Genomic DNA, 71615 nt, shown 5'->3' with positions numbered 1-71615 from the left:
CTGACCACTCGAGGCGAAGCTTGCACGGGAACGGGCTTGTTGGCACCTAGCAGTCCAAGAAGTGCCTTGTGGTCAGTGTGTGCTTCGAATGAGATGCCCCACAAGTACTGGTAGAACCGATCCACACCAAACACTAAAGCCAGTGCCTCCTTGTCGAGTTGACTGTAGTTTTGTTCTGCTTTTGACAAGCTCCTCGAGGCAAAATCAATGGTATGTTCCCGGCCATCAGCATCTTTGTGTGCCAGGACTGCACCTATACCATAAGGCGATGCGTCGCAGCTGAGGCAAACAGGCCTGGCAGGGTTGAAATGCACAAGAACTGGAGCTGATGTTACCAAGTGCTTGCAGGCAGTGAATGCATCTTGTTGAATGCATCAAAACCGCGTTGAATGTTGAATGCATCTTGTTGAATGCATCAAAAACCTCGCCTTATAACTGAATGCATCAAACGCAGTGAATGCATCAAACGCGACCACTAACCCATGAGCTTTTGCTAATAACCTGTTAAAGCTGCGAATTCTTTGGGCATGTGCGGCCTGTTTTAGGGCACATGTGCCTGAATAAATATTCATTGTGTCTGGTATATTTCACTAAAAATAGAAACAGCTATGCAAGAATACATGCTGTTGCTGCTTCAAACCCATGCTGACACACGTGAAATATTCACACAGACAACAAACGAATGGCAGTGCCCAACTAGGAGGTCTGAACGGTCTTGTGCCCCAGAATAATATCCCATATTTCGACGTGGCCCATTCCTTTGCCCCGGATTCTTCTACTCAATTTAAAATGCCAAGTGAAGGGCGTGCTGAATAAGAGTTTCCCCCCGGAGAAAAATCATAATCCCACAGCCGCATGTCAACAGATGTTACTGTTGCTCATATCACCATGATTTAATTGCTAAATATATTTCCCTTGTTGACTCTGCACTCGGAATTATTGGCTCGAAACTGCCAAAGACCTAGTATGCAGAAAGGTGCCCACTCTTCTGGTGCAAGGACTTTCAACGCTTGCTGTTGGGTGTGATGACTAACTTGTGGCACAAGCTGAAAGAAATTGATGTCCCAACCCTCCTTCCTCTAGAAAAGTGTTAATATCCATGATTGGCTCGATAAATGATGCCGGTTAAAGTGGCATCGAAAATGAGCATTGTTTTGTCACGTAAACAGCACAAGTGCAAGCAGTGGTGATCAGAAGCGTGTCAAGAATTCCTGAGCTGCATGATAGGGCTGCAAATATACCTGCCCTGATTTCAAGAAAGGTAATATTGACACGTAACACGGCGGACTCCCAGAAAATGAAGCAGTTTGTGCTACCTCTCGAGGCCTTCACTCCCTGGCATTCCCATCCGAGGAACCAGCGAGCAGGACGCTGCAGTTACTCCCACCTCCTCACACCTTCGCCAGCAACCAATCTTACGTTTACTGTTGCCAACAAACTATCACAATCTTCAATCACGCCACCCTACATCCCATTGCCCCACCATCAACCTTTCGCACTGACAGCCGTGCAACATATCTATCACTGCTTAACACCTAGTGCTCTCCTGCCCACACTCACCTAACCTCATTTCTCCCCCTCCTTGAAGCACAGCTGACCAGCCCAGACCCAGCTCACCAGCCGGCCCTGGTCTCCTGAATAAGCGCAGTCACGACGCGAGCTACCCCAAGGAGGCTTCCCACCCCCTACCTATTTTGCTGCAATAAAATATTCACCTTCGCCACCTCGGATCGCTTGTTTCAGTACGTGCTTCATTTACTGCTATCTCGTCTGCGCGCCGCTTCCTTCGCTTTCATTATTCCGTCTTTTACGTCTAGTTACTTCGATAAGCAGACTGACCACCCTCCACACAACTTTTCCAGAATCAGAATTCTCCGTCGCTGGCATACACATGTTCTTCCCGCATGAAGTCACTTTCAGTGTCACACGCCATTCATTTAGCTAACTTTTATTCCCCGACGCCAACGTGCTATGGTAGCGCGGGGTTAAAGCATTGGGATCCTATTCTTGAGAACCTGGTTCAAATCTCATACCAAGTCAAATGCGTTTTGTGTACTCTTCACAGCTTCGCCCGTTTTTTGTATCGAACAACTGATTGATTGTAGGGTTTAACGCGCCGACGCAACGTAGGCGATGAGGCGCGCCGTAGTGGAGGGCTCCGGATTAATTTTGACCACCTGGGGATCTTTAACGTGCGCCGAAATCTCGTACACACGGGCATTTTTGCTTTTCGCCTCCATCAGAAAAGCGGCCGCCGCGGCCGGGAATCGAACCCGCGACCTCGTGCTCAGCAGCGCAACGCCTTAGCCACTGAGCCACCGCGGCGGGTGTATCGAACAACTGCTACTGTGTTTCGAACAATAGAGCAGCTAAAGTTTTCTCCTTCAAAAACTCTGTTTTAAAAATAGGCGAGAGAACTGCACAACTGTAGATACTCACATTCCATTTCCATGATCGGTGTCTCAAACATAGTTCAAATTTCATGTGCTTTCAAAGTGAGTGAGTAGCTATCGAGTTACACATAAGTATACAAACAAAAGAGTTGTTGGGAATAAGACCTCTCAGAAATTAACAATTTTAAAATATGTCACCATCTTCCCGCAGGGGAATCCTGAGTAGTATGGGAAGCAGGCATGGGGTCGATTCAAGTGCCCATTAGTTTTCAGTTCATCGTTTCTGTGAGGTAGAGGTACGTAGCTACCGTTACATTTACCGTTTTGTTTCCATGGTAACTACCACACTTTTCACTTACTGGAACTATGAAATGGAAAATTGCGTTGACCCCATGGCTGTTTCGCATACTACTCAGGGTTCCCCTACGGGATGATGGTGTAATTTTATTGGAGGGGGTGGGGGTGTTAGAGTGGAGAGGCATTAGAGAGAGACGTTGTACGTGGTATGAGTTTGTCTTTATTTAGGCATTATCATCATCATGTTCAACGTAGGCGACGTCGAGCTGTGGTTGGCGTTTTACTTTATGACCGCCTTATGGTCTGTGAAGTGTAAAGTAAGTGGCTGTTGTAGTGGATGAACCATAAAGTTGCTGAAGATGAGATCGATGCATGTTCCCCAGATGGCTCTGGGCTGCTTGTAATCACGGCTCGCCGAGACTCGCCAACGCACGCCGCTGCCGACGACGATAAAACGTCGAAGGCGCGTGAAGCGTGCTTGCCTCGTTCCGGCCCAGGAAGACACCGGCAACACTGTCGCGCCAGGAGCCATAGAAGGGACCGGTCGTTCAGCAAGCCGAGCATGCACAGTGGGGGTGTGGACAGCGCAACAACGACAACGACAAAGGAGGGACATAGCCCCGAACATGAGATGTTTCACATCTAAAATAACGCAATGGTCACTGCAACAAAACATTAGAACTAAGGTGCAAACGTTCTTGAAAGTAACCGACTTGTGTCAGGCAGAGCTGGTTCTTTTATACTATGCATACCATCGTTATCTGTGCTACACATGCTGGCTTGCAGCCCGGTGTTGCCCGCTTGCTCGGCGGCTGACATTGCACGGGTTCGTGATATGGCGTTAAACATATTTTGGATGTTCACTTGGTCCTCTTCATCTGAAATCACCATAGTGAACATCGGCCCTGTCGTGTCGTCCTCTTGGAGTTTTTTTCATCTTTGGTTTTCTTGCTCTCTAGGTTTCTTTTACTTTGACTTTTTTCTTCGCGCGGAGAACTCAAAAATTCTTGCAAACGACAAGCTAACAATTCTCATTTATGAAAGATGAAGGTCGGACACACGGCCAACACCCTACCGTTACTAACAATGCCACATCATCCAGCGATAGTAGTCGCCTGGCTCCGCTGGAGACCACCCAGTTGACCGTTTTCAGTTGGCTTTTCTCGCTATCTGACAAGGTACCTCGAGTTAAAATGACGGTCAAAGAAATCGTGGCTACCGAGGAATACCACGTGCTCATTTATACTAGTAACAACAATGACAACACTGTTGCGCAAACGTTAGGCGCCACAAACTGCGCCATTGTGTTCATGTCATCTCGGCGGACAATCATGTGAACATGCTGAATGGAAGAAAACGAGATTGCACTCCGGATTGGTGCCATTATCCACGGACCGCTCTACCTTCCACGTGTCTCTAGTCATACAGCTAACCACTCTGTAGATGGATTGATCTAACAATACCTTTCTTGATGTCTTATTTATTCTAATACAAAGTCTTCCAATTTGGGGGTTCTCCGCTCCTAAGGCACACCTCGGCTATGAGTCACGCCGTATTGGAGGGCTCGTATTGCGACCACCTTGGTATCATGAATGTGTTTTTCTGAAGGAACACTAATGATTACTGACAGCAAGCACCTTCACGAGATAAAGCACAGCCTGCAAAATGCTCGAAGGGGATCACACCACTTTGTCTACAACTAACCGCTGCCTTAGAGGTCATTGAGCTGTACGTCGTATATGAGACTCATAGCCTGGCTCATTTACTCGTCCGCCTAGAGATTATAGTACCCTGAAACAAAGCTCATAATTATGTGATTAATTTATTATGGGCCTCTAAAAATTCCTAAAGCTGTGAAGAGAAATGACAACCTTCACAAGACACTCATATATTGGTTCCATTGTATATTATCCGCCTTAAAACAGCCACCCGTTTTCCTTACGTGTCTACGTTTTGACTATAACGCATGTGCCAAAAAATACCTTTAGGTCCCAAGCACACTTTATTTCAGCAGTTCAATCATCAAAACAATGCCAACACAGGGAGGCACAGGCAAGGAAATGTTAGTCACTCGTACATATAACACGCCACCGACCGTAGCTTGAGAATGGCTCGCCGACACTGTATTTCTCTTGTCCTCAAGTTGAAGCCTCTAGTTCAACAAAGCGAAACTTAGCAGAACGCTTTGGCATACTGAGGAACCTTGTGTGGTATCCGATGTCACCATGATCATTTTCGACTCTATATTTCCTCAGCACCTATACCGAAAGAAAAATCATGTCACTCCACTGAAACCGACACGGGTATTAGAAGTGCGTCACACCACATTTACGTGCTTTACGCAATGTTACTGAAAACCATTTTTTGACCTTTTACCAGAAGCAACTCTTTGGAGCTTATACCTTGTTTTCAAAAACCCTCTTTCGACCGAAGTGTTTTTAATCACAAATGCTACTGCAGAAAGGTGACGCAAAAAACCTCCCTGTTCGTCAAGATTTGCTAAACGTGTAAAAGCTTCCAGACGCTGTCACTCCTGCCCCCTCCTTTTAACAATTCAAAACTATATCATGGCACCAAGACAAAGTGAGTTAGACGCTATACGGTAGGTTGCACTGACTGCACGAAGATTCAGCCAATCCTTTAATAATTTTTTTACTCTCAGTTGCATGTCTAAACCTGACGCTACTAAGTTGTCCACCTGGCAGGAGGCGCTTCATCAACTTTAGCAGTGTGCCTAGTGAGTGGTATAATAACTGAGCCCTGCGCATTTTAGAATCAAAATTATGAGCCAGTCAGCCTCGTTTGTTCCAAACTTCCTTCTCTTCGACCCTGAGCTATGAATGTAAGTTTGGAACCCTGGAGAGCGAATGTAACCATATCGCTAAAGATAATGCCAGAAAAACACAGAATATGGAGAGTTGAGCCTGCTCAAAGCACTAACAAGTGACGAACATATGTATACGTGGACAAGCACCGCCGCTGTTTTCAGGCAGAAATCGGAAGTTCAGTAGCCTGGTGGTGGTTGACAAAGTTTTTCAGCGTTGACAAAATGCTTGAAAAAGTGTTTTGGGGTAACAAACACGCCTCCATTTTCTTGCCTTTCCAAACAGCAATATATATGCTTCGGCCAGACACTGTACTTTCTGATATTTTGGTGTAATTGTTATTGACTTAAAAATGTTATGCTGAAGTTTTTACTTTTAAGGAGCTGAATAAACGGCTAATTTTGGGTATACAAAGCTCAAGATAACCATATACGTCCATGCTATTCCACCAAATGGTGTCTTGGCACTTTTACTACTGCTTCTGCATTTCCAGTGCCCAATAAGCCGATGAAACAGTGCACGTTATTAAAGCTTTCGTATAAAGATTTAACTGCAGACAACACCTTTTTCAATACAAAAATACCAGCACTATTGTATCTAATATTCTCACCTTTTCCAGAAAAATTAACAGTTCCAGCTCAATGATTCTTTGACGGTTGCGCATTGCAGGTCCCATGTTCAACGGGATAGGAGCGAATTGATGGCGAATCCAGGCATCTCTGACTTCCTTCACTTTTTCACTTTCATCCGTTCGCAGCCACCTCTCCGGAAGAAACTCGGAAGCTTTCGGAAAATTTTCTTCGAGTCGGCCGCCCACGGATAAAACGGTTCTCACCAGAGTCTGCGAAAAGAGTTCTAAACTTTAGCAGAATTAACTTCCATGTACTAAGGAGTTCTCTGTGCATTTGTGTTGGTATTTTCTGTGCATTAGCAAATTATATTACTCGAAAAGAACACATGTCATTGCGCTCTTACCCACCGTGTCCCTTTGTCAAATCTAACAGTTTTCTAACCTGTAGTCCGAGCCCCTTCGTCTCGGACTACAGGTCACGTAGTGCAAAGATCGCACTTTCTAGTAGCGTGAACCACCGCCCTCGTTCCCCCGGATTCCGTTCGATGTTCTTTGCTTTATTTAGGTGGACTGTCCGCTTTTGTAGCCAAGTAATTGGTAAAAGTGGGGTCATTGCAATTCGTTCTGGCTATGACCTGAACATGATACAGAGTCGCTTAGGTGCACACTACATCTTCAGATTACGCACGTAGCAGTCGGTATTCTTTTATCACGCCCCTTAATTTTTTTTAAGTGAACTCAAAACACTTTAGCCCATACGTAAGCGAACACAAACTTAATGCAACCAATCGTGTTTACACGGGGGGTTTTATTGCTTTGGGCTTTCACTGACCTTCATTATTGACATCTGAAACAGACAATTTAGTTGCAAACAATACTTAATTTTCCGCTTTCATTTGACTCCATTCGGATAGCGAACTTCCCCTTTAGAAACAACGCACTCTGACATCTGAGTTTCTGAGTGGTAACATTGCGGCGGGGTTCCAATGGTATTTAAAATCCCGAAGCGGTTATGGCTACCTTCAATTTCCCCATTCGCAGGCAACATTTGGCGTTTGCAACTTTTCAGGATTTTTCTGGAGGCCGATTACATCTAACACATGTATGGGCGCAGCGCTTTAACGAATTCCAAACCCTTAGCACCGACTCTGATGTTCATACTGTCGTGAGCCATTTCAAAACACTAATTAAAGCTGCATCTATACTTTTATCCCCCTAAAAATTAATAAAAAGAACACCAAGCTTTCGTGGATGAACTGAGAGATCTTTCAGCTTACGCAATGTGTGCGCAGACTCCGGTGTGCGAAGCCCGCAGATAACGTTCGGAGAATTGAGTGGTTCATGTGGGCTAAAGAAGTGCTGCGCTGCAAAGGAAACTCGGAAAAGGTCTTCTCTTATCGTGACCAGCTGCCTGATCTTCAAAAACATGCTGGTGCTGGTCGTGAATATTACCTCAACACTCATCCGTAGGTTCTATCCTAGTTGGAAGCAAAATCACCAACGACCCAGTTTTACTGTCCAACGCTTTCACACCCTATTCCAGTTTATATTAACCTCATTAACAAAGTTATCACCTCTTTCCGCAAACTCGTGAAGGCCTCTCGATAACTGATATTCACGCCATAGCAAAAAGTGTTTTAAACCTTCTACTAAGGAAGGTTTGGCATCCACCTCAATTCAGCCATACGGCTACAAAGGAAAGCTGTACAGCTTTCTCAGAAACTTCGCCGTTGAAAAAGTTTGTCCTGGTCAAGGATTCCAACCCGGGATCACCATTTAACCGGACCAGTCGCATGTACGCAGGGTATGGGAGCACACGTGCATTCTGTATGACCTCGCAGAACTCCGTGCGCGCATTGGACAGCTGTCCGAAATGAAGCCAGATACCAAGATGGCGGAAGGTCCCGCAGCTTTTCAGAGCCATTGCACCGGACCTCTACACAAGCCCAGTGGCTTGAGTCGCGCGGCGGCAAGGTTGACACGGTAGGCGTCAAGCACAGCGGTGGCCGGTAGACAGCAGTGGCAGTTTTTTAGGAACTTAATAATTTTTGTGCGGTTTTTGGGGATACACTGTTCAGACTCAGAATCCACAATATTGGAATTCTGTGCTCAAAGGAGCACAGCGTGCTCGTAGGGTGCAAATGCGTCTGAAAAAATATTTTAGGGAACTTACATTAGCCGGTACTATGTGATCAGACGCAACGAAGTCGACGTAAACCTTCTTATAAATTTCATGTACCATGGGATGAAGCCTGGAAGAAACAAGTATTGTAAATATTCGTTCTCAGAAATGTGTAAAGAGCTCTTGGAAACATTCGCCGTCCAGTTGTTTGCTGGCGGCTGGAGGCAGAAGCAAGCGTACTTCTATGAACTGGAACGTTCTCAAGTGCCGTGGTGGCACTACGGCTGAGGCTTTGTGCTTGGAAGTAAGCTTAGCCAAAAATACATGGACCATATTTTGACAACTATAGCTAATAGCGATGTGCTTGGAAATAAGCTTAGCCAAAAATACATCGACCATATTTTGATAACTATAGCTAACAGCGAAGCGCTTGGTTCCGTTATCAAAAAATGCCCGATCACAATTCTGTAGTTTTAAAAGTACTAGGCGAGGTAGTCTCAAGAGCGCAACTGGTGCCCGAGCATGCGGCTGTATTCAGTAGTGATATTGACAAACTGATGAGTCCATTTATTTGAAATGCGCTCATAACGAAGCTTTCAAGCTAGCCGTTCCGTAGTTCAGGGAAGTATACAAAAAGGCGGGGAAAAAGAGAATTTAAAGCAAAGAAACCATACCACCATTTCATAGATAAGCAAATAATAGAACTTTTGTTACTTTAAAACTTAACTTGAACGAAGATTTCATTATAATCCTGACCATAAAGCTGCAAGATTACAATTTAAACAGTCGATAAATACCATAACGTAAAAACACGATGGACAAAAAGCACTATCAACTAAACCATGTTTCCGCACGCCGTAAAAATGAGCGCAAAACCTGGGACTTTCTAAATAGTATTGTTGCAAGCCACCAAAACGAAATATTGATAAAACACTCCAACATGCATCTCAAAACACAAGTTATGGGATTCTGGCCAATAACTTCAGTCAGCATTTTTTGAATCTGTCAGCAATCTGAAACCTAACAAAAACGAACAATGTGTTGATGTAATCGAAATCTACTGTCACTCCTTGTACGCACGACAGTCAATAAGAATGATTTGGGGAGAGTTCTACAGTCGATGTCTATTACGAAGTCCCCGGGAACTGATAAAATTATGATCACAGATTTGATTTTTAATTTCAACAGCATAAAACCGCGTCTGCTGTACATTATCAACCAAATAAAATTGACAGGTTAAATTTTCAAGCAGTTCAAAACTAGTGCAATCAGGCCCTTATAAAAAATGACCCAGATGAAGCTTCAGCAGCGATAGGAAAAACTCCACAGAACTCATTGGCCTGTATTCTGGAACAAATCATACAAGAGAACATGTCCTTATTTTGAAAAAATATGATTTAATCATTATTGCCCAGTACAGATTCAGCATCGGACGGAGCCCCACAAGCTAGCTTGAAAATTTCAATACTGTGTTTATGAGACATTTGACAAAATATTTCCGTTTACGCTGTTTTTCACCTAGAAAATGTTCTTGGTACCATTGACCACTCGCTGCTTGTTCAGAAATTAGAAAATTTTGTTTCAGCGGTACATACCTCACAATTTTTCGAAACTATTTTTCGGACCGCGTAGAATATGTTAAGACGGGTGACTGTTTCAGTAAACCGTTGAATATAAAATGCGGGGTGCTGCAATGCTCAGTTCTCGAGCCTCGGCTGTTTAACCTCTACGTTAATTATATCACCAGTGTGACAATTCCGCAATATTTTTAATGATGGCGACATTTCACTTGCTGTGACGTGCTCGGAGGATAATGAAGAGCTGCGCATCTTTCAAAAAGACATTCTTTGTTGGTTGGTATAGGCCTAACGCAATTTTTTAGACAAGTCCAAAACAACTTTATATTTGGTGGTGGGAAAACATTTATTTAAAAAAAATAGGTTCGCGCTTGAAAGCGACACAAGCCCCCAACCAGGGCCTCTGCGGCGGCTGCGGTGCTGGATGCCCGGTCCACCAACTATAGCTTGTCGTGAGGGTCCGCCCTGCACATCACAGCCTCCCACTGCTCGCGGGTGAGGGTGCGAATAACGGCGGGTACTGGTGTGTTTTGGCAAGCCCACATAATGTGGTACAGTGTTGGATGTTCGCTGCAGTGTGGGCATCTAAGTGGATATATTGGGGGGTGTATGATATGCCGGAATCTAAGGTGTGGTATGTTTAGTGTTAGTTCCCGTCAGGCTACAGCCTCCTCTTGGTTAAGCTTCTGGTGTGGTGGTGGGCAGCAACATCTGGCAAGGTGGGGGTGCTGCAGAAGTGCATGGTAATGCTGCTGGATAGGCTCTGAGTTACGTAGCGGAGGGTGCATTCTCGGGCTGTAATGCGTGCTCGCTCGTTTCCGTCGAGCCCTGCCTAACCTGGCGTCGATATTAGTAGAGTAGGTTTTAGGGTATCTTTATGCTTTTTAGTAGTTGGAAAGCGGATATTGAGGTGCGACCGCTGCCACAGCATCTGTATGCCTGTTGGCATCTTGTGATTATGTGAAGTGGTTTACTTGAAGATGGAGATGTCATCGCCAGTGTGATGGCCGTTTCTTCGGCTTCAACGATGTTTCTGGTTTTCATGGTCACAGTGCGAAAGACATCGCCTTCGCCGTCGATGGCGTTAATTGCTGTGGCCGGGTGGATGCGTAGTGGGTCGCGTCCGTGAATCGCACATGGGCTGATCAGAGTACTTCGCTTGTAGGAATTGCACATTGAGCATCACGCACAGCGCAGACAAGCACGGGTACATGTAGAGACCTATTCTCTACGCTAGCACAGTAAAGACCACCCATAAAAGACTGACCACGTTTGTCACGGGTACTAAATTCTTAGAAGGCGACCTGCCCTCAGAGGCTGAGGAACTATTCAACATGTCCCGTTTGCTGCGACGAAGAATACCTTCTGTAGAAAAACTCTTCCGCACTACATTAAGCATTATTGCTTTTATATAAGCACAACTAAGGAGTTTTGCGTCCTACTATTTTTAAGTATTCCACACTACTAAAGGCTCATTATTGCAGGTTTGAATAAGTACAACCCAGTTTCAAGACAATTAAAATGTAGGAGTCAGGTTTTGGAGACTTACCGAAGTGACTCTCTGATGCATGCGTAAAGGTAAGGTAGATTTGCAGGCAAGTGTTCTTCCCGGCTTTCTCTGATAGCAGAGAAGACCTCTTTTCGGGCCTTTTCTTGGGCTTCAGGGTGCATCGCCAGCCGATAAAGGCAGAATGTGGCCGCCGCTGATGCCTAACAAAACATTTTTAAGACGTCAAACCAACACACATAAATTTTAAAGCAGTTATAACATAGCTCGATATACCTATAGCATACATATATAACATAGCTCCATATATAAATTCGAAACAAATTCTGGCGAAGTAGTCTTTAAAGAAGAACTAGCACTTTAAAGTATGTTGGTAAGATTCTGCAGAAGCATAGCGGAGAACCAGTGCTAGCTTGAAGTTACCATCAGCAGTAATGTTGTTTTAATGGGGGTTTGATGCTGATGAAACGATGGATAAGTCCCCTTTGCTGAGAAGTTATTTCGGTTTACGTCAGTATAAACAGCGTCTGGTAAGGCCCGGTCCGCAACTCCGCAATTCATTCGAAACCAGCCCTCGCAAATTGTTGAATGTTCCGCCAAAATTGGCTGTGTAATAGCTTCCCTTTGTAATTTATTTATCGTGTTATAAAAGATTCGCTACTATTTTCAGACGCTCATTTCTATATATGATTAATATTTGTAGTGGGCTATATTACAGCCTAATTGTAATTTGCGCAAGTACAGATGAGTTTATTGTACTTTCAAGAGTTTTCTTAGATGAGGATGTATTACGACCGTTGAACCACCACCAATCTGTTTCAAACGACAGAAAGCTTTTTTTCGCAGTCTATTTCTGTCCTCTACCCCCTTATTTCAATTCCTCCCTTAATTCAGTAGAAACACTATCACTCTCCCGTTAAATGTTTTGCAAAAATTCACCTCAACGATTTTGAATGTGCCTCTCAGCGAACCTGCTGCGTGTACTGATCAAGTAATTTTGAAATGAGGATAAAAAGAGAAGTTTTAAGTTGGTACTTCGAGATTAGCTTGGTGCCTTCTTACAAGTGGAATAGCATTCGCACAGTAAAGACCTTTCGTGCCGTTGGGAAAAGTGTTTAGCGTTGGCATATTTTGCCGAAATGTGCACACAGAACGCAACCTCCTAATCTTGAGTGGCCAACACATAATATACTATGTTCTAACAAGAAACACAATAACAGGCGTTTCTCGGGGCTTCGTGTTATATGACTTAAGTTAAAGTCATCGCTGACTGGTCAGCAGTAAAATATTGCTATTTTCTTTTATCTACAGCGTAATATTGCTGGAGGCGTCCAGAAAAGAGCACTTCTGAAAAAATCACGCACTTACCGTGTATGTGTTAGCTACGAGGAACTCGTACACATAGGGAAGCATTTCGTTGAAGTTGAGCTTATCATTCTGAAGATGTTTAAAAATTTTGTTGTTTCCACTGGTGGCCTCCTGGAAAGGTGTTGCTGAAGTAGCTTCCTTGAAAACTTTTAACACTACCCTGTGAAAGGAAAAAATACGGCCGTGGCTCGGAAAACAAATTCGGGATGGCCCATATTATGAAAGACAGCCACCTCTCCACCCTCACTCCTCCCCCCATAAAATTATTGACTGCATGCCATCACGGCCATGTTACCGATCCAGCGACCCCGCATGAAATCTCCCTACCAAAGACGTGGATCCAAACGTACACAAAGAGAGGCAATGCGACAGAATCATGTTAATTCGAGGAAAGTCGAATATCATGAAAACACATGGTGTACACCAATACCGCGATGTACGAAAGTAGGCGGTAGCAATTGTCGTAGCGGACTACTGTGGCAATATTTGCGTCTGAGTGGCCCTTCTACGTACAGAAACAAAGAAGCGGAAGTTGGAGCCATCTCTTGGAAATTCGACAAGCATAGGTATCAAACAGAAGGTAACATCATTACAGACTCTCAAAGGGCATTAGAACTGTTGACCGCAGGCAGAATACCTATCACTTCGGTAAGATACTCTAATCCACAATCAATAAAATTAACGACGCCACCGGATACCCGGGCACAAGGGTTTGAAGAGACCGAGGCATCGACCAATAAGCACGCGAACTCACACCATGCTGCTCGCGACCACGACTACCACACCTTCTCCCCGAGAATAGTGAATCGTAATCGTACGCCTAGGAGCACAATCTCCCCCCGTGCGGCAAGGGGGTCTCAATGGCTAAGAATTACAAAGTGTGTGTAGGATAAACTATCACAAGTATCTACAAATAAATGTCCGCGAAGATTTTGGGTGGGAATATTATGCATTAGCTTTAAAATCTGCTGAATTCGGGGAAACATCCACCCTCCTCCACGCAACGTAGGCATACACAGGGGCGAACAAATTAAACAATACTAGTGCCACTTCCATTGAGAAATGCGAGCAAGTCTTGACCACCTTGTTACATCAAGATCAGCTCGAGCTGATTGGGAGGCAAGGAAAGAAGAGAGCTGCTGTATCCGTGGCCCTAGACTGTAAGTTCCACCTTCGACCTCTCTAACTTCACTTTACCCGCCTTTCAAAAAAACCGCGGTATTTCTTCCCCAACAAACATCTTTCCTGTCTCCGAAAAAAGTAAAAAGTTTCAGTCCGACACAGACATAAGAGAATAAACACTTTAAAACACTTCCTCTGCTACAATATTGCACAAACACCCCCCTATGTAATACCCTCCTACGGAGGGCCTTTAGGGGTACCTGAATAAATAAATAAATAAATAAAACTAACCGACACCCTGACGCAGCAATCTTTCACATTCACATCTTAAGCCACAGAAGTACAGAGGGCTTAAGCCCCTCCTGGGCCACGGCGAATAAGTACCCTTGCTGCTAGTCTCTCTCTTCGCTGACCTTCAGTGATCTTGAAGCATAGACCATAAATGCGGCAATTCCGCAACAAAACGCACCCTTGGAGTCGAAGTGATGCTATCGCCTAGTACATTTTAAGATCGAAACGTAGATGTCATCTGAAACTTATTCTTTTATGGTACACTTGCTTAGGCGAAGCTTATGAGGCGAAAGACTTCACTGGTGCATTGGACGAAAACGCTGGAGTCCGATGTCAAGGATAAGTGGGGGAAAAGACTTGGAGACAAGCGAGAGATACGGTGAGGGGGAAAAGAGGTTTGACACAGTGTTGGGAAGCGTAGGAGACTGCGAGAAGGGGGAGGGTTCACAGAAGTGGTAGTGTGAGTGAATAATGGCAATAAAAGCAAACGGGAGGAAAAGAGAGCAACGGGGGAGGTGAGGGATTTACATGGGTGGACGAGAGAATAAAGGTAGAACGGCAGAGGGGAATTGAGCGCTTCAATAAGGAGCGAAAAAAATAAAGGTAGGAGTAGGGCAACTTGAGAGGAGGAGGGTGTCACGACACGCGTCCTATTTTATTACTGTTAGGGGTGTAATATTAACAAGAAAAACGGCCATAGGTCATACCCGCACAGGCCTAAGGGCCAACAGCTACTTCCGGGATTTCTGTTTCCAGCTAGAACCAACACTCACAAGGGGCTACAAACTCGGACCAGCACGTACTCACATCACCCCATGGTTAGAGTTATTGATTTGATTGATTGATTGTTGGGTTTAACGCGCCGACGCAACGCAGGCGATGAGGCGCGCAGTAGTGCAGGACTCCGGATTAATTTTGACCACCTGGGGATCTTGGACGTGCGCCGAAATCTCGTACACACGGGCGTTTTTTGCTTTTCGCCTTCATTAGAGAAGCGGCCGCCGCGGCCCCTGGCTAGAGTGACCAGCAAGCGAGGCCGCTCTGCGCGGTAGTACCTACCATACTGGTGGGGAGTGAGAAGCACCTAAATCATTGCCACTTGCCTGAGATGTAGTGAGAGGGGAACGTCGACGTCACCACACCACCAATACACCAAGGCGAAACTCCAACGTTACTCCGAGAATAAAACTTGAACCGCTCAGCGGCGTTTAAAGGGACAATATCACTTCCGCGTTCACTGCTCATTGGTGCTTAGCTTCATCCTATAAGCACCCATTTTGTTGTTGTTCCTCTCTAGTAGAATTTACGCAGTAAAAAATATGAAAACTGAAAAACAGCTCCCTGAACATGTGAAAAAACAAATGACGTTTCGGGAGCCCTATAGCTCGATTGTTCACTTTGTTTCTTGGATTGTTCAGCGAATGGGTTTCCAGTTTCTGTATTATGCTGTACACGTGACCAAACGATAAGCCGTCCAACCCTCGACATCAGTCAAAAATAATGGTCTTACGGTGCGAGATCGCCGGTGATTGTCTCGAACGCTTTGACCTTTGACCCGCTGAAGCGGTGGGTCAAAGGCCAGCTGACCGCCAGCTGGTCCATTACGCTGGCAAGACCGCCTGTGCAGCGCAGGATCACGCTGGCATCCGAGTCACAAGAGAGTTGGCGCTCCAGCACACCCAGCCTCTTGTTCAGTGCGCAAAGTATAGCGGCTGAAACGTACGCAGACAATCAAGCGTGGTTCGCAGGATTTGTTGGATTTTAGCACAACCGCAGCAAAATAACGGGCCAATGGCCACGCGAGAAAATTTCACGAACTTAGCCTTTAAATCATCGTTGGGCCTTCAGCATTTGTGAAGTTTATGGCATCTACATTCGAAATAAATTTCCTAATAGAACTTTATGAATAAAAAAAAAACTCATTGCAACGAACTTGGTTTGTGCGTAGGGAGAACAATTCTTTAGGTTCGCTAAAAAATCATCTTGGCGCCAACATGTCTACCACTAAAAATCGTGTAAAATAAAAATCTAAAAAAGTGTAAAATAGCTGACACTCGAAACAAACTAGGCGCATCATAAACTCAGTTATAAAGCATTGGCACAAGCTCACAATCATTCCTGATTACAGCGTCCTAAACAGTGACCATGCTATGCTTGCAGCACAGTTTGATGACTTATTAATAGAAGTAGCAACCTAGCAAATATCTCCTGTGTTGAACAAACCCCATACGGCTCGGTCGATGTAGACAGCTTCGCGTTCAGAGAGATAACCGCCTCAAAAATAATTCCACGACTACACAGATGCAATCAAATAAGGCAACAGGTCATGACGAAAATCGATTAAGGTATTCAAAGATGACATACACAGTGCGTGCTACCCACTGGATACGGTATTTAATAAAGCTTTTTGAAAAGTATTTGCCCCCCCCCCTCCAGCTAAATATCGAGTGGTGCCTGTATTTAAAGGTGGGGACCCAAACTTAGTAGAAAGGCACCACCCTAAAACGATCTTATCGTGCAATAATATATTGTTTGAAAAGCCAATGGCATAAAGCGTGATAAAATACCTTGGAAAATATAAAATCTTAACATAAAACAACACGGTTTTTGCAAAAATGACTTATCCACAATGACAATAACCAATGTAACGGGTGTAATTAACCAATTGTTATATAACAATTGCATAACACTAGGTATATTTCTTGGTATTCGAAAGGCTATCATTTCCATTGAGCAAAACGTCCTGTTGCAAAAGCTTGGCCGTTATAGACTCCAAGGACCAACTTTAAAATTTCCCATAGTCTCCTGACAAACCTCCAACAGTTCGGGAATATAGCTGACAGCAAATCTGATTTTAAAAAGCCCCCAGGGTCTCTTCTCGGTCCCATATATTTTATATTTTTCAACGACTATCCAAATTCCCTAAGAGACACCTACACCAGTATCTATTCCCATGATACAGCTTTACTCATCTCTAAACGCTGTTTAAATAAAGCCGCAAAAACAGCCAACTTAGAATTACGTAATACATTACAGTGGTTTGCTAGTAACAAGTTAGCATTGAACATAACAAAACAAATGTTTGTTTTCTCGTCTATCCGGAAAAACGAAATGGAAGGCTGCAACTTATTCATGGGAGATGCAGAACTTATTAGTGTTGAGAAACAAATATTTAGTAGTCCAATGATCAATGACAACACCGCGCAGCTCACATTGAGACTGAGCAGAAAGTTGTCTTTTGGAGGCTACACATTAATTCAAGCGCGCAAACACTTATTATTGTATACTTCAGTACTTCTAACTCTCATCAAACTCACTGTGTGGAGTCTTCGGGCTATACATATCAGTCATACAGTTCTATTATTGCCGAAATACCAAAAGAGTGATCAGAGTAGCGACATATCCCCCACCTCTACACCATCAACCCAATTTTTGAGAACTTAGCATTATGCCACTTAACATAGCAAAATACTTCCAAGCGACATTACCAGGTCAAAAAATTTTAAAAACACCTAACCATTCATTGAATTCAATCCGACGTTGTTTACATACCAGACACGATCAATAGCACTTATATACACCAAAAATACGTAGTGTAAATAGTCGGGGCGCTGTTTCTATCGTGGAAGACGAACTATTGAATAATCTACCAATCAAAACAAAACAAAACAACACCCATTCGTTTGAAAAATTTTAATGTGAGTAGATGCCACCATGTGAAAAATACACACTATTTATCTTGGCACATTGTAGTGCATCCTCGTAAATATTGTGTTTGGATAGTTTTTTGGGGGTGTGTGTGGATATTATGCTACAGATCTACCCCTAACCATGCCGGCTAAGGATCCAGATGACTTTTCACCTATTGTCTGCATCTGTTTTGTTCATAAAATATAGCTTATAATTTTGATATAACAAGGCCACTTTACTGCAGCCCGTCACATATGATTACGCAACGATTTCCGTCGGATTTGCTGAATGGCGGGGAGTGTTCTAGCTCCAAAATTGATTCCAAGCCCTTAGTTTGCAGTCTTAATTGCTAAATAATGTGTAGATGGTTTAAGAGCTGGGTATGTAAGCTCCGGCAGCGGAAGAGTGGCGTTGTGCTTGCACGCCTACGATAAATTGCCCCTAAATCACCGCCGTTGTGCAGTAAAACTCTCGCACTGTAACCAGGCTATCATTTTTCTAGCAAGAGTTTTCGATACACTCTGTGTTTTGAAACTTCGCCTGCAAGTTGAGGCGGTTGCATTGCAGATTTTTCATATAGCGAACAGACAGCCGAAAATGCGTTAAAATCAACTCACATTCGAGCGACCACCTTTGCATGACCGCATAGCAGTCGTCCACTTCCCCATTGTCGTCTCTAAACGCATCAATCAGTTTCAAGGTGTCGTCCGATATTTGTCCCATGTCGTGAGCATACGATTCAATGTCCTTTCCCTGGAAGGTGGGGTGTGGAGTCCAACGCTGAACGTAGCCCCACTCTTCCATGTCGCTGAAATCACGAAATAACAGTTGGTGGAACAGATCAAAGCACTTTACAGTCACCAGTTTATGACAACTTTTTGGCCAGTAAAGCACGCTGAATGAAAAGTTGATTACGAATTTGTCGAATACAAAGGAAATTAATCGAACGAAGCTATTTTATGCGAATTATATTGGACGATTACGGCAAGAGATATTCCCCGCTTCTTTTGGAATAATAAAGGATGTGTTATATACACAATCACCCCAGCACGTAGCTGGACTAATATTCTCAAGTACGGAAACTAAATATCAGCTACATTGTTGATCCCTTAGTGTACATGCAGTTGTATTTATATATATTGGACTATACGCCGTTATATACTTTAGGTGTCCATCGAATTCCGGTACACGTTAAAGGTCTTGTCTTAGTCTTAATTCCAACCCATCCACTGCGCCAATGCTCGTAGAGCAGCTCCAACTTCGGCCGGGGAATCCACCCGTTCCTTTAACACCGACGCCTAACATCTGAATTCACAGGTTTTTTTTTCTTTTCTCCAGGGCGTTTATGCTAATTTTTAGATACGTTCCTAGGGGTATAACGTCTGTTGTTGCGGACCTAAAACCTCTGCTCCGCTTTTACACATCTTTCCAAGCCACATAGAGCATAACAGAAATAAAGTGCACATCTATTATTGTTAACCGCAGCTGGCGAAAACGTCATGTGGGCCCAGTACCAGATCCGAAAGCAAATTAGTGTAAAAATTTCAGGGAAGCTTCCACTCTCGCGGAAGACTTGAATAGCGAAGCTTTTCTAGGTAATTATTGAAAGGCACTAAGTTAGCTTCTGGTTCCTTCTACCCCTAGTTTGTTCCTAAAGCTAAGAGCTAATCTTACATTATAAAGATCGAAAGAAGGATGGATTGATCATGATATATTCAAGGTGCAATAGGATGAATAAAGATAGACAGATGAACGAAGATTGCTTAGGCGGACTTTAGGTGGAATAAGGAAGGAAATAAAGTGGAGTAAGATGAATTAAGGACTATTAGGGTTTGTTGGGGTAGAATCAAGATGGGAGCAAGGGGAAGTCAAGGTGGGAAAAGGCAAACCAAGGCAGGGAAAATGTGGGCCACCGTAGACTAACCTGGGTTAGGGTACATTAGGATGGAATAAGGTATTTTAACGTGCGTTATGATAGATTAGCTAAAACAGATCAACAGGGGTTAAGGTGGAATAATATGAATTAACGATGGCAAGACAGCGTGGCTGCTTTGTCGACAGGCGAAAGTGTATGAAAAAGATAACCGCTTAACCTCCCCAATATAGTACGCTACGCTTTCGCATTCCACGCAGACTGCTTCGAGGAGTGTTTCATTCTCATGGAAAGTACGTACCCATTCGAGACTCCATAGTCAGGAGACAGCTCGCCTCTGGCCTTCCTGTGGGCTTTGAGTGGGTGCAATCCTGAGCGGTACAGCACCTTTCCTTCGTATCGGAACACGAATCGAAAGTCCTCGGCGCTGAAGAGGTGCACTATGGTTTCCCGGCCGGGATTTTCTTCAACCGCGACTGGTCCGTAGCGCCGGTACATTTGCCATGCTGCCTCGTGCATGTCCCCAGGAGTTCCTGCGTGCACGACAAATATTAAATGGACCCTGCAACACTTCCCATAAACGCTTGCCCTCGGGTCTGGAATAAATGTGGAAGCTATAGTTATCACCAGCCCAAACCGGCACTGCACGGCACGCTCATCGCATGAGATCCACCTGCCTTTTCTGCTACCGAATGCGCTTATTCCTACAACAGAAAGGAAGCCGTCCGATAGGCGGTACATCATTCTAATGACGTAATTCAAGCACTCGAAGAACGCCAATGCCGGGAAAGATGGACAATTTTTTTAGAAAGTTTCTAGGCTATCTGATGGGCATAAACCAATGATGTTTGGCTGAGGTACAGGCGCGGCCACAATTAAAGGTAACACGTAGCGCGTGGCCGAGCACCGTGGAGTGCCACGCCGGGTGCCCCGGGAAACTTGCGGCACATGAGCAATCAGTGCCAGACGCGGAGATAGCTACGCGTCCTCTGCTACGGTTCGTTCCACTTTGTTGCGCGTGCTCTTGTACGAAAGCACTGCAGTTATGGCACACTGTAGAAAGTAGGAGAAACCCGAAGCTCTCAACTGCTCCAAGCCTAGTAGTACAGGCGTAGTATTCGCATGTAAAGCCTCAATTCAACTAAATCTTTAGTTCACAACGCTACGGAAAGCTCCGTTTGTACCAGGCAGCTGTTCATCACACATTAACGGTGATACGTAGCTTCCTACCGTCCTCTGTTAAAAGCTTGTACTTTGAGAACATTTACCCCAGCTGAGTAGCTGTCAATTGATAACTAGACTACTTGTAATCCGGACACAATGTCCATACGTACAATAACGATACATTTAAATACCGATAAGGGAGGACGTGGCTTTCAGTTCGCAGTGCGCATCCCGGTAACTGCCCACGTGTGTGCTGTAGAAAAAACTTTTCCATCTCTTCCTAAAGATCGTTGAGGGAAGTGGGCAAGCTTCGTCCAATCCAATGAAAGTGCGTCCAATCGATCGTTAAACCTCGAAACATCCTAATCACAAACGGAGAACTTACCCAAGCGATGATTTTTAGCCCACTAAGTAAACTCGTCTACGAACAATCTAAATATGCACCGATAGGTGGTTTTTGGGATAAAGGTACACTACTTTACTCCTTCGTGATCGATACGCCCATTGTCTTAACTAAAATGGTTCCTTTTTTGTGATTTTCAAGTAACCGTTTTCACACATTCGAAGCCCGGTTTTAAGCACTCGCCATGTGTCCAGACATCTTATCAAAGCTTTTCGGTCGACCAACAGGTCTAAGGCGAAATGCACTGGTTTTTTTACACGACGCTATAGGTTCCAGTAAGAAAGTTTTCGCTTTAATGACTTCCTTCAGTTTGTTTTCAAATTTAGTATCGAACGAGCATCGTTCAGCATGTGAGCATTTTTACTTCGACATGGTAAAAAACTCGTCCCGTGTCACCGCCTTTTTCTTGTGTCCTCGTTTTATTGCGCTTTTTTACCATGTCGAAGTCCCATCAACAACTAGCCCAAATTTCTGCCCTGAAGAGCATTTTTATTTAGTCTTTAGCGCTGTTTGCCGATAGTTCACGCTATACAGTTAGTTTCCGACTTCGCAACAGCGTAGAGTGAAAACTTTGCAAGTTGCTGTAGTATTTGGGACTCCGTTCTGAGCGCACGGCAAAAAATGCACAGAAATTGAGGGAATTGTCTACTAATGCGTAATTTCTTGTGCCATAGGTATGCATTATTAGTTAATTTTCTAGACAGACTTCGTTGTAGGTTGCCCAATTTAGCTTCTCTTCGGTTACTTTTGCATTTGGTTAGATTAGGTGTCACTGCGTTCTGAGGGAATTTTGTTTTTTGTGTTTGTTCAAAAATGGTGTACAGTTATTATTAATACTAATGTGTTAACTTTGCCTGTTATGCATTTTTCCGCAATTCACGGGTGTCGGTGCTGTGTGATACTCGGCGAGTTAGGCTTAGGATTACGCATGAAAAGTCTGCCGAGACTTCACAAGCTTGCCAGCGCAAGCGTGTGTTCATCGTTATTCACCTCTTGTAAAATGTGGAAGAATACAGTGAAGTTCGAAGTTTTTACCCAGCGCCCGAACGAAATAATATACAGGTACCGTGAACGAGCGCCAAGCTCATGCCCAACGATTGTCTTTCTATAGCAAGTTTGGACGCCAACAATCATTGCTCATTCAAACCACGCATACGCAAATTGTCACCAAAATGTTTATGTTCTCAAAGCCACGCACCACGTTGTTGGTATTTCAACAACGTGTCTCATGACTGTTCGTGCAGCTATGACCTTTGGCTTTCGTGTTGTGTTTACGACGGCAAAAACTAACTGCTGCGGCGTCTGCCTGCCACTAGTCGACATCGTCATCTGCTGTCGAGGCCGGCGCTGCTTGTCGGTATTGTTATTGTCATTGCTCGTACGCGACTATCGCAACTGTTCTCGACTACGTCGCACTCCCGACAATCACCCCCGGGGGTACATCGTTGGCGAAATTTCTGGCTACTGTACACCATTGCTTCTGAAGAAACGGAGAACTAACTTAATCAGCAGTCAGCCTACCCCCCTACCCACCCCACTGGCTCGCTCTTGCCTATGAAGACACCTGTAATGTACAGAGGCTGCTGTGAGCGGGCTACTCTGCCCCATAAACGCACCTGCAATACACGCCAGAGCTTCGATAAGTGGATCCCAAATCCTTAGCAGCTATCGCCCATACCTGATGCGCAATGTCGATGTTTTGTTGAACACGCCATAAAATGTCGCTTCGTAGGAAAACGGGCGAAGATATATAACTCTTTCCTTTTTTATACAGACCATTGTTGGCCGGCCACGACCATTGTTGGCCGGCCACAAAATCTGCCATGGCGTCGTGTGATCCTCACCACTTAAAAGCACCACAATTTGATCGCAGCTTTTTTAATCACGTCATTGCTCCAGACAACTTCTTGCTCGTTTCAATGGCTTTACGCGCGGTGAAAGTTGCTCTTGATAACTCAAGCAAGGCAGTGGTGGTTACGTAGCCTACATTTTATGAACAGAAGCAGGGTCGAATAAGTGAACTTTTGTACAAATGAACAGCACTGACGTCACTGTAGGCTGCCATGTTTGAGCACCGCTTGCACGCTGAAAGGCTGCCAACTTATCTGCCGCTTTTATCTCGAAAAGCACTGGGGAAACAGATATCAGTACACCAGAGAGGGCTGTGGAGACGTCACAGGCAAGATATGCAAAAAACATGCCATGTAGTGAAACGGGGCGTCTGCTCTTGTAGCACAAATCCGTGTAGCGTGCCCACAGCATATGCCCAACCCTTTTGCATACACGTTGAGGCGAAAATGATTTAGAAAAAGTAGGCACTGGGAGAAGGGGAACGACCCCAACCATCTCCTCCCGAGGCCTCTGGCAAAAATGCAAATATGTAGCATAAAAAACAAGAGCAACACTAAAAAGAAATCCTTCCTTCAGAACGTGTTAAGGGCTATAGTCCTGATGTCTGAAACTCGATGCTTCGCGTGCAACACGCCTCTGTGAAATTCAAATCAGTTGCTGCAGTTTAGCCTCAAGCACAACGTCGAAACATTGCAAACAAAATGTTCTCTTTATGAAGACAGCGCTTTGTCATGCTGCACACATGTAGGGTGTATAGTTGTTGCACCATTATTATGTGCTAGGTACCTTTCAAAGAAGACTAATGCTGCGCTCATGACGTCGTGTACAGGGGCGTTTAAAAAAATACGAACAACGGAGCACACAGCCTCAGACGCAATCCACACCGTCTGGCTGCACTGTCAGTAAACTGCGCGCATGCGTAGTTGTTTCGGGCGTTTGAGAGGACGGCCTACTGTTAGGAGAAATGGTTGCTAAAGAAGTGACGTGGGTCATTTATTTTGAGTCGTCGTTTTATGCTCTGTAGCCACTGAGCATCCGGTTATCTACTACATTCTGGTGCCAAGCGCGCAGCTGTATGATTGCAGCTAGCATGTTTCCCTTCAGCGATCATTCTGCTCAGTGGCGACACAGTGTGAAAAGGCGCCTCAAAATAAACGACCAGCGTCACTTCTTGATCAAGCCTTTCCCGTAAACGTAGGCCACACGCTCATACGCTCTTGAAGAAGTGCGCGTGCGCGCCGTTTACTGACTTTGCAGCCAGATGGTGCAGCATGCGTCGGAGGCTGTGCGCTCCGTTGTTCGCGTTCATTTTAGTCCCCCCTGTACGCTGTGTGCAGTAGCTATCCGCACGACCCCACACATTCTTCTGCGTGGGTTTAAAAAAAATAACTGCCTGCTTGCATTTCTGGGGTCAAAATACCGTGCACCTCCGACAACTGTGTAGATTTTGTGACTTCAAATCGCGTGTACCCTGGTCTTTTTTTTTCTTTTGTTTTACGAGGGCTAGCATTTTGTAACTGAATCACTCAATTTGATATATTTTTTTAATGTTGCTTAGCTGAAGTGGGATAGTGAGTTCCAGGTCGCTATCGCACAGGGAACACAAAGCACGGCACAGGGCATAAAGTACTGCTCGGCACTTCGGGACTCATCCTTTTCGCTAAAGGCAGTCACTCGCTTTTTACTTATACACATTACTTTGAGAAACTGGGGTGGTACCTTTTAGGCCTCTAACATTATAACGCATATTAGAGCAACCTTCTTTTTAGTAACATGATATAATGCAGGAAGTGGATATACTGCCGGCAGCCGGCACTTTAGCCGGTAGAGATCGGTTTGCTGGCACTGTCATCTGATTGGTTGTTAAGGCTTACTTCATTGTGACTGTCATGTCTGCTTCCGCAGTGCGCTGAGTCCGCCGTGGTTACCGCACCGCACTGGTTTCGCCTCTGTTAAAGACGATAGTCTTTCTTGGGCTACTTAAACCCAGAAATTTTGGTCTGTCTGTAAGTCTGTATGTCTGTGTCTGTCCGTCTGTCTGCCCGTCTGTCTGCCTGTGACTCGATTTTTTTTTCTTTATTGCCCATCTCGGACAGCAACGCCAGGTACGAGGTACAATGACAAAGAAAAAAATCACAGTAATGCCGCCATGCACCCCAGGGCCGGTATTGTCATTTAAAATTTCTTAAGCGTAGTCAGGGGTTCAATTTTAGACATCCACTCTGATGGAGAGTTCTTCGCTCTCTGAACTTCAACAAACTGTGACACACTTTCCCTAAAATACTGTCTCGTTGGTCGCGCGTCGACATCGCAATGCAGCCAAGCCATGCGAGAACGCCAAATGCTGTGCAGACCCAACACCATGACACTGTCAAACGGTACACCATCCTCTCTATCAATGCACAAAAAGAATACCGTGTGGACTAAGTGGAAAATCTTTCTGGAGTGACCGTTGGGGGACATCCCAAAGGAACACTGCGGCCCAACAATGAAGAAAAACATGCTCCACAGTTTCGGGTTGTTTGCAAATGGGGCAGTCGGTTCCACATGGAACCGAGAGCCCCCTTTCATTCATCCAAGTAGCGACTGAAAGTGTACTCGCGTGCAATTTAAAAAAGAAAGTATTTGCCCCAGGTGACACTTCCATTCGTTTGACTCTTTTTAAAACATCTTGTCCTGGACCATTGCTGTACAGAGCTCTATACAGTGGCACTGGGAAGACTACGTCACATACATCCTTATATACTTTTTCCTGGTTACACTGGCCAGATATTGCATCGAAAAACGCGTTGATAAAAATTGGAATGACAAAACAATTTCTTTAAAATATCCATGGACACCACCTGGCATGCAACTTGAAGAAACCACAAATTCTGGTAAAGCACGCATTAACCGTACTTGGATTACAGTGCGTAGAAAAGGGTACATCGCGTAAAAATAAAAATCGATTTACGAGTTGCCGTACAAACAGATGAGTCAGTCCTAATCCGCCTTCACGGATTCGCTGAAACAAATTCGTCCTACGGCTCCTTTCCCACGTGGACCCCCACACAAAAACAGCAAATACGCGATGCAGCTTCTGGACATTCAAACGCGAACAATGCAGCACTTGCATAACGAACCAAAGTTTTGCCACGAAGAAAAGATTGCAAGTCGTGGCTCTCGCGAACACTGACAGCCCAGCTGCTTTCATTTTTTCCGCTTTCTCTTTCAGTGATTGCACCTGCCCCCCCCCCAGTAGGGCTCACTGTCACGATAGTATTCCAGAGGGGTTCCCAAGTACTTTACTGGGGTGGTTACCCAAGCTACATTAGCAAAGATCACTGGCGTTGACATCCATTCACCGTGCCAAAACCCCAGGCATTTTCCCCAATTTACCATACTCCCCGTGACCTCCCCAAAATGCTTCACTGTTTCCACGGCGAACATATCGCTTTCTTTGTTCGAGCAAACAACGGCAATGTCGTCAGCATAGGCGAGAAGTTTTACCTCTGTCTCCTGTAATTTAAATCCGCTTATTTTAGCATTATGAATGATGCTGAGGCACAGCGCTTCTATGTATACACAAAACAATAAAGGGCTTAGGGGGCAACCCTGGCGCACCGAACGCTGCACCTCGATGACCGCTCCCAATTCCTTATTCACTATCAACCGTGTAGTGCAGTTCCGGTACGCCATCGCCACTCCCCGTACAATGACAGAACCAAGGTTGATGTGCTCTAAAACATAAAACAGGATCTTGTGCCTCTGACTCGATTCAGCCACCCGGCCAAAGTAAACTTAATATTGCGCCATTGTCTTATATACTCACAGCCACATGTAAACGTCTAAGCCCGGTTTATATGTTCATACTTGTCAACTTTGTTGAACAAGAACAAGACATTACGCAAATATAAGACAGGAAATTAGTACACAAGGGATATTTACAGTGTTCCTTTATTAAAAAAATTATGGATGCTTGGTTTTTTGATAGCAAATGATGTTCTACATTTACCGCAGAAAACCGCCGCCTCCTAGCAGCATATGAAAAATCACGCGGCAAAAGCAACGAAAGGTTCCACTAGCTAGGTTCCACGTTCTGCTTGGAACGCACGTGAAGCACGGCCACGCGGCTCTATAAACCTTCTAGTAGGCCGCCTCCATTCACGCGCGTCTCCACCGTACTGCAGCGCTGGCATCGAGGAACCCGGCCTGTAGCGGTGGAACGCGGTAAATTCAAATCACCTTGCGCGAACCTTTAGTGTGTTCACCTTGGAATGAGCGCGACGGTACAGGAACAGCATGAGAGGTGAGCGGGAAAGCAAAGGGGGGCATTGCCTTGGTAAATGTCTACAAATACTATCGTCTTTTGACGACATTTGCAACGAAAGGAGCACCTACGCGGCCAATTTTTTTTAGAGCGCAGCCCTTCGGTTCCTGTATCTGGCCTGAGACCGAATAGTGGAAGAAAGCAAAGCAGGAGAGTGTCGAACACCGAATAGTGAAAGAAAGCAAACGAGGAGAGTGTTGCGAAATTATTAGGGGAGGGCGGTCCGCCGTGGCGGCGCGAGCCAGCGCTTTCCGGAAGTGCGCGGTGAGGGAAGGGGGGTCGTCTACATGAAGCTGGCGAAAACGTAAGGCGGGGGGGTGCGTGAAGATGGTGTGCGTTTCCTGACGAAGACGCGGGTCGGGTCGCGGTTCCTTCCTGAGACGCAATTCGCGCCGCCGACGCAGATGCTCATCATCGCTGCTGTCGAGAGAACCCGCAAGTGTGTGCTGACTCAGCGCACTGCTGCTGTGCCAAAATATCGCACTAGGGAGTATCGTAATCGCCAGCCACTTTTATTTTTGTTATGTAAAAAAATAACCTGTTTTGAAAAAAATTAAGCCTCGCATAACCATTGCACATTGAGGAAATGCTGCTCTTCCGTTTATTCTCTAGCGGTCCATTTTAGATATATTTATTTTCTTTCTCCGCTTACTGGTGATATCACGTGGTGTGCTTGACAACTGGAATATTGTTTACTGTTCAACGTTTCCTACAAGCTACTACAAAGAGACCTTGGCTCTAAATTGTATACGGTCACACATAAATTTATCATAGAAGCAGTGAACATGAGACCCACTGTTTTTGAAGCCCTTGCTCGCGTGTAGGGCGCACTCAGCCACAGAATGAGGGTCCAACGCAAAGTATGACCGAGCTGTACACCCGGCAGCGCATTATTCTGAGTCGGCAATGAACCTTTGCACTGCTTGAATGAAGGCACGCGTTGCTTATTCTCCAGTGCAAGACGCACAATACACTTGTAGTTTTTACCTTGTAGCAAACTCTGATCAAATGTACGTTTTTCGTGCTGCTGATACACATGCACAACTATTTATGCTCGTTATTAAACGCCTAAACATTCACTGCGAGTGCGGGGCGTACGAGTTTGAAAACAGTTTCATTAGTCGTACAGGTGCTGTAATTGGGGCTGTGGCCGAACTGTATCGGAGCGCCGTGTAGCTGCACCGGCGGAAAATGAAAGGACGAGAACACGCATGCGCACCTGCCGACGGCGATAGCCCATCCATAGCCTCCTTTAAGTAGGTTATAAAGGAGGCTATGGCCCATCTATACCTCTCAAACCCCTTTTTTTAACCTGGCTTGGAGCATTGCTCGAGGCACAGTGCCGCTCTCGGCGACGGCGCTGATAGCACAGACGATTCTGGCAGCGTCTCTGGCGCACTTCCAGCTGCCGGAGAAGCAGCGCGCTGTCACAGGAATTTGTCGCGAGTTATTCCTTCAAATATTTTTACGTAAGTGCGCTATCAGCGCCATCCCCGAGACCAGTATGCTGCGAACAATGTTTGAAGCCACGTTAAAAAAAGTGATTTGAGAAGTATAGACTGGCTATCGCCGTCGGCAGGCACGCATGCGTGTTCTCGCCCTTTCATTTACCGCCGGTGCAGCTACACGGCGCTCCGATACGGTTCGGCCACAGCTCCCGTGCTCCAATTACGACGGCACCTGTACCTTCAATCGGAACGCAGAGGACCTTCTTTGTAGTAGTGCAATTACTGAGTGATCGCTTTGAAAAATAAGAGTCTCTGAGTTGTAGGGTGGTACGTGTGGTATGTGCCTTGGCTGACGGCTACCTCAAGCGTGCCATCCCGCTCCAGGTCCCAAAAATGGTGCGCACGAGTACAGACAATTTCGTAATTGGTTAAAAAATACCAGGAGAAAAAACAACTGAAACTGTCGTAAATTGAACATGGAGTGGCGTGTAGGTGTCCCAAAGGTCAGCCGCGTGTATTGAACGGGCTTAAAACAGTCGAAAACAGCGGGCTTACAGAATGGGCTTAAAACCATTAATAAATTGCAGAAACTGACCAGGCAGCAAACTGCAGCGGTTCAGCCCAGTGTGCACGAAATAATCTGTATAGCCCCAACCTTCTAATCTAGTGCCTGTAGTCATTATAACGCCTAATAACCGCTTATTGAAAAGCGCTAAGGCACATTTTAAAGGGGCAACAATACAAAGCGTTTGTTTTGCATTTTGTTTTCTTTCCGCTTGATCTATGCACGCTGCTCGTAAGCCGTGAACTACTATCAACTCGTCCAGATGTGCAACTATGTGTTCCAATAAACCGCATCGTTCCCCACGTTACGGCACAACGAGCGGGCAAATTTCAATCGGGTAGCCGTCACACAATTCTCACGCATAAAATAAATACGATGACGTACACCGAACCCTCCCCCAGGTCGTACAGGGCTATAGTACTTGTCACGGAGTAGTACTTGTCGAAGCTGTACTTTTACGCGCGCCGATTATTTTCGCACAAAGTCTAACGTGTACTTCGAGCTTCGGCTGTTCGTATCGCGTGCAAGTCAAACCACTTACCGACAAGGGGGTAACGAAGCCAGGAAGTTCCGACGAGCGGTAGACATCGAATCCTGGGAAGCTTGCTGAAATCCTTCGCGAGCAACACATGCATGACACGCATTTTGTCGCTCAGGGTAGCACACCCTTTCGGAAATGCCCCGATTGCCGGCTTCAGCTTCAGAAGACGTCTCGATGCACTCACACGCAACATTGTTCTGACTGCGTTTTCCCGAGCGTTGTCCTTTGCCTGGGGCAAACTTTGCTTGTGCGGCTTGCAGTTAACGTATGCCTCCACCAACTACTCAATGTTCCAGTGCTGCCTGCTCCCACACGACTACAGCGCCCGCGCCTGTGTTTTGAACGCCCATTTTTAATCTCACTCGAACATTTTCTTATCACCTAACTGGCTCAGAAACAAGCCGCGCATGTATTAGGTTATTTTATCGTAGGGCCAGTTTCCGTGCCATTTCAAACATTTCTATGTTGAGCCAGTTCTTCCGCAAGAATCCTTCGTTCCCCACAGCTTCGATTTTTGCGCTATCAAAAAAAAAGTGCGACACCTTAGGTATTTTTTGCATGGTATCTTTTGCACCTTAGGTATTGCATTTGGGTATTTTTTAGTTTTTTGGTATTTTGGTATTTGGTATTTTGGTATTTGATATTTTGGTATTTAGTTTTTTGGTATTTTGGGTATTTTTTAGTTTAGTTTAGGGCATTTAGGTATTTTTTGCACCTTAGGCTACTTTTGCATGGTGGATTTTTTACCCAGCGAACACGCAGAATTGCTTGCAGCGAGAAACTTTCCCAGTAAAAGGCTGACATGTCCCGCTTTTTCGCGAATTAAAAATGCCACAGCAAATTGGGAGTTTTTCTGAATTCAAATTATCAGGTTTGACTACCCCATAATTATGACTACCTGGGGATCTTCAACGTGCACCAGAACTTCTACACACGGATGTTTTTTTTTCCATTTGAATGTTTCTGTATTACTGGTAGCACCAGGTCTACTTACGCTAAGTTATCTGAAGGTTGGCGGTAAGGGTATTCAGTGAACTTACAACCTGGCTATACTATTTTGCAGAAAACTAAAATGTTGAAAAAAATTGAAAATTTTATTCAGCTGAACAAGGTTCCTAGTACAAATTCGCTACAGAAAGAAGTGAAAATTGTTTGCAAAATCAACGATTTCATATCAGGCTACAGACCAACGTTTATAGGTAACGTTGCTCACACGCTCATCGTTGCTCCAATAACGTTGGCTCAAACTATTTACTGATACAGTAAAAGCTCACTAATTTGAACTCGGTGCAGCGAAAACTACAGGACATTCCTGACAACGTCATTACCATTCACTATCGCGGATCATCATCACTGCCATGCTTTTAGCACACCTCATCTATCATCATCAGAAGGAGCTTCTGAAGAAGAGGTTCAGCTGGCTCGGCATCAGCCCTTGGCTTTCTGACTGCTTCCTGGGTGTTTCTGAGCACCAATAAACCCCCTTACAACTTGGTGTAGAGTTCGGAGTCCTTGTACCGACCCTGGAACTTCGCAGTCGGACCATCCCTACGGTCATACCTGACCCTCCCGTAGTTCCTCCGGCCCCAACCATCATCTGCTCTGGCGCGACCCGGCAACGGGATCCTGCCAAGTTCAGCGGAGCGGAAGACCAGGATGTCGAGGACTGGTTGTCGGCGTACGAACGCGTGAGCTACACAACAGGTGGGATGATGTGATGACATTCAACAACGTGGGCTTTTATTTAACTTTACTCGCCGAGACGTGGTTTCATAACAACGTAACGGGCATAGACACCTGGTCAGAGTAAAAGACGCGTTTCTTGGGAGCTTTTGGCTGTCCCGCCGTGCGCAAGCTGCGCGCAGAGCAACGCTTGCGCACCCGTGCGCAGAAAACTGGTGAAACTTTTACCAATTACATCGAGGACGTTCTGGACCTAAGCAGGCGTGTCGATACATCCATGGCCGCAGCTGATAAAATCAAGCACGTCATGAAAGGTATACACGACGATGCCTTTCAGATGCTCTTGGCGAAGGACCCACGTTCAATTGCTGACGTAGTAAACCTTTGCCAGAGTTTCGACGAGCTTCGGGGACAGTGAAGCCTCACGCGGCGGCCTTCAGCTCCTGACTACATTATAGCAAGTTTGATCGGTGACCACGAAAGCCCGTCCTTGTTGTCGCGCATAAAGGAACTTGTCCGTGAGAAAGTCGCTCGTCAGCTGCTGCCTTGCGTTGCGGAGACTCTGTACCCTGTTGTGCTGACACTCAGGAGGGTGATTCAGGAGCAAGTAGCTGAAGACCTGCCGCGTACTGTCGTTGTGGATCCTCATCACATGACTGCGATAACCGCGCCGATGACGTATGCAGAAACTGTCGCCCGGTCGACCCAGGCACCGATTATGACGTGTGCTGACACCATGGGAGTCTCTCCACGTCAGGCCGCACCATCTTATCAGCGCCCGGTACCACCGATGACCTCATTTCCTCCTGTTCGGCCTCCTCCTCAGTTTAACAATGGCTGGAGAACGCGGGACAACCGCCCCATTTGTTTCCTTTGCCGTTATGCCGGACATGTCGCGAAATATTGCGGCCGCACACCGCCAGCCACTGGTGTTCTCCGACCGCCGACTTATGGCTTGTCCAACCGGCCGCCTGTCCCACACGATGTCTCCGACGGATATCACTTCAGTACTTCGCTTAATCTCTACCGGGCATGACCATGCATGGCCCAGCGGGTATAGCAGTGGTTTCCCCGTTCCCTAACCTTATTTCAACTCACCTCGTTGAAAGTCAACCTTATGGCAAAAAGCGCGACGCTGAAAAAACGCGACACAATTGGAAGCGCTCGTCATGTGTTCCCTTCGTTTGTGTCGCGTTTTCTCAGTGTTGCGCTTTTTGAAGGTTTCATCGGGCAATCACACCAACTAGCCCAACTCGCCATTCTGCTGCAGCTTATGGCATGTGATCTGTCTGCAGCTGTCCTTGCGGCAAGCGATGTTTGGCATCACTGCAGTGGTCATGGGGACCAGACCGTTCGTAGCTACCCCATAAATCCCGGAAAAGTTGTCATAAGCTCGTCGAAACAACCTTTTGAATCGTTACCATATCACCGAATAGGTACATCTAGGAACGAGCTTTCTTTGTAATTGGAATTTCCGACGCAATGTGACTTGGTTGAAAGGAGGGTAAAGAGAGAGGGATTAATGACACATGAAATATCGTGTTGGACAAGGAGCCGCAATGGAATGGTAGAGAGACGGGTAATTAATAGGAAATACGAGTTGTGTTGTGTTGTGTCTTATGGCACATAAGCAACTGAGGCTATCAAGCGCCAAACAGAAGGTTTTGTGTATTTGAGTATAATAACCGTTTGTTACAACACGTTAAAATTTGTTTACAAGCGCTGCCTCGTTTATAAAAGTAAAAACGGGGGAAATTGAAACCGGAGTGTTTTCTCCTAAAAGTACTCAGGTGAAATTGAATGTGTTCGTTGCAGAACAGCCTAAAATGTTTTTTTTTTCAGGACCTCAAATTTCTTACACAAGAGTAAGATGTGGTTTACTGTTAGCTCTCCGTCGCATTCCTCACATCTCGATTTACCCTCTTTCATCAGAAGAAAGTTGTGTGTCAGATGTGTATGTCCAATGCGGAGACGACATAAAACAACTCCTGTGAGGCGTTCTCCATGTCTGCTTGATTCCCCCTCTGCTATAGTGGGTTTAACTATGTGAAGTTTATTAGATTCGTTATCCCTTGAAGAAATGTGAGTGTAATTCACAATATGGCGTCAAAAAAACCCGCTTTTTGCTGTCCATTTAGTTTGAACAATTTTTGAAGAGACCATAATTTATTAAATAAATATTACGCGCTTTACCCATATGAACTGACCGATGTGTACCTAGACAGGACGTCTACCATGTGGCGGTGCAAAATGTCTGTGGCGTTGATGCCGAATACAAAATCTAAATGTCCAAACTCAGGGTCTGAAACCACGTAGTCGGCAACGAGCACATCGCTCAGCTTTCGACTCAAATCTTCGATATCTTCAGGGTCTGCGCAGATGTCACCCAAACCTCTGAACAGTGCCACAGGAACGCGAATCCTCTCCAGCGGGTAGGCCGGTGGCGTTGCCTGAAAAGCAATACATTCGTTACTACAAACAATTGGATTTGTGTTTCTTAGACTATGTGGACAGAGAAAAGGATGAATACGTGTCATAATAGGGAAATTCAAATCGAGGGCCATCAGGCGCACCGTAGTGAAGGACTATCAATGCTACCAATTAGTTTAGGCATCCATATGGTCATTCGCCGAATTTTCTTTGTTGTCATGGGTTCATAACTCTACCGAATTGTGGAAAGCTAAATCAAAACAATGCCACAGGTGCAAAAATTTACTGTATTGTATAGTTAACGATTTCTTCCCGGGGCTGCTACCTGTTTAATTTAGCCCAATATATACATCTCTGAGCCACATTGAACGTATCTCTCGGGTATTTTTTAGTACCGCAGTAACTATCGCATTGACGATAACTATTACAGTTCGTGCACACAACGAAGAACGAATAAACGATGTAAAGATAAAACCAAGCTTCCTTAAAGAATATTAATTACTGCGAAGCAGCATACCTCTAACCATCGAAGGAAATATCCGTGTCCGCGTCAGCAGAAAACTCCCAGGCTACTACTGGCTACACAAAGAAACATCCCAGGCTACTAATGGCTACTGGCTACACCCCGGCTACCCGAACAAACTACTTGCACCTCCAGGGATCAAACCTGGGCCCGAATAGAAGCGGAGCGAGAACCCGTCGTCTTAACGACGCACGTGGAGACGGTGAGACAGACGGTGGTTTGAATTCCGCGTTTGGGGAGATGGAGGACGCTTTTTGTGGGCTACACGAGAAACAACAGTGAGGGGGAGGCGGTGAGAGAGATGACGCCATAGCCGTACGTTCCGCCCTCCTCCACACCCTTGGAAACACGTATTCTTTCTGCCCATGCTGCTGCGTTCGGAACCCCGTCACCGGGAATCCCAGGTAACGGCTGGCAGAGTCTCTGGTTTCACTCTTTGTAGAGCCACGTGTGTGAATTCATGTGACCCCGCATGGGTAATCGTTGTCCGTGTCATTTGCAGCTTCACAGTCCACATTTACAGCAGAGATTCGGGACAATTTTTTTTCAAAGCCGTCAAGAAATACTGCATTGAGGCACAGTAATGCGTCATACCACCAAGCCAAAAACGTATGACGACAATGATACGTAGGCTTACCTCCAAACAATCAACAGTGAAGAAATCACTTCATTAAAAACCTCCGACGTACATTAGTGTAACCATTTTGACAAATCATCCTATAGTTATCTGGCTGCCAGTCCGCCCAACAACATGATGCACATACCTGTGAGTAGCGAGCAAGATTTTCTTCTTTGCCGTGGTCAAACCTGACGAAATCTTGCTTCCTGCACAACTGAAAGAAAAGATGAGCCACATTTTGTTATTGAGATAAGACTGAAGTCGATCTGTAAAACTCATTGCCTGCTCATGTGGAAGTGGTAGGGAGCAAACAGAAGAAGGACTGCGGAAGAAATCTGAGGACGAGCGCTGACTCACAACTCTTCCTCAATAAACTTACTCCGTTCCCTTACTTTTGAATGCGATGCAAGCTATCTTATCTGATGTGGAGACGGTCTCGCCCTGCTTTGCTAGAATGGAATAATCACAAATTTTATTTATCTAATTCAATGGTTCGAGAGCCTACACGTTGAAAGATAAACGCTCGCAGGGCAAACAGCGCGGCATTCACTTACCAATTCTCCTACCTGCCAGCTCCTACCAATTCGCCAACGTCTCGCTCAGATTTTGTAAAAATACAGGTCGATATAAGCACGTAAAGACTCACCTTAGATAGCTGCATGGGTCTTTTCCAGAAATTTACTAAGATGGACAGGCCACATTAAGCACAATGTTTTTCTACAATACACACATCGTCACTCAAGTAAGCTATAAATATTTAACAAAAAGTTGCATAATTTTACGGGAATGCTTTAACAGATGTTAACCTGGGGATTATTTGTCTAGTGTAGCTACTGAACAAACCGATTTTCACCCTCCGCGTGACTCAGCGGCTAAAGCGTTGTGGTCATAAGCCCAAGGACGCGAGTTCAATCCCGGCAATGGCGGCTGCTTTTCAGATGAAGGCTAAAAGTTAAAACGCCCATGTGTCGAGATTTCTACGCGCAATAAAAGTCCTCAGGTGGTCAAAGTTATTCCGGAGACCTCCACTGTGGCATGCCTCATCTTCCTGGGTGAGTTTCGGTGGGTTAAACAAAAAAAATTTTTTTTTTATTTTGAACAAAAGGAACGAACTCTTTTCAGCAGGTACGAACTAAGGTTCAGTTACAAAAACCAAATCATGCTATTTGCTAGATTACTGGCTTCGGTTTGCGTAAGTGTTCATATCGCGAAAATTTTTACTGTGACATATTTTTATTTAAGACATTGGCTCTCTACACTGCTTTGAACGTCTTCCTTGTATTACTCAACTAAACACTCGGAATTGAGCTGGCAAGATTAGAACTGTCTGAATTCATGTTTAAATTGCCCCTCTAGCTTCCAAACAAGACGCAGAAAAATTAAATTATTTAACACATTTGTTTTTAGCCGCGTCTTCACGCTCGCACTGAATTGACGAGCGGCATCTTCATGGGTGTACTTACACGACTCGCTGCTTTCAACTCAAGCAAAAGAAAAAAAGTTTATGCGCTCAACAAATAGGACTAAAGGAAGAAACAAACTTTTCAAACGTCATGGACCTAGATTTCTCATTTTTTACATTTATTGTCGTGGTGACTAATTTTTCAGGCTATTGTGTACACTTCTCCGAAGGAAGCATCCGCATACATTACAATGTAAAGTAATCATACCTGTGTATAATGAAGGGCGTTTTGACTGGATGTCCCAACTGGTATGTTCGCGACGTACACGGGAATCCTCGTCTGCATCGACAAAAATAAAATTACCCCGTCTTTCTCGTTTCTCTAAAAACGCAGACTTTGGTAACCGCCTATGCTTTCTCATAGGCTATAAACTGTCTCTTGCGACCGGTCCAAATATACTGATCTCAGAATACCAATTGTAGAAACAGCAACCATGTCAGAGATGCGCTATAGATACTACCAGTGGCGTATGCGGGATTTTATTTCCAGGTCAGTAGGGGTCCTTCCCCAACAAAATGGGAAAGAAAAACTTGAAAGGAAAAAAAAAAGAAACAACAAAACAAGAATTCCATAGCAAAAGAATGACATCATTCATTGTTTCTGGTTTTGAATAATGTCGTACTTTAAAGTATTTTCATTTTTTTCTAATTTTTCCCGATAAGCAAAATTTCTAATTGTACTGGTAAGACCTTACACTGAAGCACTGTACGGTGAATGCGTATCTTGCGAAAAATATTATTTTTCGTTAGTCGCCATTTATGGATAGGTCGAGTCCATTGTTTCTTGCATTTCTCGCAAGGAAGGAGGGCCACACCGCGGCCCCCTTCGCCACCTACCGCAAGCCAGTGGGCACTGATACCTTTGCAGAACAAAACGAAGCATTTCCGTTTCAATGTCCTCTTACGTTACAAAGTGCATTAAGTAAGAGAGCACAAATAAATGTGATTCATATATAAATTACCCTTGCTTTAACAAACCCCTAAATTTAACAAACTAATGCTAACAAGATATAGTGCACCATGGGCCAGAAATTGATACACGTACGCCGGTTTACGTGGGAGGATACGATAGCCTAGGTGAGCTGCGCTATGTGTGCGAGATTTTTTTACGATTTGATCTGACACATTCGAGCGATATTCCGGAAATTCTGCCAGGTTTCACCATTTTTTCGACAACCTGTCCTTTAAAGTTCAGTGGCAGGCCGTCGCCGGCCCATTTCTATCTGGCGCGACCCGCGCCTTCCTCTCCCGTTGCGCCGCCAGCATTTGTACTGACTTCCTAACGGTTCCATGAAAACAAAATGCAAGTCTTGTTCATTAACGACTCCGTTGTCGCAATACCAATGGTGCCGATTTCATCGCAAACTTCAAACAAAAAATTGCTGTGGTTTAGCTTTGGTTAACCCTAGTTGATAGCGAAAGCTTGGCTGCCCTGGCTAGGTCCATTGTGGAAGTGTTGTCGAGATGTGGTTTCGCAATGATATACAGACATGTTTGCAATGAATACACTGCTTATTCCTCATCTTTTTTCGCCTCACGGAGTTTTTTAAGCTCGCAGCTGCACCAGGGGCCACAGCTGGATGTTCGTCTTCCTCCATCGCACACGGCTCTGCGCCGCCCGTGGCCTCCTGGCCTTCCTTTGGTTAGCGCGCTTATCGCTGCTGCGGCGGCCTCCTCGCCTTCCTCTGCCAGGTGGGCGACCCGGGTCCCACGCACGTCTCCGTTCTATCCTCGCCTATTTCTCGCCAGAAGGGTTGCAAGCTGGGCTAATTGGGAAGATGTATTCTTGGATGAAACCAGCGCAAACTGAAACGAAGACAAAGGAAGTTGAATCCAAGTTGTATCAACGTGCGTTTGAGAGAGCATGAATTTTCATTAAAGGGACTCCCATCATTCCATCTTTCTTCACATTGTACTGAGCACCACGTATATAAACCTAATTTTCCTGCCGCTGTAATTTTATTTACAAGGGGACAAACACCCTATTAACAAACGCCCCGCGAAATTATAATTATGGAAGAGTTCCGCACAGCAGAAAGAGCAGACATGTATGTCAGCCACACAAGCGTGTGTCTTCATTCCTAAGAGATTGCATATCTGCGTGGGCCTTGACTGTATCCGGTGTCTATCTAGTTGCCTTACACTGTGGCTTTTGTAACCTTTTTTGGCTCATGCGCAGTGTTTTTTATTGTTTTGTGTGAAGTGTTCATATTCACCCTTCTTGATAATAAACTTTAGTTTTTAGACCAGCGGCTGTCCTTGCGTTACATTTCCTTGGTTTTTGTTTAAGTTCACACTGGTTTAATTAAAGAATAAGCATATCTCTTTCCACCGCCCAACTTTCCCCGCGATCGGGTCGCTGCTCCGTGCCCGGCGCTTGCGGAAAGGAGTATGGTTTGGCCTCTAGCTCTCCAGGTCAAAACTGGTCACCCCGCGAACAGCGCGCGAGGTCGCGTAGTGTAGCTTTCGCTACAATATTCGAGATATTGAATAAAACAAATGAAGCAGTGGCGACTACGCAGCCACTTTTCGGCGAGTGACGTCACGGAATCTTGTTTGCGCAGTTGTGTGCAACCTCAGCCACTGCCAAGGAGTATGACTGTGCGATTCATTCCATTTGACCGTAACACAAGAATGCTAACGTGTAGTTGAGACACTGATAAATGTTTTTGTGCTTGCGCATAATAATCTGGCCCATATTACGTCACTGTGACGCGAAATTTGAGTTTTTCTATACTTTTTGCGTTTATTTTTTGTCGATAAAAATGGCTTTCGGGACCGGGATGCGGCTAAGTGAGATACCAATGCCTGATTGTTTCAAATCGAACAAAACAGCATTTTGTGTTCGTGATTTGTAAACAACGATGATGCCGTTACACCTAACGATAGGTCTATCGTCGGCCCGCCGCCTACCCACGTCACGCCCCACGCGCATAATTGCATTATTTAGCATCGCCAGTTCATTTCTCTTACACCACGCGTCACATGCGCAATGGAAGTTCTACCTTTCGCCGATCAGTTGCGAAACTGTGGCAACGTTTATATTAGTCCGAAGAAGTAGGAATTTGTTCTCACCCTGTTATGCTGGCTCGAGCTCATTCCGAACACGGTTGCCAATGGCTTGTAGCAGATGTCCCGGAGCGGGCTGTCACATGCAGTGGCTATTACGTCTTTTTGGCCTAGGCTTGACAAAAGCAGACCGCCGTTGGTGAAAAAGTCGTTCACGGCCTGCACCAATAAGAGTCCCATTACATGCACCAGCTCAACTTTGTTTGGTTTGATAAAAGAAACAAATGAACAGTTTTCTAACCCAAGGAAATTGACGCAGCGACAAAAGTAAGCAGTATTTTCGAACTTACAATCGACAACGTTCCTAAGTGGTGAAAAAAAATGGAGAACTGAAAGTGTCGTTCGCAATCACCCTATCAGCTAGGATAATATGCCGCCGACCGCTCTCAAGTACCGCAACAATCATTGTAACTATGCTTGCGCAAGTTAGCATAAATGTCGATCCTCTCCGTTGTATGAATGGTCGAGGGTGTTGTTCAAAAAATTTGTCCTCTTATTTCCGGTCGCCGGAGACAAGGCCTGAAGCCGTGAAGACATCTGCGGACTGTCCCACGAGGCGTGTTGAGTCTTTGCCCTGGGATGGCGGTTTCACCCATCATATTCGGCCTTCACCTTGCCGATAACCTTGAGAGACTCAACACAAGAAGAAAAATAGTGTTTCCAGCATGTATAAACGGAAAGGTAACCCTTGCATCAGGCCGCATGCCTTCCCCCGGGACATTTGCCGCATATGCATGAACAACGCGTCAGTTTTCGCGGCTCTTCCCTTTTCCGACGAGCAATCATGCAAGCTTCGTCACTTTGCGCGAAAGCTTATTCGTCGCTTTGCTACAGTTTACATCTGGCGGCCCCATTAAAAAGTCAGACATAACAGTCAGACACGCCCGAGTATAAACTGCAAAAACATTGTTTCCAAATGGACCAAGATCCGCTATTTAGTTTTGGTTGGTTCGTTCAATTTGACAAGCCGTCATTGAATAGTAGCGAGGAGCCTAAGATGGTCCCTGACTGGTATACGAGTCACTTACCGAAAAACGTTGCTCATTAAGAAATTGCACGTTGTATAATTGGCCTCTATAGCAGCGGGGAATAATATAAGTCATGATAAAATATTATTCCGCCGTTAGACTTCAAAATGACGCTAAACATGTACAAACAAACCACACTATGTCTTATCAGCGGAGGAGTTTACGCCTAATATTTTACCTGATCGTCAGAACCTGTTGATTTTAGGTCGCGGGTTTGATTCCCGGTCGCGGCGGCCGCTTTTGTGATGGAGGCGAAAAGCAAGAACACCCGTGTGTACGAAATTTCGGCGCACGTTAAAGATCCCCAGGTGGTCAAAATTAATCCTGAGCCCTCCACTACGGCGAGCCTCATCAACTGCGTTTCGTCGGCGCGTTAAAAGCTACAATCAATCAATCAGAACCTGTTGATCCTGTGCTATGCACCACAAGCTGGCAAATGTTTTTTTTATTCTGTTTTATGTGTGTTCTATTTATTGGGCACACGCCCAACTTGCCTTCAATCTTGAAGGCCGGTGGCTGAGAACCATTAGCAATGCCTGGAACAAGCGGATGACAATCCTTCACTAGGACCATTCGGTCTTAGGAGGTACTACTATAGTGCCTGATTACCATCGCTGGCCCGCAGCCATAGTGAACCAATAATGCGCTATTTTGTTAACATTGCTTAAGCGCATGCTCCTCAACTAATAGCAATAACAGAATATATACGCGTGTACAGCCGTGAACAAATGAAATGCGAAAAAACTACCACCTCCCCTCGCGGGAACCTCTGTGTAGATGCAACGCATAGGGGGTTCACGTTGCAGCGTTGGACAGCGGAGGAACGGCGCTGGAACGATGGAGCGGAGCGGCGCAGGCACCGCGTTTTATAGCGTGCATAACGGTGAGGGGGCGCGCCGGCGCCAGTGCGTGTGCCGCGGCTATGACGCAACACAATCCAACACAATCCACTTTAATCCAATCCAAATCCAATTCAATTCAAGCCAATCCAAGCCAATCCAAGCCAATCCAATCCAATCGAATCCAATTCAATGCCCTTCGCGAGAGAGTGTTCGCTATCGGAGAGGAGAGGGGGTGAGCGGCGGAGAGCGCAGCTGGTGCGGCGAGGAGAATGGGGGAGGGGCGGACGCCGACAACAACGCCGACGACGCCGGATGCAGGGACAAGGCGGGTGAATAAGATGCGGTCGCATCTAAAAGGAAAATGTGAACCAAAACACGCAAAACTGAATAATAGTATTCGTGTGGGTCCCTTCATGGCGCGTTATTGGTATATTTAGAAAGCCACATTTCCCAACTTCGTTACTGTAATTAAGCCGTGCATAAATTTGACTTAAGTGGAAAGAAATTGCTTTATTTGTGTGTTCCGGTTAATATTTTCCAGTTCGCGTTTCATTTGTTTATGGCTGTACAAGAGCTTGAAGGTTGTGAAAGACAACGTGGCTTGAAGAGAGGCAAGATGTTCTTGCCTCTGGTCGTTCAGCCGGGTTTAGCGGAAAAAGACATATCTAGAGGATACTTGTATGCTACAAATGACGCTGGCGCAGTGCTCACAAAGAAAAGTATCGCATGTTCTTTTAAGGCAACTTACCATTAACGACTCCGCAAGTGGCACAAGAAACCTCACTGGTGATTTCAAATGGGTGAGGTTGGCCACGGGACCATACCCGACGATAATGTTCACCTAAAGATTGAAAGTAGAAACGAATTAGTTTTTATAAGGTTTTTACACGACGGCTTTATAAGGTTTTTATACGTGTTCAATTTTTCACTGTTCTTACAAAAATCACCTTTACACAACTGTTCGTCTATCCGTCCGCACTTTGAACAAGAGCATGATTAGCGCTAAAAAAACTACGGGTTCGTTAGCACTCCGTCAATCTGTAGCCAGGAACGAAATTTATTCAAAAAGAGCCACCACCATGAGAAAGATATCACTTTGCATGCAGTCATTCCCACATTTATCACGCCAGTGTTTACGCGCATTGCTGTCGTATAAGCAGGTCTGCTATCTTCACTTTCACCCGCCGCGGTGGCTCAGTGGCTAAGGCGTTGCGCTGCTGAGCACGAGGTCGCGGGTTCGATTCCCGGCCGCGGCGGCCGCTTTTCTGATGGAGGTGAAAAGCAAAAACGCCCGTGTGTACGAGATTTCGGCGCACGTTAAAGATCCCCAGGTGGTCAAAATTAATCCGGAGCCCTCCACTACGGCGCGCCTCATCGCCTGCGTTGCGTCGGCGCGTTAAACCCTACAATCAATCAATCAATCATTATCTTCACTTTCATGTTCCTTCTTTGTTCTTATCGGTTTTTGCTGCGCTAGCGAAAAGTCACGCCCTTGTATTTATTTTACGTGTCCCCCAGTTTTCACTGTCTTGTTTAATAAACAGTTGCAAGTCGCGCTTCGTCCCAGTACCCTCAGTGTCCCGTTTGTTTAGTCTAAGTATACCCAGCGCATTTTCGTTGTGCAGTATAAAAAGCGGTACACGAGAAAGAAGATACGAACAGGCGCTACAACTGCGTCCCTTTTGACTCGGCACACTCTCAGTTAGTTAAGAGGGCAGTTGCTAGTATCTGCCTGGAATCTGTCTTGCGGTAGTCGTGCGCCCACATGATGCAGGGTAGTTTTGACAATCAGGTGCAGCGGCTATTGTCGGCTTGCTTCCCGCTTTTGGTCGTGGATGTGGATGCAGAAGACTTCCTTGAGAAAGTGAGGGGTATTAGGCCTAGGACGATTGCTCAACAAATAAGTGAAAAGCGCCCTGAAGTGGTTCCGTAACTTCACAAGGTTTCGCTTGACCTAAAAAAAAGCTGCCATGAGGTACGGCATCCCTGCTGTGTTTTCAGACCCGAACAAGCTAGCCCAACTCTACCCTTGTATTGCTTCTGATAGCAAAAAGAGGAACTGTGATCAAAGACATGACAAGCCGTTCGTTGATTGCACGGAGGGGGTGGGGGGGGGGGGGGGGTTGCTTTTGAAATGCCCCTCGCTTGCACGAAGTTCTATATGTGACAAGCTGTAATGTGTTGAACGGCCGCCTCAGGGAGCATGTGCAAAATTTAAAAACTGATAATGGGGCACATTTCACAACGCATTGCAAATCCTGCAGCAAGTGCGATCCATGATTTTCCAAAACCAAGATACTAGGCAGAAGCAAAAATCAGCTCAGGGAACTGATCGAAGCGCATCGCCTAATATTGAAAGCTAGCGATTGTGTTAGTGAAACATCTGTGATATTGCTCAAAGCGGAGTTGCGGTTTCTAGATAAGCTCTTTTGTTGACGCGTGTTTGCACGTTTATGCTGCTGTATTCTTTGCGCATGTCTGGATGTTGGTATAAATGTGCAATGCTGGTATCTGCAGATAAACAGTTGGGAGTAAAAAAGTAGCCCCTGTCCGTGTCTTATTTCTCCTGTGTCGTTTTTTATCGGTACTGACCTTGCTCTTAGACTGTAACCAACAAGCCCAGCAACACGTTTTCCTGAATCACTTTAAACAATTGTCTTATCTCTTCACTATTACTATCTTTTTTTAATTTTGATGTACAGAAGTGTTGTTTCCGTAACAAACAATATTGAGAGCACCTTCCGGTATTCCTAATCAACTACTACTTTAAAAGGGCATGAAGACAATATACAACCTTGTTTATTTGAAATCGCACTATACGTACTTTAAACCTTGAAATGCGTTTTCTTAACGAATAAAGATGTGAAAAAATGAAAATGAAAAATGAAATGTGAAAAAACATTTTAAATATCGCTCTGCACTACTTCAGAACTGCCATAATAAGGTCATCAGTGTATTGAGTTGCATTGGAAGGAAATGATTATTTTAAGTGCGAATGCACTTCTTAAGCGAGCCTGAAGCGTCCGCCGCCGTCCGCATAGCAACAGCTGCGGGTGCGCGCGCTCCTCGTCTTCCTTGGCAACGGGGGGAGATGGGCGCGCGCTGCCTGGCCGCTGACATGGCACATACCCATGTGGGGGATTGGCCAGGAATCGGGCGTGAGAAGGGCTAATGCACCCGCTTAAAGGAGTACTGACACAAAATTTCAAAGCTGAGATCCGCTCTAGCAATCAAGTACAACGACAACACAAATAGGTGTCTGTGAATAAATGCATCTTTCTTTCTTTGTAGTTGTGTGTGTGTGTGTGATCTCTCTTTCGCGAACATTACCGAACCGCGCAAATTCAACTCGTGCATTCGCACTTTCACATTCTTCCCCTCGGGGAAATGCGGGGAATTTTTTTAATGTTTTGCAACACAAGAGACTACCATCGAACTACGGCAAAATGCGACATGTGGATTCGCCCTATTACCGTCCCTTCACTCCGCACTGCCAACTGCGAACTTCCAACTGCACATTTCCATTAATGTAGTGCGACGAACGAAACTCTTAAACCACCACAACCGATATTAAGCACAGAACGTGCCCTTCCATCGCTGCGACTGTAGAGAGGACACAGACCACAAGATTGCCTCCTTTCCGCGACGGCGAATGCTCACACCTAAATATGCCTAGTTGTTTCATTTCATAATTTTGTTTTTGAAGTCGAACACCTGGACAGTGTAAATACTTCACAAGAGAGACCTCCTCGGGTGTCCCAGTGGAAAAGCTGTGAGCTGTTGACCACAAAGATCCTGATTTTATCAAGTGTGTTTTTTATATTTATTCCGCTGCTCTCAAATTATTCCACAGCCCTAATACCGTACACGTCGTAGCCGCGAGGCTCCAAGAGCACCACTATGAATGCGAAAGCAATAAATTCCCCATTGCGTGAAAACTCGGTACCCGATCTAGGCGTGACTGAGTGATGGTACCAAAAATGGCCGATGGCCTAAAAAGGAGCAAACTAAACGAAAAATTCGGAAAAAATTCGGCCGCTATTTCACTACAGCGTCCGGGGTGTTTAACGGGCGAACAAAGCAGAACTCCACCTTTCGTATTTTAAAAAATAGGCTTTTAGAAACTTAATCAACCTCATTCTGCAATCGGAGAACGTTGCTTTTAAAAAGAAATGTAAGAAAGATTCAGAAGTTTTCTATTTTCAGGCTAGTCTACAGCAGTAGCGATGTAATAGGGGAAATAATAAAACACAGCTGCCAGGGTGTCAACTCCTTGTTGGCATTGAAGTGAAACGATCACACGGAACTATAGGCCCCACTAAGCACAGTCACGTTTTTTAATGCTGGACTTATTGTCTGTATTATTATCTAGTTCCTGTGACGACATCAAGCCTGAGAGAGAAACTGACTGGGGTATCGTCACTATTTTATCTGTTTTTTCCGAATATGTAGCCTCCGAGTTTAGCGTTGACGTTATAACTGCATCACCTTTTTGGCACAAAGTAGTCTTATGAGTGAATCAAACGTGGTGCTCATGGTCACCTTCAACTACAAATGTTCTCACATTCGGTCTCTCAGTTAGTTGCCAGAGCAGACTTAAAGTAAATTTTGGCGCGAAATCGTATTTGTCGCTTGCTTTTCATGATCAAACTGCTTAAACGGAGGCTCCACAGCAGAAAATCTGATTAAGTTGAGTTTTCTCAGGGTATGCTACAAGGTAACGAAGCGCTTTCACTTTAGTACCATTTAAAAACCAAAACAATGTACGTATTTAAATACTCCTTCATTCCACGGACCATAGTAGACTGCAGTGACCTAACAACTCACGTTGTTACGGAAGACGACATTGGAAAATCCCAGACTCGTTTTGAAATCTTAAATTGATTCTGTTAAAGTGCATCAGACTCTCCATTTTTCTTCTATTGGTGTGTTGATGACTATGCGTACCTACATTTCCGAAAAATCTGAAATATCGCTATTAATCGATGTTCCTCGCATCTTGTGAAAAATGCACTTTTGTTAAATTTCCAGACAGTACTCAGGAAATTCTGTTGTTTACTTCGAGAGTTCTCTGGTGTTTACTCAAAGTAATCGCAGGTTATCCCAACAAGTAATCCCAACTTATACACACGTAGTCCATGTATGAAGCACTCTGCTACAACACCTTGCATTGTGGTTAGCAGTATTAAAAATAAATAAATAAATAAAACTTTATTGACACAAGGATGGCGACTCGACCTATGTGGGGGCGGGTGGGGAGGGTGGTGTCAATCACGGTGGTGTCAAGCTGAACATCGCTGAATTAAGTAATTATTAATTAATTAATTGATTAATACTGGTTCAACTTATCTAGCCCGATCTGAAACAGCAGTATTTTCGGATAAAATCTAGAATGCTTATCTGAACCTTGGCCGCTTGCCTTGTCGTTGTAATCCGGCCGCATAGAGAGAAAAACCAGGGACGCGGTGAAGCCTTGCGAGAAGGTGAGAAGGCCGACTTTGGCGAAACCTGACTCCTTCAGGATGTGGTCAATGACGGCTGCAAGGTCGTATCTTCCAATCTCGTCGAAACTGCGAAACGGCGGAAGCGCACCCGGTACATTCATTTACGCCGGAAGCACGAACCTAAGGCACAAATGTAGGTAGGTAATATAAATAAATTCTATAACGACGCAATTCCTATAGCGAGACATTGGCAGAAAGTTAAATAAAATTGTTAATTTTTTCTTTCTTCCCTTTTGCTTCTACACATTGAAACTAGTATCATTGTTGTTTTGAAGCGAAAGTGCTAGCCCTTTATTTAAAATTAGTTTATTTTCCTTCAAAAATGCAGCTGTCGTTTTCTTTATTCAGCTGCCATGCTCTCGGCCAGTCAAGTAGTGTGCGCGTAAACGTAAACTCCATTATTGTTACACAATGCGGTACCACGAAGGTAAACTCTTCAATTAATGGTATGGGCGTTCGCAGTATTCCGTCTTTAGGGGGGCAAACCCGTTTCATTGTAGGGGGAGAGGAAAAGGGCGGGGCGATGGAGGCATTTTTTCTGGGGCGGTATTCTCGTAACTGTCCCTTTTTAAAACGTACCTTTTTCGTCCCTTTCATCGTGACGTACTTCCGATTAAGCATTGGGGCTTTGATTCAAATACCGTAACTGTTCTTGCAAACGCATTTTAAAGAACTGAAACCGTATCAGAGTATATTTTATGTGTTTATTGTTCCGCGAGCGAGCCAACAATAAGGCGACGAAAAATTGTCTGCTCCAAATCATCTGCTCCGAGTAGCCACGGCGCATAGCTCCGCCGTGCTTGCCTGGCGTCACATCCGGGTGTACGCTTTTAGCCAATCAGGGCTCGCTCAAAAGGGACACTTTTGAAAGGGACACAAAAGGGACAAAACACGGGAATACCGCCCCTGGTGTGGCTTGAGGGATCAAACAGTGCTCATTTTATAACCACCTGCTGACACCCATGCTTAATGGTGCTACGCGATTTTTTGACCTACTTATATCACTACATAGTGGGTTTACGGGGGCTGCCTTAGTACTCCGATTGGGAGGGAGAAAGGTTACTGGTAAACACAGAATATATCGGCCACTTGAGGCAGACTAGCAAAGGATGGAGGCTTCGAACAAGCACAAGGACAGTTATAGCGCTCTACAATGCCCTTTGGTTACTGCTGTCAAGAGCAAGAACGATGTACGCGCAATACGGAAGCGATCATCAAGCAGGCGAGTTTTTTCCTATTACAAGCATACTTGAAGCATGTATTTGTCACGCCCTGAGTAAGATGTATATGATCCCGCGTCTGCGAAGTCATTTGCAGGGAACATTCGAAATAGCAATCGTCAAGGTGCGTAAACAAATCGATAAACACCAACTGTACAACCGAAGTTTTAATGAGGAGCGGTCTGAAAGGCTCGTCCTAGAAATGAGTTTGGTCTACACGTTCCCTTTAATTGTTTCATTTCAGTTCATTTATTTGCTCCTCAAATGCCCGAGGGCATTACATATGGGGGGATCACGCCAAAGTATAATATATACCGGGAAGACAACATCAACACAAAAGAACACAATAGAAGCCAACATCACCTAGGAATAGCGGAACTATTGCAAACATGATAACTGAAAAGAAAAAAGCCAATAAGATAACAACAAAATTTGCACAACCGATCCGGGAGGAGTCTCAAGTGAAGGCTGATAGGTTAGTACTTTCAAGTTTTTTGCGAAATGGTCTACGGTTAGTGCACGAAGCTATGCCATCGGTTAGTGAATTGCCATTGCGTGAGGAAAGAAAGAACTATTCATTAATTATGTGCAGTACTTAATTCTAGCGAATGGGTGACTGTGGTTCAGACGGGCAGAAGCTCTTGGTGGTGGCGTTAATGAAGCAGGTCTTGATTGTGACGGGTACTGAAACGTATGTAGAAGGCACAAACGAGCGATAATGCGGTGCGTTGCGATTGTGGTGAGGTTTATAGACTGTTTGAGTGATGTAGCACTCACTGTGTATGCCACACTGATTGTTTCGTTATGTATGTGCAGCATTTACCACCAATATGTATATTGTGCAACAACGAACAAGCGGGTGCCCAGACACTAAATCGGGATGAAGACCTCGAGAAAAAAGTACGGAATTTTTAAGGTAGAATGGCTTCTTTTTGTGTTTTGACTTGTGTTAAGTTCTAGGTTATATAGAGGTCGATATCACTAAGGGAGATTTGAGGTAAATGTTTCGGGGTGACATTGCGCTTCAGGCACAAATTTGGATTAAAAGTACTGGTAGTAGCAAAAAGCAAACGTAATGCCTATACACCAACAGTGTAAACCCCCGTTAAATCTCATCTTCGAAATCAGCGGCTCAAAATTTTGATATACCTCTTATCCATCTGACTATGCTGGTGACAGCAGTAACTTTCTGTAAATTGCGGTGGCTGTTGACACAAGAAAAAGCGACATATACCAATCTTCCTTTTGCTTGGGTGCGTACGAAGACCTCGCACTGATTACATAAATCTTTCGTTTACTCAAGGACACAAATCCATCAGACTGTATGCAAATCCGAAGAATTATTTTCCGTTGCCACCCTGAAAACTTTGGACCGTTATTTTTGCCAAAGCTGCACCCGCGCCTGAGCTTTGATGAGCGTTGTGGTGGAGGGCTACGGATTAATTTGCCCAAGCTGTGACCTTTACTCTGCGCCGAAATGCACCTTCTCAACTCAACTTCGTGCCCGACACGATGTTTCTTACACTGAACCTGTAAGTAGGACTGCAGAAAAGGTGTGTTTAAACACTGTTCAGATATGAGATGCGTAACTGAAGTGTGATACCGAAACATCTGACTTCTTCTTCAGAACATGAAGATGTTTTAACCCGGGTTGTTTTCAGACTGAAAATGTTCTTGTATAACAGACAATAATTCTTTTGTTCTACTGGAGCACTGTATTATACACGCTGTAGTAGGAGAACATACAATAGAACTACGTGCAGTGTAATGGTTTTTAAAACAATGAGAACTGCGTTGACTGGTATTACGAAGTTTCAGTTACTTAGCTGCCTTCTTTTTACGTCCAGGTAGTCAAATGGCACATATTTCGCTAAACTACTTCTAAACCCGCCGCACACTGCATCTTTTAGAGGCGAAAAAGATGTACAAAGTGGCTGGGGACACTTGCCTCCATGCCCAGAATAGCGGGTCCTCCATTCCCAAGCTCTCGTGGTAGTTGGACTCCGGAGCTCCCCTAGTATTCACAAACCATACATCGAAACCAGCGTCGGAAAGAATGAATCCTGAAAGAAGAAAATAATTGAAGAAGCTAACGAGCGTGCAGGTTCAGACCAATGGTTAACTAATCGTAATGATTTAACGAGCGCACCTAAAGATAAACTCGTGAGGGGAAATGGGGCTCCGAAATTAGGTCTTCTCTGAAGGAGCAGATGATAAGAAGGCGAAAAGACAGTGACTTGAAACTTTATTTGCACTTACCTTGTTTTGAATTATGAGGCAACTTATATACGGCAAAATTTCTTGTTGCTTTGGAGGCAACTTGAGTACGTACAAAAAGAGGGTCCAACATGACAGCCGTCGAAGCAATACGTGTGGCACATTTCTGTTGTTAATAGGATTCAATAGTCGTTTAATCGCATCGATAACCAACAATCCAATACTCGGGCTCTGCTACTACTGGGTGAGCATTACAGGCCCCCTTAAAAAAACTTAATCGCGTGTCACTATTCAGTGTGTACATTAAACGACCATCATTGTTCTTTCTTAGATATATGACATTGTGTTAGTTTGGATGGTGCCGAATTCCATCCTAGCGCATGGTGCTGTAGGACCTGCTAATTGTAGGCCACAAGGCTTGCCTGGGCTTTGTGAAGGCTGATTGACCACCCAGCTTGCTGCGTTGAGAAACACCCCGTGCACCAAGAGGACCGGGGTGTGAGCCACCTCGGTGCCATCCTTTCGCCTCGCTGGCATCCGATCAACTTCCAGAATGTAGCCATCTTCCGTGGTCACCCTGTGAACCTCGACGTCGTGTCCAAATCTGCGCATGAGATCAGCCTGCGATAGTCTTAGACACACCAGAAGCTTTTTATTTCACGTTCGCAATGTGAAGCAATAGCTTCAACGCCTTCAGTTCAGCCTTCACATTTGTGTCTTATACCGAGTGTTCATATTTTGCTTTGCACGAAATAAACTTCTCTTAGGATCGAATTCGTTTCATAAATTACTTATTGCTAAGAGGTTATCCTTAGTTATCCTTAGAAGGACCGCACTGCTTTGCGCCATCAGACGATGTTCTTGTCCACTAGGAGCACTACCGGCCACATAAAGCACTCAACTTTCACCAGAAAGACTTCTTTGCACCGAATGCCGCCAAGATCACCCAACAGTTAGCCACTTGCAGAGGTCATGCAGGGCCCTCAATGGCATTCAAATCAAACACAACTCTACTCCATTCGCTATGCCCTAAAGGTGCGTGTGACAGGGTCCTATGGGAAGAACCCCTATTTCTTCAATAGAACTAAAGTTTGAAGAACATTCGCCCTTGACAACTCTTCCCCCTCCCCCCTTTTTTTTTCAAGCGAGCCAGATTGCCATCTTCGTGCAATAGATATATTTCACCCATGCTACTGAACATTATGGGGCGGTCCGAGTTGGGGACGGATGTAGGCCGACGTTCTGGAAATTTTTCTGCGTTGGCAAAAGCACATTCCGCCAAGTCCAACTTCATCGCTGATGCTCAGCAGTAAACGGCTGTAACTTTTGTTTTATGAGCTTTCCAAACAGCAGTTATATGATAATTGGCTGCTAAGACGACTACATCATTATGGAGAATTTTGTTTACTTTTCATAGCTGACAGTGAAGATGCAAAGTCAGTGGAACTCCCGTTTGCTGTCAGAAATGGGCATCTGCGGAAGGGAAGCGGACAGCCGTCCCTGTTTGTGTGCTAGGATAAACGTCTATTATTTAAGCAAGCACAAATTCAAACGCACTACCACTACCAAATGATGCGAAAATAAATACGCTTACATTCTCTATCCATGTGTGTAATGTGTATTTTCGAATACCCCTCTTCTTCAGCGCCGTATTCCGTATGGGCCGTCTCGACCCCAGTCCACTTCCCTTTGTAGACTGTGGTTGGGAGTGGCCTTCACGAAAGCCTACTCCTTCCTCATCGAGATGGCCAGCAGCGCCCGCTGTGACGCCTGTGGGGCGGAAGAGGCTATAGAGCATGTGCTGTGTCCCTGCCCCGAATACTCGTCGGAGAGAAGCGTGCTTGCCACCGCGCTCAGCCGATTGGACAATCGACCATTTACAGTAGAAACGATCCTAAGTCATCGGTCTTTAACACCGACCTCGCAGAAGGTGACGAAAGCCCTTTTACGTTTCCTGGGCGAAACGAACTTGCACGAAAGACTATAGCGCCCGAATGGGACTTGAGTGCGCTCCTTTCCACTCCTATCTCTTCCCCTTCTCCCGCCCTCTTTTTTATCTCTTTTTTATCCCCCAGTGCAGGGTAGCAAACCGGGCTCTGCACCTGTTTAACCTCCAGGCCTTTCCGTCCTTTCTTCTTCCTTCCTTCCTCATATAGCTTCCCTGGTCATCCGCTGTTAACGACTGGAGTGGCTCCTAATTTGTACCATGGCCCGACTCGACTCTCCTCCTCTCGCGGAAAGGGAATCGAGCTCGGCCGTGCTTGTACAGCAAAGCTGTGGGTAGCTCGATGGGTAGGTAGCTGGAGGGGTAATTCGATGTCCGTCCCTCTGCACATCGTGTCGACACGAAAAAACTTTGTCTCCGTTTCTCGCAAATGTTGATACCTCTCAATCCAATAAAAGTAGGTTAACAAAAAGATGTACTGAAATTAGCCTCCGAGGCGACTTTAACATTACGAGGAGTGTGTCATTGACTTTTTGTAGTTACGTTGTTGAGAGTCAGGTTGTAAATATTGTGGAATCCCCATCTGCTGTCGATACACGGGCTTCCACAGGATGGAAACGGACAGCCCTGTGTTAGTCTGCAAAAATAAAACTCTAGTCCCTCCCAAGGTTCCTTGAGATGATTAGCTAGGAATTATGCTGAATCGCAAATTCAGACAAACGGGTTTTGTTTAGTGCACTCTTTGGACTGCGCCCCGGTTAACGTATATCATTGCTGGAGCTTCGCTGCTCATCCTTATACACAGACTAGAATGGCTCCTTTATTTACCTGCAGTTAAGAGTGGTCTGGCGCGAGTAGTATGGGGCCGACCCCGGTGAAGACTTCCAGGCCCCCATAACAAGGATTCCCTCCTTGATTAGTCATCCCCTTCCTTTCATCCCTCTCCCCACCATACGGCACACGCCCTCCTTGCTCCAATAAAAGATTATCAATCAATCAACCTACTGCAACCGTACAGATTTAATGTGGTCCGGCGCAAGTTGAGTGCGGGTTAATTTAATGACTGAGTGCGGGTTGATTGATTGATTGATTGATTGATTGATTGATTGATTGATTGATTGATTGATTGATTGATTGATTGATTGATTGATTGATTGATTGATTGATTGATTGATTGATTGATTGATTGATTGATTGATTGATTGATTTTGATGTTTAACGCGCCGACGCTACACAGGCGATGAGGCCCACTGTAGTGGAGGGCTCCAGGTTAATTTTTACCGCCTGGTGATCTTTAACGAGCGTTGAAATCTCCAACACACGGGCGTTTTCGCTTTTCACGTCCATCAGAACAGCGTCCGCCGCAGCCGGGGATCCAAACAGCGTACTTGGGATCGCCAGCACAACTCCATAGCCACTGAGCCACCGCTGCGGATAAGTAGGCTGTGGGGCTCCGCCTTCGTGGAAAACAGCGCGACGCTACGGGGATTCGTAACGCATGCCAAGGTCTTGTTCACTCGTGAGAATCATCTGTCCATCGAAACCGCAACGTATTCAAGGATAGCGTTCGGCGATGCACAGCGCCTAAGCCAGCACGCCACTTCAACCAGACTTTTCATGAGAAAGCATTGTCTGCCCAATACCTCACACTTGAAACTGTGCGACACCCTCCAGCTGCACAAACAATTATAGCCCGTCCACTACCGTTAAGATGTAAAATTAACGAAGATGTACTGGGGGATCAGTATATTATGTATGGTTACTTACTTAATTGATTGGATGAAGACACATACACATTACTTTCTCGGAAATAATTATAAATTACCTCTCAAATAATTTCTTTTGGCATAGTTTCATTAAAAACAGTTACCGTGTTACAGTCGCTTTCTTTAACCATACTCCCCCTTTGTGGGGACATATCTTACAGGAGGCGGTAATTCTGTAAAGTTCGCAACCTCACTTAGAATTGCGGAATTAAAACAAGCAAGGGCAATCCGGCGTAGTTATACAGTCGTATTAGCGGGAAATTTCCGTATAACTTCTCCCAGGATGCTTGTATTGGACTGAGAGCGGCAGAGCATTTTTCATTTGCTCTGTAACGAGCGCGGGCGATTCTTTGTCGACGCGCGCACCTTTGATCAATACCTAGCCCGAGAGTTTCGCTATAAAATGTGTAATTCTGTGTTTGTGTAATTAGCGAAGTTAACCCTCTTTATCTTTGCAATAGTGTAAATTAAAGCCATTGGTCCAAGGTAATTTTAAAAACAAAAATAAAAATGAAAGCCAGAAACAAAATATGAGTGAACGAGATCGAAAATATAGCTTATACACCACCTCGCCATGACGACGACAAAACTTAAAAAGCCCAGAAAAAATAAACCGAAACAATAAAAAATCCTGAAAAAGCCCCAACCACGTAACGCCATATTTTTGCGCAAAAATGCGTAGTTTCCGAAAAAAAATCAAAGAAAAGAGAAGCGGCGTAGAAACTATTTTTAAGTATTGAACAATTCCCGATATTTCTACACAATTTCTCTCCATTAAACCCCTAACAGTAATAGGTACTTGTCCCCGAAAACCCACTACATTCCCCACCAAAACGCGAATGAAGAGAAGAACTTTTTTAAGCAGCTGCATTTCCGAATATCTCTACGTCCTGCGTACGCTTAGTTGGCAGTAATTAAAGTAATAAATAACCACAACTAATCTGCCGGTAGTGAAAGACGCGAATGGAAGTCACGAAAGAGAGCCAAACAACTTTGTTTTCTTTCGCACTTACCGGACAGAGTCTGGCGTCTTCCGCGACGTCGGAACCTCCTACGCTTTGTAACGAAGCTAATGTAAGCAGGCTCGCACCCCAAAACATTACGAATGAAAGCTCCGTCCCATCTAAGGGCAAAAAAAAAACGGCGCGAGTCAACAGCTCAAAGCCTCTTTCAAGTGACGACTTGCCCTTTACAGTTCCAAAGCTCACCTGTTCGTGCAAAGCGCTATCAGAAGTCACCTTCGCGTAGGCTCAAGTAGCTCATGGGAAGGAATCCCTTTGGCGCCCTGCATAGCTTCGTCCAGTCGCGTATGCAGAGACCTTGACGATTAATGACGAAGACGTCGGAGCGTAGCCGTAGGGGACACACCGCGTCGTGTTGCGCAATCTCGGAGAGAGGGGACCCGAGATTGCGCAACTCCAAGCGCCGACCGGAACGCACTATTTTCCTCAAACCGCACCCAAGTTAAGTGCCTTGTCGCTCTTTCTTGTACTTACACAGCGTTCCGCCTGCTGCTGTGTAACATATAAGGTGTAACTATCCCTCCTCTTTCTTTGAAAACCAGTGCTTTTCTTTTCTCGATTTCTTCTTGTGCGCACTCAGTAAGGAAACCAGACTGCTACGTAACGCGTCAGAAGTGATGGATTACTTGAGTCAGACGACAACTTGGTAGTTACGGGATTCCGCACGTAGGCGATGCCAGACGAGAAAGCGCCTAGTGAAACTGGCGTCAATGACACCCGGCCAAAGAGAAAGCGAACGACGATCCCGCTCCGGCCTGTGAACAACGCGACTTGGACTCTTCCTGTCTCTGCAAAGACTGCCCCGTCTGCTAATGTAAATGCTCTGTAAATATAATGTACATCTACCGCTGAACGCCCTCCAGCCACGTAACACTTGTAATTGATTGCATTTTACTGTAATTTTGTAACGTTTCAGTTACCACCTTTAGGAGTAACGATCCTGGTAATTTAATTTCCTTTTCGTAGTAACCGATTGCGGAATTACCCATACCGATATTTCTCGACTCTTTCTTTGCAATAGAGGTTAGATGTGCTGGAGTCACTTCGTCAAAGTAACCTTTTGACGAAAATTAGAGGTACGCACCTGCAGGTCCCGATTTTTCCTACTCGATTTACTGGCGGCCTTGCTATTTACGCCGCGATATATATGTATACATTCGCCGCTACCGTAAATAAAATGTCGTATGAAAAGTAACGTGGGAAGTAATAGATTACTCTAGACTAATTTTTAGATTACTTTTGGGGGGCTGTAATTTTGTTTGTAGTCGGTTACTTTTTACAGCAAAGTAATCCTATTTGTAATTGGTTACTTTTTTCAGTAACGTCTATACGTCCGGAGGAAACCCTTCTGCCCGTCTATAATTCTTAATGCGTCACACCTTCACTGAACAAGAAAAGGCTAATAATAAAAGGTTTCCGGCTTTTGTACTTTGACAGCACGGTAAGTATATTGTTCAGCATGAAATATCTTCCCAGCAAAGCATTCGTGTATAGTAGTGAAACCGACTATACAGGGGCACGCTGTATATTGATTAGTGAGAATACACGAGGCTTTGTGGATTTATTTATTGTAAAGCCATATATCTTTCATATTTTCTTGTAGAAGCTAATATATTTCCACCTAAATAACGTATTCCCAGCAGTGCATTTGCTTACAGTACTGAAGCCAACTATAAAGCCCATTGTGCATAGCGCCCCTGAGGGATACACGGTTTTTCAGAAATGTTATAATAGACCCAAGGGCCTTCCTACATCAGTATCGGGCTTCCCGCCTAAAAATTTCTTCGCAGGAATGCATCTTTGTGTATTACCGAAGCGGTACATAACAGTGCGGTTGAGACATTGATTTGGCAATTGCCACTTCAAAGTCTGTGCAATTTCTTTTCTTGGAATCGGTGCACCACTATACACTATAGCGGCTGTTCGGCGTGCACCATTAAAAATGGGGGGAATGCATTCAGAGTAAAATTATCGCTTGACTTTCGTAAGCATTTGATCACTCCCTCTTGACGCGAGGTACGATCGAATAGCTCGTTCATTCCAGTGGATGAGGAGAATACAACAACCTGCGAAGTGCCCTCCTGAGAGGCGGAGTTTAAATACTTTCAGCTCCTATATGAACACAAAAACACTAGGTAAGGTTGGAAATGGTTTGTACGAAGTCGCCCTGAATAGTGTGAGTAGGCGTAGCTTTTTGACCTATCTTCCTACAACAGACCAAAACAAAGGTCACGAACAAGGTCCACAGACAAAGGGTCAGCTTTAGCAAGATAGAAATCGCAGTGGAAGTCGTGGTGCCCGCAGCGAAGATAAAGTTACGAAGATAAAGTAAAGGATTACCAACTCGCCCAATCCTACAGCCTACTAAGCTACATTTCTAGCTCGCCTGTCTTCGTTAGTTTTTTGCGCAATTGAAGTACAGCATGGATTACCAACTCGCCCAATCCTACAGCCTACTAAGCTACATTTCTAGTCTCTCCTGTCTTCGTTAGTTTTTTGCGCAATTGAAGTACAGTAAAGTTACGAGTCTGATTTCACGGACGCTCTTGTAATGGATCAGAAACTGATCGCCCATACACAGCGGGGAAAAAAGTGTGTGCAAAAATTTAACTTGGCAACGAAGACAAAACACAATTGTGCTGAATTCCGAAAGAACTGGGCTTTAGCAACTTTCTTGGCTTCGATTCAGCCGCAAGACCGAACCGAAAACAGACCGTTTTTTACAGCAGAGCTGTTTAGCTGGCCGTAATGGGTGGCGCAGGACTCAGTAAAAATACCAAGAAAATGCTGAGCGCTCGTGAGCGCGGGCCTCGCGGCGACCGCCAAGCGTCCCCGGCTCGCGCAGTGGCTTTAGAAAAGAAATAAAAATGTCGAGAACCCCGAGAAGCGCCTCGCGTTGCCTCGCAACCACCAACGCCAAAGATAGCGCAATACCTGCCCCACGAAACCTGGACGCGACTCCAGAAATGCCGCGCAAGCGTCGATCGTGCACGTACGCGCCGCCGCTGCGCCCCAACTGTCGTCAAGTGCTACCGCGCATGTAATGCTTGGCATGCGGAACACGACGATATCAATGCATATGGCGATCACTACTGCTACCACACTGCAATGCGATGCCGGAACATGTAAATAAACAATTTCAAACTTGTACAAATGCGTGGCGATGTGTCCTTCAGTGCTCACGTAAAAAACAATGATTCGCTATGGTTCTCGCCTTGCGTGCCTTAGTGCAAGCTTCGCCAGTGTTTTTACAAAAAACAAAAACGCAACATCAAAAATTACGCCCACCTCCCCTCGCGGGAACCCTGGTGTGATGCGACGCTGAGGGGGGTTCAAGCGCAAGCGGAGAGCAACCGTCGACCGAAAGGCCGCCGGAGAGCGGCACACCGGTTATATGCGCAGCGCGCCCGAAGGAGAGGAGACCGCGGAGAGAGAAAGTACTGCACATGCGCAGCACCGTGCACAGCACCGCCCACCGGCGGAGTGAGGGCGGGCTGGGCCGCACACCCGCAGATGTTGAGAGAGTGTTCGCTCTCACCTGGGCATGCGCCGGCGCCAGTGCGTCTGCCGCGGCTATGACGCAACACAACCCAACACAATCCACTTTAATCCAGTCCAATCCAAATTCAATCCAAGTCAAGCCAAGCCAATCCAATCGAATCCAGTCCAATGCCCCTCGCGAGAGAGTGTTCGCTATCGGAGTGGAGAGGGGGTGAGCGGAGGAGAGTGCGGACGCCGACGACGACGACAACGGACGCACGCAGGAAGGACAGGGCCGCCGACAAGAGATGCTCTCAGCGTCGCATCTAAAAACTTTCAAATGTCGCTGTACAGTGCATGTGTTTTGCGCACGTGCGTGTCCGCGTGCGTGCCTGCGTGTGTATGCGTGCGCGTGGTGTGAATGTGTGTGTGCGTGTGTGCGCGCGGGCGCGAAAGCACGCGTTCCTTATGCAAAGGTTTGCTAATGATCATTAGAGGTATGCCCGTTCCCTCGAGGAGGACATGAAGGACACGTGTCACATGAAGGATATGGTCACATGAAAGAAAGTGCGATGCCGAAGACACAAAGCCCGTGGTCGGCGCTACTCAACTCTTCGGCACCTCCAGACACCCGGAACTTTACACTTCACCATTTCATTCTCACTTGCACTTGGTTGTCAGCTCACACTATCACTACGTGCATTGCAGGGATGCTGGATATTCGTACTCGAAAGATACACCCCTGTCTGCCCACTGAACGTCGCGCGTACCAAGTTTTAAGCTTGTCACACACTGTCTCCAGCGCTGCAGACATGATTCGTCAGTGCCACGTTGCGCGACGAACCAACTGCGGCGTCAAACGCCACCCCACACCCAGGACTAAGGACCCTGTATCTGACGCAAAGCTCTGAAAAGGAGCTCGCGGAAGAGACACAATTTTCCTGTTTGATACCGATGTGAAGTTTACCCAGAAAGAAATTGGACGCCTTCAATGCATCATCCGCAAGGCCGTCAAACTGCATGGTCATGTGTCTCCCCCGTCACACCATTACTGACAAGATTCTTAACACTAGGACATACAATTCCTTCGAGGGGCTGGTTGAATGAAGCCCAGCGTGTTGGCCAACTCCACCGTCTGGCCTCTACTCCGACGGGTAGCTCCATCCTAACAAAACTGGGCATCTCCTCTGCTACGCAGCATGGAGTGACTCTTCCGATCCCGCTACAGCGTGACCCCCATCCCGCGGAACATGAACCCTGCCTTCGATCAAGAACGCCGCCTTACCCGGGCCCACGCCGTACACAAGGCCCACGCTTTGCACCGCTCCACCCTGTATGTCGACGCAGCGGAGTATCCCGACCGTGCAGCCACAGTCGCCGTAGTCGTCAACTCCCAAGGAGACTCTGTTGCTTCGTGCTCGGTGTCCACGCCTCACCCTGAAGTTAGTGAAGAAGTCGCCATTGCCATGGCCCTTACAGCTACCCCGGCAACCGCAATAATCTCCGACTCGCAGACGGCTCTTCAGAACTTTGCGACGGGTCGTGCATCCCCCATCACCGCACGTATCCTGCAGAAAGCACCGACTCCGCCTGCACATGGTCCACGCCTGATATGGACACCGGCCCATTCGTCCCTTCCGGGTAACGAGCTGGCTGACGAGGTAGCCCGAGATTTCTACTGCCGGGATGCCTCGCATGCTGCCTCTCCACCTCGGGCGGCAGGGAGGGATCGCCTGGTCACCTATAGGGACATTACGCTGCATTACCGCCTTAGTCGTATGCACTTCCCTGGCCCCGCTCCAACCTTAAAGAGCAGGCAGTCTGTTCAGTGGCGTCGACTGCAGACTAACACCTTCACGCATCCCGCATTGTGCCACCTCCAGTTACCCCCGCCATACTGCCACACGTGCACATTGTGTGGCGCACCCTTCGCTTCCCTTCAACACATAGTGGGCGCGTGCCCTTCGAAACCCTCCTCCATCCTACTCTGTCGCTGCCCCTTACCCCGCTAGAGCAATGGGAGGCTACGCTGCTCAGCTCCGACCCCCAAGTGCAAGAGTGTGTGATCCAGCTGGCCGAACTCGCCGCTAGGGCCCACGGGCTGCTGGCCGTCGACTAGGGGACTGTAATGTGCCGGTGCTCCCAGCCGGTGCCTCTTTCTATATAGCGTCGGATAAATAAAGTTCGGATAAATAAATGAAAAGAAACCACCACCACCTCCTCCCATTACTCCATGGCCACATCCCTGGGGAACTTCGCAAGCCGGCGTCTGGGGAAGTCAGCGCATAAACGACCGCTCCATTGAAGAGCGTCTCAAGACACGTGGCAGGGCCAGCGGTCTCCCTGTTTTTCCCAAAGTCGAAGAAGACCTTCGCGTGGGTAGGAAGGAGGCGAAGAAGGGAGCCTAGCCTCGTACGCGCGAACTGTGTTCCCACGCCGTGCAGTGTGGACGAACCCCAGAAGCAAAGTGCTACGGAGGAGAAAAGGGGAATCATGGCATTCCGGTGGGACAAAGGGTAAAGCAGCTACACAAGGGATGTCTAGTCGATTTAAGGGGCCATTATAAGAAAAAAATTACACCATCTTCCAGTAGGGGAACCCTGAGTAGTATGCGAAGCAGTCATGGGGTCGACTGAAGTTCCCATTAGTTTTCAGTTCGTCGTTCCCGTTCGACGTTCAGCTTCGCGTGCCTTCGTTGTACAGTCGAACACGGATATATCGAACACGGGTATATCGAATTATTGTCTATATCGAACTCATAAATTATCCCCTTGAAAATTCTGTGCAAAAGTATAGGAATTCGTACGTTTATATCGAACCGTATTTTTCCCGACATTGGGTATATCGAACGCCGCGCGAGCTGGAAGGTGCTCTTCGGCGGTCGCTGCACCCCCGATTGAGGTTGAGGAGGATGTGGAGGAATGCGCGGGCATGGCGAAGACTGGCTCGCGGAACTAATTCCCCCAACCGGAACGAATTTGCGCTTGCACAGTCGGGCCCCGCTACCGGCCGCCGTAGCGTTAGCGGACGGAGCCCGGTATGCTAAATTTCTCTAGGCACACAAGTCCGAACGCTCGGAAAATGTGACAGTGCGAGGTAGGGATGCCCCGACTGCGCACGTCCTTTTTATTTTATTATTTTTTTTTTTTTTTTGCGGCTGCGTACGTTCCTCGGCTTGCCGAAAAAGTTTTTAGTTTTTTTTTTCTCTCTCTCTGGGTCTGTCTTCCCCCGATGTCGTCTCGGGAAAGGGAAGAGGGAACGAAGGCGCTGGAGGCCTCCTCCTTCTTTTGCATTTTGCTGCTGTTGGTGCTGTTTGGCGAGTTGTCCCGCACCTTTCGGAGATCACTGTTTCTCTCGGAGATGACCATCGCGAGCGCTTTGTTGGAGTCCGTTCAGAGAGCCTTGGAATTGTAATTGTTACCTTCAAAGTTATTGTGGTACGTGCGCGCTGTTCTTTTGCGTGCGTGTTGTGCATGGTGTGCGAAGGCGCAGCGTACTGCTGGAATTTTCTAGTTGTGCAGCCTCGAAAAGATCGAGACCAGCGTCTTTAATTTCAATTCCTGGACGAAGAAGCAGACCAAGATCAGCGATTTTTTTTTTCACGGAAATAAAGCGTCCTGTTGCGTCGTGAGTGCGGAATTAGTTTTCATTCTTGAATGCGACGATCGGTAAGTGATCGTCCGCCATAGGTGAGGTCTCAGAGCCCATATTTTTTTATATCGAATTTTTTATATATCGAACTAATTCGCGATCCCCTTGGAGTTCGATATATCCGTGTTCGACTGAATCAGTAGCTTCTTGACGTAGTTTTAATGAGTGAAGGACATAAGGCGCGTTCGTAGCACATGCACCCGTCTCGGTTTGTAGCGCAGTGGGAAGAGCGCCACGTACCTCCCGTTGCGGCCAGAGAGTCGTGGGATCGAAACCGGGCGCCGCCTATTTCTTTTTATAGTGGACTGCGCTGACATGATCCCAAACGCTGACGGGGCTGAAGAGACGCGCATGCGCAGTAGAGTGCGGACGGCGGACAACGAGGAATGGAGGGACACAGCCCCGAGCATGAGATGCTTCGCATCTAAAAAAATTAACCCAATTCCACCCAGTGTGACATCGGCCGAAACAGCACAGCTCAGGTTCTCTTGTGTCGGATCGACAGCTAATTGTCTAGAATCTTCAGCTAAATGTCAGCGGCGGGAGGCAGAAGCTCCTTCTACCGGGTCTCAGCTCGGACACACTGCCAGAGCTGCAGCCTGTCACGGTAGAAGCCAGTGATTATCGCGATACAGAACTGTCACATTCCTTGTACTTCTTGATCGCTTTTTATTATTTCACAGTATCCTTAGACTGGCATAAAAATGTTAACTCAACTTGCTCAACACTGCGCACTGCCAAATGCGGACGGACCACTGCGCCATCTATCAGTGGGCATGGGAAGCAGTTTCTGCGAGGCCGCCGGCGGATCTGGGAACATGCTCCTGCCCCTGCAAGACGCGCACTACCTTCAGCAGACTTTGAAAATGCTCGACATACGACAGCTCCGCTGTTAAAGGGACACTGAAGTGAATTTGTCAAGCTCCCGTTTTTGCTTGCACTGCGTAGACTGGCTCAAATTAGCACACTTTTCATCGTTTATCCGGTTGACAAATCGGTAATTATTTTACAAAGCGCGAAAGAAGAAAAACTACCATGCGCGGTTTGCGGCGGCCGCGCCAACTAAGGCTGTGACGTTGAGAGGAGGGGCGCCGTGATTGGACGATGCCCAAGGTTAGCAATCAAACAAGTTTCGGTTTCGGTTCTGTAAAACATAACCAATGGCGTTGTTGGATGGGCATTCTCAATATCTCAGTAATCATCGTACCGCGCTTCTGCCATGTTGTCGGCTGTAAAATGCACAAGATAAGCCTCCCAGGACGGCTTGTAGTCGTAGCATTCACTAGCCGAGACCTACGCAGTGCATGAACGCCCTCCGCGTACCCGCAGACGCCCAAACATGGAGGAAAGAAAAGGTTAGGAGAGGCCCTGACGTCACATTTGTGAAGCCGAGTCCCGCCATGACTTGAGCCCACTGAGCCCAGCACTCTATCCCATCATCCTTTGCTGCCTCCGGTTTGGTTTGACTAAGATGGCGTCGCCCTGCCCTCCCGCTTCGCAGTGAAAACAGCTTCGTCACTAATTCCTCGGTGCGATGTCATGTTCTAAGCTGTTGATTTCGCCTTCAATTTGCCCATTCTAACCCTCACCCAAAGTTTCAATCGAAAAACGGCCTTCGTTTTTGAGATAGAAGGACGATTTTTCAGCTCTTAAGCCTGGGAAAGTAGCGTTCATCGTCGTCATAGCAACAGGCTCGCGGGATGGCGAACGCATACGAGTTAGTGCCGCCTCCGACGGCGGAGTTTTCAAACTGGCCTAATCTAAAAACGTTTGTCGTAGCGACTGTGCTGGTTTGCAAGCGTTGCGAGGCAGCCACATACCAAGCGACTTAAAAATTTGTCCGTTCTATTTGCCCAAATTTGGCCGCCGCAGTTGTAAACAAGTAAGCAACATTGTCCATGGGCTCAAGAAAAATGACGCCACTTCCTCCACACTTTTCGCAATGCATTGGGATGCTAGGGGCCTCTCCTGAGTTTCTTTCCTCCATGCGCCCAAATGTCGTGCGCTTTTCCCCCATATTTGGAGCTTGCCTCCCTCATGCCTGTATCGTAAAAAGTGTGTTCGCACCAGGCCAAGGGTTTGTTCATTCTGGCATGTGCCCACTGCCTGCAAGCAGTCGGTGCTTATGGCAACAGCACGCCAACGAGAACTCGCTAGCGCGGCAGTGCCAGCCTGCGCGGGTTTTGTGAACTAATTCGTGTAGCCATGAACGTTGAGGCCCAAAAAAAGGTGAACTCAATATAGAAAACATCGGCGGCAAACAAAAAAGTTAACTTACAAAAAAAAAAAAAAGCACGTACCCGCGGGGATTTGAACTCGTGACTAGCAAAACACTTGCGGTGACATACCCAGCACATCAGACAACTGAGCCACGGAGCGGGATGCGATGGCTCCTCTAATATAGGGTATATATTGTACAACCGGTTTACACTTTTATTTAGTTTTTGCATTTTTCAAGCAGCTTAGGTGACTATTTGTTGTACTGCGCTCGTGCAGTAAGCGTCGCCCGAGTTTCCACAGTAGCTCACGTCTAGCAATTGCATTTCGTAGACGGAAAAGCGTTCGCAGATGCGTAGTCGTGCTGCTGACCGCTGTGCTTGTTCGCCCAGCGCAAAAAAGTGCTTCCCGCGCCCTAGTTTTACGCTGTACGGTAAAAATATCAGTTGATTTTATTTCCTTAGTACCTATATTGACTTCGCTGACTCTTCTCCCGCCTTCAAGAGGCCTTATGTTTTCCTACTGGCGTACCAGTCAGCGAAGCGTCGCATGTGCGCTTGTGCAGCGCTTGTGTGATTGACTTGGAGCTAGATACAGTGTACAAACAAACCAAGTAAAGAAAGGCACATTCTTCCATTCACGAACGTGTCCTGGCTTCGTTTCAACTAAGCGAACGAATTGCGACCAAGCAATTTTTTTTAACCTCCTTGATTGCGACGACCCGCCGGCGGCCGGCGGACGAAACGCTGGGCCGACTGACTCTGTCTGAAGGCCGGGGAGCCGTGCAGTGGTGCAGTATCGCTAGAGTGAGTATCGCAGCCAATTGCCAGCTCATCCCCTCCTGACGTCACACTAAAACGCCACAGAAAATGGGCGAGCGTAAAGAGAGGAGGACAGCGTTTTCTAATTAGTTTTTCTACTAAATAAAATCGCGTAAACGCGCCTAGAGTGGTCGAAACATGGCCTGGGGACTCCGGACTACAATTTGCGCTAGTAATCCCGCAATGTTTACATATCACTTCAGTGTCCCTTTAAAAGTCAGAGCCACGACAAGTCACATCCACATCCATCCGCGTCCGTTTCATTTTCCCGCCATGCTTATCTAGAGTGTACTTATCTTCACGCTGCTTGGGATAAGCAGGCTGCACTTGCAAGGTGAAGAATGTCAGCTGATGGACACAGTTACACGCCATGCGGCTTCTCGTCGGAGATAGACTGGAGGCCCGTGCACTTCGTGGAACCTCTTCCGTCCTACAGAGTATGCAGCGCATGTGGACTCGTGCCGAAAACCGCCGCTCTTCTTCCGTGCCGACATGTTTTGTGCCAGTCCTGCTACGAGCAGTGCGTGGTTGACAGCGGCCACGCCTGCCCGCTTGACGGAGATGGTTGGCAGGAAAATGACGTCGACTGGAGAGACTTCCCGGCTGAAAACCTTATGAAGAGACAGGCGAGTCACAAAAAGGAAATGTTTGCCGAGTGCCTTTAAAGGGGCCATGCAGACAATTCGAAAGGTTTCGTGTTTTATAGTGCCCCCCGCGCTTGTCAACTGAGAAATTAATCAATTTAGTCTAAAATTTTCATTCTCCCGCCAAGTCGTGGGTTTTCAGTGCGCATCGGTACTTCTAAGATTACGTGTACAGGGTGTTGCGACGATAATTGGAACACTTTAAAAAAATTTCTGAGCGAACCGCCGCTCTGTTCGCGCTCAAACTTGCCACGAAGGTCGCAATTTGTGGTCTATTTTGTTTGATACCGGAAGCAACGATGGTACTTACCTGTGTATTCTAGAAATAAATAAAAACGATTTTCGCCTATGGGAAAATGGCGGCTGATTTGGACGTGCGAGCCAGCGCAAGTTGATGTTGGAACGACGGAACCACCTGCAGAGTGAAGCGCTGGACACGTGTACGACTGGTGCACGCGATTCTCATGCGACTGATCGTTACGCTAGATCGTTAGGACCTGTTTTGGCGTCGTTCGCTGGTCGGAAGAGGCTCACGACGTGCTGCACCATTTCTGCTGCACCATTTGGCTCCTTCCTATCGTGAATCCCAGATGTGGGTTTCGCTCTGAATACCCCAGGTGGTGCCGTCGTTCTAAGATCAATTTTCGCTGGCTCGCACGTCCAAATCAGAAGCCATTTCCCATAGACGAAAATCGTTTTTATTTATTTTCAAAATAAGCAATTAAGTACCGTCGTTGTTCCCAGTGTCAAACAAAATAGACCACAAAATGCGACCTTCATGCGAAGTTTGAGCGCGGACAGGCGGCGGTTCGCTCAGGAAAAATTTTTTTAAAGTTTTCCAATTATCATCGCACCACCCTGCACACAGCCGCACTCCAGGGAAGACATTTTGAAGGGAGAACGAAAGGAGTCTATTATTGCGAAGCAACCACGTACCTCCATTGTGGCTCTAACGCCCTAACGACGTCCGTTTCAGAGCCTTGGACGTACCACGTACGTCCGTGGGATGTCTGGGTTTAACACTTCCGTACGTCCAGTCGGATGTCTGAAATTGGGTGTATTTTGGATGTTCAGTAAAAATTTCCAGAATCACATAACGAGAATATTATGTTACTACAACAAATACTAGACTGCACACGACGAACGCACTACTGGGCAGACAGGTATACATGCACGCAGTGAACTTGCTTCACATTTTTCGTTTGCGGTTCTCAATTCTTCTATATCCTTCCCCAAAGAGATCATCGTTCGAGGCGATGAGGTGCTTCAATAAAGTAAAAAATTTAGGCTTAATTTTTAAAATACGCAGATGAAACTTGCAATGTACACGTTAGGGTGTTAATGTACAAAATTATTTGAATTAGAAAGCAAAGTAGCTTTTTCGTTTTTTGCTTTTATATTCAATTCAAGCCAATAGTTTATGCTCAGTAGTAACTTTGTACGTCCACTGGCTGATGTCATTCGGACTTGTACATCCATTTCTGGATGTCCACTGTACACCCGAAAATGTACACCTAAACACAGACGTACAGTAAACATACAGTGGCCATCCAAATTGCGCATTAGATGTTCGGCTGTATTTCGGACATCCCACGGACATCCGTGGTTGCTTGGGTTATTAAAGTATGCAGTATCCCTATGAAGCTCTAAGCACCGATCATCTGAAGTCGACTTCACTTTTACAAGTAGAATAGCAGTTGATGGTGCACGGCATCACACATTTTTCTGTGCATTTTAAATTTTTGTCTTTAAGTCCACTGGTACAAAGTGAAGGTTTTGTGTTGCCTAGTTTTTTTTTCAAATTTGTGGGAGTTATTTGCTTGTTCTTGTTTTATTTCAAGGTTATAGTGCATTTTAAGAATGCCTTTTGGTTCTGTGATGGGGTGTGTTCTTTTTATTGCAGGTATGGTGCTGGAACAAGGCAACGGGCTGTGACGCTGTCCTCGCCGCTGCTGATATCGCCAAACACTTTCACTCTGAATGCGGACATCGCCCTGCGACTTGTCCCAAGTGCTCAATCACAGTCCTTCGGAGCAGTGCTTGCTCACATCTTAAAGAATGCCCTGGCGAGCTTATTCCATCGGTTTCATCGAAACAAACACCAGAGGAAACCGGCAGCGCGGTGGGCAAACATGTTGAACAGTATTTGCTTGGCATCCAAGCGGCCGTGCAGAATGCGTCAACAAAAACTGACATGGCTATGCACTCGGTGCAAATGGAGATGAAGAAAATAGGCCAAACATTGAAAGATGCTTTAAACCTGAAAGAGCAGCAGAGAGCAATGCACAGTCCTGAATTCGCAGATAGCATAGGAGAGGTTAAGACTCTGCTGGATGCCCAGTGTGACAAACTGAAAAAGCTTGCTGATGATGTTGATGCTACCAAAGAAACATTCATGAACACTCTTTCAAACTTGACGGAAGAATTACGAGAGATTTGTCTTCGGAGCACCACTGTATTCCAAACAGGTCAAGAACAGCAAATGGCAGGGTTAAGAGAGCTGAGGGAAACATTGGAAGAGGGCCTGAGCGAAGTTGAAGCTGGCCAGAGGCAACACTTTGTCGAGAGTAATGCTCTGCGTGAGCAACAAAGTGTGCTTTCTCGGGAGATCGCAGTCCTAAGAAGGGCCCTTGTGCAGGAAGTGCGCGAACTAGCGCGACAAAATGCTGAAAGCTTGGAGCATAACACAGATTATCTACTGAAGAAGTGTCAGGAATCATTATTGTGTGCCAGGAATGTCTGCTGTGCCAGAGATTTTCCCAAGGCCCACTGTTGGCTTCTGAAAGAATGTGACTCGTTGAAAAGGGTTGCTGCCAAGGAGTGGGTGGCAGTGCGCGAAAGTGAACGGGTGTACCTAGGTGGCTACAGCATGTCATCGGGGGTGTTCCTCCAGAATGATGGCGACACTTTTTCGCTTCATTTCATCGTACAACTGCACAAGGGAGACTTGGACGACCTTCTCGAGTGGCCTTTTCAACACAAGATCCGTCTTGGCATCGTCCATCAAAAGACGTCAAAGTTCCGTAAAATGGGCTTTCAACCTGGCCTTGAGAGGCTGGAATGTTTTTCAAAGCCTACTTCGTCCAGCAACGACCCATTGTACTTCTGGCAGCATAGCTTTGACTGGAAGAATCTTGAAGATGACGGCTACGTGAAGCATGACCAGCTTCTCCTAAAGTGCGAGCTCATTTTTTAACGTCAACTCGGATGTGATCCATCTTGTTTCCATGTTCTTTGTGCGCCTGTGTGCCACATGGGAGAAGTTTGCTCCTTTCCATTTCAAGTTCAACCATGATCTGTAATGGACACAGTTTCAGCACGTGGGAAACGTGAAATGTTCAGCAATAAGCTGTCAAGTGTTTTGGTTCAAATAAAGTTCGTCAGCTTTAGCGTCCCAAATTTCTTCCTTTACACCACAGACAGATATTTGTGTAGCAAGAGGCGAATTTTCTGTAAACTTAAAGCCCTCTCTCAATTCAAAGGGGCCGTGATGACAAATTGAAAACTTGTTACATTCGAAAGAACTAGAATTTGGTAATGTACTCGACAGAAATGCAAGAAACATTGCAAAATGTCCCAATACTTTTTTTGCTACACGTAGCAGGGATGCAGTAAAGGACAACACTAAAACAATTGTCAGCGGCGTCCAAGCATTGAAGTGGCATGATCGATTGGAGCTAGAGGAACACCACTGCAATCGCACAATCATTTTTCTGGACGGTGACTTGGGTCAGAAGCTGCCAAGTGCAGAAACTTGACTCCGCGAGTGGCTGCTGAGCCACCACTGCTCCGCGGCTTTTCTTAATATCTAAACTGTTTGATGTTTGTGATAAAACTGGCATCACTCTTATTGTGACAATACAATCGTTTTAATGAATCAAACTTGACACTTGAGCCCCAGGAGTTTGTGTTCTTGGACACCAAAAACGCGTAAAAATCCAGCCATTTAAGCTTCACCTAAAATTATAGTACACCAACGAGACCATGTAATTGTGGGCAATTTGACTTACCGAATTATTAAGACCGTAGTACGTGATCGGATTTAAATGCCCGACTGCTGCTTGGTGGACAGATGTTGCACTGGTTTTGAACTGTGCAGGTGAACGTCTGGCATAACGTCATGGTTGGCGGTGACCAACAACTTGCATTTACTCAGTTGAACACGTACCAAAGTTATTGAAAAGCTTTCTTTAAGGAATTTTTAAACAGTGCAGCTGTTCAGCCTTGTGCTTGGTCTGGCGGCATTAGCGAAAAAAATGCCAAGAAAAAAAAAACGCCTGTAAAGGGTGCACCACTGCAGATAGGTTAGCATAACAGTGAAGCCAGCTTTCGCACCTGCTCGAGTGTGAGCACAAGTGGCACAGAAACGCAAAAGAAAATCGGCGCAGCTTGCACTAATAGTGCAAGGCTGGCAAAATAGTGGAGCTGGGGGTTGGCCTAGCTTCTTTCCCCCTGCGATCCACTGTCAGTGTTAAGGACCAACCATGACGGCCTTGTAAAATCTGGCTAAACGGCTTCACCCCTGAACACTTAGCCTAGCCTAGCAAGAGCATCGCAAAACCTAACCCTCTTAAAGCTAGAAAAACCTAAAAAACCGGAGAAGCTATGTCGACCCCCAGCTCTGCCGTTTTTCTGCAGCCTTGCCCCAGTGGTGCAAGCTGCGCCAAGTTTTTCGTTCTAGCGAAATTTCTACATTACTGACAACGTGGAGCCCCTGCGATGTTTTATGCAGGGCTTCTGTTTAGTATAATTGCTTGTTCTTGTCTAGCACAGGCAAATGCAGAGAATGAAGTACTTATAGACTCGCAGAAACGAAAACTACCCAAGTGACAGCTGTTATTGCCTCTCAACCCCCGAAAGTGAACAGGCACCCAAACAACTTTTGTCATTATGGCGCAATTCTCGGCCGGCAATAGCAAATAACAGGCTTCAGCGACCACGTATACAGGGCTAGCAGTACACAAAAGGCCACAGCCTAGCTAGTTTTAAATATGAAGCCCGAATGTCCAAAAAAAGAAATAAATTGACCATCTCTTAGCTTTGTCATGCCGAAATTGCGTCAATAGTGAGTCAAAACATACCCTGAAAGTGCATCCAATCAATCGTCAAACCTTCAAAAACCCAATTTGCAAACAAAGAATGAGCCCATGCAGCGATTTTTCGAGCACTAAGTAAACTCATCTACGAATGGTTTAAATGTGTGCCGACACGTGGTTCGAGAGATTAAGGTACGTGTAGAGACGCGCCCGGGTGGCGCGGACGCCGCGAGCCGTGCCGAATGTGGGCGTGAAGCCCGCGAAGAATGACGCAACCACGCGCAGTTCACGAACAACAAAAAGCCCCGTTTAATCCCCGCCAATGCCTTTATACAGAGTGGGGGCGCCACCTCCCAGTTACTCGAGTCAACAGGTGGCGTCCTCTACATCCCTCCTTCCGGAGCTCTCAAACACAAGTGCTACAAAAGAGCACCACCAAGAAACAGTCCTTGCAGCAGTCTCACAAATCCAGTCTGCGAGGTGGCACCACGCGCCGGCCGTATCGTGTGCAACGGTGGC

General features: G+C 46.0%; 2 protein-coding genes and 2 long non-coding RNA genes across 5 annotated transcripts; 1 reads left to right on the top strand and 3 right to left on the bottom strand.

The window, feature by feature from the left end:
* Window positions 1-4684: 4684 nt before the first annotated feature.
* LOC144141852 (uncharacterized) lies at window positions 4685-12814 on the bottom strand. Its single transcript, XR_013316715.1, has 5 exons — window positions 12661-12814; window positions 11335-11495; window positions 8260-8338; window positions 6126-6356; window positions 4685-4948 (listed from the first exon to the last, which is right to left on the bottom strand). It is a non-coding gene; the product is annotated as an uncharacterized LOC144141852 (long non-coding RNA).
* Window positions 12815-15579: 2765 nt separating this feature from the next.
* LOC144143179 (putative cytochrome P450 301a1, mitochondrial) lies at window positions 15580-30258 on the bottom strand. The gene is made up of 4 exons (XM_077674978.1): window positions 29918-30258; window positions 19938-20169; window positions 18381-18571; window positions 15580-15785 (listed from the first exon to the last, which is right to left on the bottom strand). The coding sequence occupies exons 1-4, from the start codon at window positions 30108-30110 to the stop codon at window positions 15580-15582; spliced, it is 822 nt and encodes a 273-aa protein (XP_077531104.1). The 5' UTR covers window positions 30111-30258.
* Window positions 30259-33318: 3060 nt separating this feature from the next.
* LOC144141110 (gastric triacylglycerol lipase-like) lies at window positions 33319-55355 on the bottom strand. 2 transcript variants are annotated; one of them, XM_077672636.1, is made up of 9 exons: window positions 55239-55355; window positions 50937-51135; window positions 50246-50360; window positions 46993-47143; window positions 42322-42414; window positions 39710-39862; window positions 36843-36914; window positions 35318-35386; window positions 33319-34050 (listed from the first exon to the last, which is right to left on the bottom strand). In XM_077672636.1, exons 1-9 carry the CDS (start codon window positions 55323-55325, stop codon window positions 33790-33792), a joined length of 1200 nt encoding a protein of 399 aa, XP_077528762.1. In that variant the 5' UTR covers window positions 55326-55355; the 3' UTR covers window positions 33319-33789. The 2 variants fall into 2 exon arrangements, with proteins under 2 accessions (XP_077528762.1, XP_077528764.1); XM_077672638.1 differs by having other exon boundaries at window positions 33320-34050; window positions 50937-51118; window positions 55239-55350.
* A 10338-nt stretch (window positions 55356-65693) lies between these two features.
* LOC144141109 (uncharacterized) lies at window positions 65694-69459 on the top strand. Its single transcript, XR_013316431.1, has 2 exons — window positions 65694-66042; window positions 67964-69459. It is a non-coding gene; the product is annotated as an uncharacterized LOC144141109 (long non-coding RNA).
* The last annotated feature ends 2156 nt before the right edge of the window (window positions 69460-71615 follow it).

Source organism: Haemaphysalis longicornis, unplaced genomic scaffold (genome assembly GCF_048455015.1).
Source record: "Haemaphysalis longicornis isolate Haplotype H1 unplaced genomic scaffold, Haemaphysalis longicornis Haplotype H1 scaffold_6, whole genome shotgun sequence".
NCBI lineage: Eukaryota > Metazoa > Arthropoda > Arachnida > Ixodida > Ixodidae > Haemaphysalis > Haemaphysalis longicornis.
The sequence above is the reverse complement of the archived record's forward strand: the minus strand, read 5'-3'. Positions and strand labels throughout refer to the sequence as shown.

Excerpts from the sequence above, each read along its gene's own strand:
- LOC144141110 (XM_077672636.1), bottom strand. The coding sequence starts at position 55,325 with ATGTTTTGGGGTGCGAGCCTGCTTACATTAGCTTCGTTACAAAGCGTA. Across the intron at positions 47,144-50,245 it reads CCGCTATTCTGGGCATGGAG|TTTCGACGAGATTGGAAGAT; the intron begins GCAAGTGTCCCC and ends GCCGTTTCGCAG. Across the intron at positions 36,915-39,709 it reads GCTCGAGCCAGCATAACAGG|ACGAGGATTCCCGTGTACGT; the intron begins GTGAGAACAAAT and ends TTGTCGATGCAG.
- LOC144143179 (XM_077674978.1), bottom strand. The coding sequence starts at position 30,110 with ATGTTGCGTGTGAGTGCATCGAGACGTCTTCTGAAGCTGAAGCCGGCA. Across the intron at positions 18,572-19,937 it reads GACTATGGAGTCTCGAATGG|CGACATGGAAGAGTGGGGCT; the intron begins GTACGTACTTTC and ends TCGTGATTTCAG. Across the intron at positions 15,786-18,380 it reads GCAAAGGTGGTCGCTCGAAT|CCGCTATACTTTGCGCACTG; the intron begins GTGAGTTGATTT and ends CGTACGTTTCAG.